Source organism: Stomoxys calcitrans, chromosome 3 (assembly GCF_963082655.1).
Source record: "Stomoxys calcitrans chromosome 3, idStoCalc2.1, whole genome shotgun sequence".
NCBI lineage: Eukaryota > Metazoa > Arthropoda > Insecta > Diptera > Muscidae > Stomoxys > Stomoxys calcitrans.
Window position 1 is genome coordinate 190,869,409 of NC_081554.1, and position 60,948 is coordinate 190,930,356.

The window sequence follows — 60,948 nt, forward strand, 5'->3', positions numbered from 1 at the left end:
GTACTCTGTCTCAAAGGTAAGGGTAGTTTACGTACTACTTCCCAAGGGAAAGGGTAGTTTTAATACTCTTGCCCAAAGGAGTTTTTAGTTTTTGTATTCGTTTACAAATTTAGTACCCTTTCCAAAAAAAAAAAAATAGTTTTAGTACTCTTTTTCAAAGGAAAGGGTAGTTTTAGTACTCTTTTCCGAATGAAAGGTTAGTTTTAGTACTCTTTAATAAACGAAAATGTAATTTTAGTACTCTTTTCCAAAGGAAAGTGTCATTTTAGTACTATTTCCCAAAGGAAAGGTTAGTTTTATTCTACTTTTCCAAAGGAAAGGGTTGTTTTCGTACTCTCTTTCAAAGGAAAGTGTAATTTTAGTACCCTTTACGAAAAGAAAGTGTAATTTTAGTACACTTTCCCAAAGGAAAGGGCAGTTTTAGTACTATTTCCCAAAAAAAGGGTAGTTTTAACAATATATCCCAAAGGAAAGTGTAGTTTTATTACTCTTTTCCAAAGGAAGGCGTAGTCCTAGTACTCTTTCCTAAAGGATATGTTATTTTTAATACTCTTTCCCAAAGGGAAGTGTAGTTTTGGTACTATTTCCCAAAAAAGGGTAATTTTAGCAATATTTCCCAAAGGAAAGGGGAGTTTTTGTACTCTTCACCAAAGGAAAGGGTTGTTTTTCTACTCTTTGCTAAAAAATAGGGTGGTCTTAGTACTCCTTCCCAAAGGAATGTTTAGTTTTAGTTCTTTCTCCCAAAGGAAAGGGTAGTTTTAGGACTTGTTCCCAAAGGAAAGGGTAGTTTTAATACACTTTCCTAAAGGAAAGGGAAGTTTAAGTACTCTTTTCCAAAGGAAAAAATAGTTTTTGTACTCTTTCCTAAAGGAACGTATAGCTTTAGTAGGGAAAGGAAAGGGTAGTTGTAGTACTTTTATCCAAAGGTAATGGTAGTTTTAGTACTCTTTACGTAAGAAGAGTGTGGTTTTAGTACACTTTCCCAAAGGAAAGGGTAGTTTTAGTACTCTTTCTCAAAGGAGAGAGTAGTTGTAATACTCCTTCCCAAAGGAAAATTAATTTTAGTGCTCTCTTCCAAAGGAAATTGTACTTCTAGTACTCTTTGCCAAAGGAAACGTTAATTTTAGTACTCTTTCCCAAAGCAAGGTTAGTTTTAGTACTCTTTAGCGAAGGAAAGTGTGGTTTTAGTACACGTTTCCAAAGGAAAGTTTAGTTTTAGTACTCGTTCCCAAAGAAAATGGTAGTTTTAGTAATCTTTCCCAATGGATAGAGTAATTTTAGTACTCTTTCACACAGAAAAGTTTAGTTTTAGTATTTTTTTATCGTTTTGTTATACCCACCACCGACGGATGGGGGTATATTCATTTTGTCATTCCGTTTGCAACACATCGAAATATCCATTTCGACCCTATTAAGTATATATATTCTTGATCAGCGTAAAAATCTAAGACGATCTAGACATGGACGTCCGTCTGTCCGTTTGTCTGTTGAAATCACGCTACAGTTTTCAAAAAAAGAGATATTGAGCTGAAATTTTGCTCAGATTCCTTTTTTGTCCATAAGCAGGTTAAGTTCGAAGATGGGCTATATCGTACTATATCTTGATATAACCCCCATATAGACCGATCCGCCGATTTAGGGTCTTCAGCCAATAAAAGCCACATTTATTATCCGATTTTGCTGAATTTGGGACAGTGAGTTGTGTTAGGCCCTTCGACATCCTCCGTCAATTTGGCTCCGATCGGTTCAGATTTAGATATAGCTGCCATATAGACCGATCCTTCGATTTAGGGTCTTAGGCCCATAAAAGCTACATTTATAATCCGATTTTGCTGAAATTTGGGACAGTGAGTTGTCTTAGGCCCTTCGACGTCCTTCGTCAATTTGGCTCAGATCGGTTCAGATTTGAGTATAGCTGCCATATAGACCGATCCTCTAATTTAGGGTCTTAGGCCCATAAAAGGCGCATTTATTATCCGATTTTGCTGAAATTTGGAAAAGTGGGTTGTCTTAGGCCCTTCGACATCCTCCGTCCATATGACTCAGATCGGTTCAGATTTGGATATAGCTGCCATATAGACCAATCCTCCGATTTAGGGTCATAGGCCCATAAAAGCCACATTTATTATCCGTAATTACTTTTTGGGCAACCCAATATATATAGGTATGAGTTTTGCACCAGATTTTGACGAAAGGTGGTTTACATATATATCCAAGGTGGTGGGTATCGAAAGTTCGGCCCGGCCGAACTTAACGCCTTTTTACTTGTTTTTATTTTATATTTCCTAATTTTTTTTTGTGTTTTTTTTTATTTTACGTTATTTTATTTATTTTTTATTTAATTTTTCTTTACTGCCAGCACCTGAGAACTATTTCAAACTTATTTTCTTAAACCTTTTAAAATTTTGAAGAATTAGCTGAACTGTGAACCTAGTTCTTCTGCCCAATGGATTTATTGCCACACGGAAATTGCATTCAATTCATTCATTCTCTTTATTTATTTAATTAAATAGAATTTCCGCCCAGTTGGAAATTTACTTCTAATTCGCTTCCCCCGTTTCTTTTTCAAATTCATTTGGAATTGGCTTTTGGCTTTTTCCAACTTCAAATTGGGTTCATTATATCTTCCTTTTTTTGTTTTTGTTGTTTGATTTTGTTTTTAATATCCTTTGGAACATGGCTGCTGGCTGGTAACTCTTGGCTGCAAATGAAAAGAAATTACACAGCTTCGTTACGTGATGTTGAACGAAATTATTCCCATACTCGGAAATATGGTTGTGCTATTGCAACTGTTTATGGTGAAGTTAGCGCAAAAATCCGGCTGCTATTATGACCAGCATGCATTTGCTGAGAGTTAAAGGGTCAATCAAAGAGGTGGGTGAGAAAATTGAGTTCAATTCCAAAAATATTCACAACTTTGGTATTTACTAAAAAATTAATCAAATTGTAATTTTTCTTTGATTCACTGCTTTAAATGGGAATTTGCCGTCATTTTGGATTTTAGAAACTTTTCATCCCAATACGAGTTTTCTAAAACGTATTTGACATAGCCCACAGCCAAAACCCATAATGCAGATTTTAGAAAAAAGATTTTGTTTTCAGCTACTTCGGTATTTTAACAAAAAAAAAAAATTCAACTTGTACAAATGTTATTGTCTATTTTCCAATGAATTTTGGCTCTCGTCCACTGTGCACCACCTTCGGGCGCCATTTCTGTTTTTCTCGTCTGCAATAGCGTTTTCACGAAACAATAAAAAAATCCTAACAGAACCAGAGTTATGGATGGTTTTCTAAAGAATTTCGATTCAGGACCACTGTAGCCAGACTTTGGGCGCCAATTCGCCATCGCACACTGCTCACAACCTTTCAGCACCCAGAAGTTTACATTCTTCACAAAAAAGTTAAAATTTCACAAAATTTTGTAATACTATCGCTGACAAGACAATGACTCCTCTCACCCTTCACTTTTCTATCTTCCCCTTTATAATTCACCCTTTGCCACGCAGTGCACAACCTCATTAAAACCAAAAAACTAAAGTACTTCCAGAGAAATGACGTGACTCTAATTTGTGCAACATGATGCCGGATGTTATGCTCTTTCCGTTGGAATTGCTTTTGTCGTTGTGTTGTTTGGTGCTCTGGCTCTTATAAAATTGAACCATGGCAGTTAATGGGGTCAATGCGTTATGGCCAACGACCAATGAATGTTGTTTATTGTCTGGCAGTCATTTATCCTTACTATACCATCTTATTTCATCACATTCACATCCTTATGGCTCACGAGCATGTCTCCTGGCAGCACTGCAGGTTCTATTTCCAGGAGACGCGGCCAATACATTTTTGAATAGAAGCAAATGCTAACATGATGCACACATATGGATGATGGATAGTCAGTATATTGGCAATATTTTTTGGTGATGAAAGCACACATATGAAGGCATTCCAATAGCAATGGGCCAAAAGGACAGTTATATTTGAGTTCTTAAATGGATTTGAGTAACATGAGCGGTAAAATGTGCAGAATGAATATGGGCACAATTCTAAACACAATTTTAGGCTCAAGGTTTAGAACCATTTCCCAAATGAAAGGGTAGTCTAAGTACACTTTGCACATGGAAAGGTTAATTTAAGTTCACTTTCAAGTTCAGTTCAAGTACCCTTTCCCTTAAGAAAGTGTAGCTTTAAAACCCTTTTCCTATGGAAAGAGTAGTTTAAAAACCCTTTTCCTAAGGCACCCTTTCCTTTGACTAAACTTTAGCCAAGGAAAAGGCTGGTTTCCCAAAGGAAATGGGACCGGTTCACAAAGAAAAATATGCTTTTAGTACCCCTCCCACAGAATAGGGTAGTTTTAGTACTCTTTCCCAATAAAAGTAGTTTTAGTACTCTTTCGGAAAAGAATTGGTAGGTTTAGTACAAGTTCCCAAAAAAAAAAAACTTTTAGTACAATATCGCTAAGGAAAGCGTCGATTAGGAAACATTTCTCTTTAAAGAGGAGAGTTTTAATACCCCTTGTCTGAGAAAAGGGTGGTTTCAGTACACTTCTTTTAACGAAAGGGTGGTTTTAATACACTTTACCAAAGGAAAGAGAAACATTTTCCTTAAGAAAGAATAGTTTTAGTACTGTATTTCTAAAGAATAGCAAAATTTTAGTACCCTTTTCCAAAAAAAGGAAATTTGTATACCCTTTTTCTGAAAAAAGGGTAATTTTAGTACCCTTTCCATAAAAAAGTAAATTTCTCTAAGGAGAGCGTAATATTAGTAGTCTTTCCTCGAGGAGAGATTAGTTTTAGTAGCCTTTCCCTAAGGAAAGCTAAAGAAGGGCATGTTTCCGTACCCTTTCCCTAAGGAAAGGGTAGCTTTAGTTCCCTTTTCGCTAAGAAAATAGTAGTTAGGACCCTTTACCTAAGAAAAGAGTAGTTCTAGTACCCTTTCCCTAAGGAAAGTGTAGTTAGAATAACCTTTCCCTTTTGGTACCCTTTCCGTAAGGAAAGTGTAATTTTAGTACCCTTTTCCTGGGAAAGTTTAATTTTAGTACCCTTTCCCTGTGAAAAGGGTAGTTAGAGTAACTTTTTCTTAAGGATAAGGTAGTTTTGGTAACCTTTCCCTAAGGAAAGCGTAGTTTCCCTACGGAAGGGGTAGTTTTAGTACCCCATCCCTTGGGAAAGGGTAGTTTCAGTATCCCTTCGCTTGAAAGAGAGTAGTCTTAGTACCCTTTCGCTGAGGAAAGTGTAGTTTAAGTATCTTTTCCCTGAGGAAAGGGTAGCTTTTGTGCACTTTCTCAAAGGAAAGGGTCGTTTTAGTACACTTACCCTAAGGAAAGGTTAGTTTTAATACACTTTCCCTAGAGAAAGGGTAGTTTAAGTACCAATTCCCAAAGAAAAGAACCCTTTCCCTAAGAATAGTGTAGATTCTTTACCTTTTCCCTGAGAAAAGGGTAGTTTTAGTACCCTTTCCGTAAGGAAAGTGTAATTTTGGTACTAATTTTCTGAGAAAAGTGTAGTTTTAGTACCCTTTCCCTAACATAAGAATGGGTACTAAAAGAAAGTTTAGTACCTTTTCCCTAACATAAGAATGGGTACTAAAAGGAAGTTTAGTACCTTTTCCCTGAAAAAAGTTGTTTTAGTGCACTTTCCCTAAGCAAAGGGTAGTTTTAGTACTCTTGCCCTAGGGAAGTGGTAGTTATATTGCCCTTTCCTAAGGGAAAGGGTAGTTTTAATACCCCTTCCCGAACAAAAGAGTAGTTTTGATACCCTTTCCTGAAGAAGAGTAGTTTAAATTCCCTTTTCCTAGTACAAATTCCCTTTTTAGTACCATTTCCGTAAGGAAAGTGTAGTATTAGTACCCTTTCCCAAAAGCAAGTGTAGTTTTAGTACCCTTTCCCTAAGAAAACTGTAGTTTTAGTACCCTGAGAAAAGTGTTGTCTTAGTGCCCTTTCCTTACGGTTGATTTAGTACCCTTTCTCGAAGGAAATGGTAGTTTCAGTACCCTTTTTGCTGACAAAAGAGTAGTTTTAGTACCCGTTCCCTGAGACAAGGGTAGTTTTAGCACACTTTCCCTAACAAAATGGTAATTTTATTACCGTTCCCTGAGGAAAGGGTAATTTTAGCACCCTAAGGAAAGGTTACTTTTAATACTCTTTCCCTAAGGAAAGTGTAAGTTTATTCACCTTTCACTGAGGAATGAATAGTTGTAGTGCCTTTTCGTTAAGGCAAGGGTAGTTTCAGTACCCTTTCCCTATAGAAAGTTTAATTTTAGTACCCTTTACCTAAAGAAAAGGTGGCTTTAGTACCCTTCCTTAAGGAAAGGGTAGTTTTAGTACCCTCTCCTTAAGGCAAAGTTAATTTTAGTAATTTTAGTTCCTTTTTCCTAGGGAAAGGGTAGTTTAAGTTCCTTTTCCCTAGTGAAAGGGTAGTTTTAGTTCCTTTTCCCTAGGGAAAATTTAGTTTTAGTTCCTTTTCCCTGGTGAAAGGGCAGTTTTAGTTCCTTTTTCCCTAAGGAAACGGTAGTTATAGTTCCGTTTCCCTAGGGAAAGGGTAGTTGTTATTCCGTTTCTCTAGGGAAACGTTACATTTAGTTCCTTTTTCCTAGGGATAGGTTAGCTTTAGTTCCTGTTTCTTAGGGAAAGGGTAGTTTTAGTTCCTTTCCCTAGTGAAAGGGTATTTTTAGTTCCTGTTTCCTAGGGAAAGGGTTGTTTTAGTTCCTTTTTCGGAAAGAATTGTTTTAGTGCATTGTTTTTTAGGAAAGGGTAGTTTAAGTACCCTGTTTCTTAGGAAAGGGTAGTTTTAGTACCCGGTTTTTTAGGAAAAAGAAGTTTTAGTTCCCTGTTTCTTAGGAAAAGGTAGTTTTATTACCCTGTTTCTTAGGAAATGGCAGTTTTAATTTCCAGTTTCATAGGAAAGGGTAGTATTGGTCCTGATGTCCTAAAGAAAGGGTGGTTTTTATACCCTCCACCATATGATGGGGGTATACTAATTTCGTAATTCTGTTTGTAACTACTCGAAATAAAGTATATATATTCTTGATCGTCGTGATATTTTAGGTCGATCTTGCCATGTCCGTCCGTCTGTACGTCGAAAGCACGCTAACTTTCGACGGGCCACATCGGTCCATGTTTTGATATAGCTGCCATATAAACCGATCTTGGGATCTTGGGTCTTGACTTCTTGAGGCTCTAGAGGGCGTAATTCTTGTCCGATTGGAATGAAATTTTGCACGAAGTATCTTGTTATGATATCCAACAACTGTGCCAAGTATGGCTCAAATCGGTCCATAACCTGATATAGCCGTCATATAAACCGATCTGGGATCTTGACTTCTTCAGCCTTTATACTCGAATTACTGAAATTTTACACAATGACTTCAAGTATGGTCTCCAACATTCAGTTAAAGAATAGTCCGAATAGAACCATAACATGTTTTAACCTTTTTTTGTACCCTTTCCCTAAGGAATGCGTATAGTTTTCGTACTCTTTCCCTGCGAAGAGGTTTGTTTGAGACCCTTTTCCTAAGAAAAGGGTAATTTTAGTACCCTTTCATTAAGAAAACGAAAGTTTTAGTACCCTTTCTCTAAGAAAAGAGGTATTTTAAGTACTCTTTTTTGTAATTTCTTAGAAAAACGCTTTCCCGCTGTAGGTGTTATAAAGACTGCTGTTGTTCTTATAAAGACCACTGTTGGTCTTATAAAGAACACTGGTGGTCTTATAGAGACCACTGTTGGTCTTATAAAGACCGCTGTTGGTTTTATAAAGACCACTGGGTGTCTCATAAAGGCCACTTGTGGTCTTATAAAGGCCACTGTTGGTCTTATAAAGACCACTGTTGGTCTTATAAAGACCACAGTTGGTCTTATAAAGACCACAGTTGGTCTTATGCAGACCACTGTTGGTCTTATACAGATCACTGTTGGTCTTATACAGACCACTGTTGGTCTTTTAAAGACCACTGTTGGTCTTATAAAGACCACTATTGGTCTTATAAAGACCATTGTTGGTCTTATAAAGACCACTTTTGGTTTTATAAAGACCACTGTTGGTCTTTCTTTTCTTAAGAAAGAAGTTATTTTAGTCCACTTTTCCAAAGAACAGTGTTTTAGCTTCCTTTTCCGATGGAAATGTGAGGTTGTTAATTATAAAAGTAGTTTTCTCGCCATTTTTCATAAAACAAAGTTTGAAGTTCGAAGCATTTTTAGGCCCCCCGCCTCTTTCACAACGTCCATATTGCAGTCACTGTATCGGCTAAAAGCCATTTGTAAAAAGCGTGTTGAATAATTTGTGTCCCAATTTTCTCTTGGTTGCTATTGCTGCTCATCATTCACTGACTTCATTGCCTTGCTTGTCATTGCTGATCCGATGACGTCTCTGCTCAAACGCTGAACTATGGCATTATATGACATTTTGGACATTTCGAATGTCACCGCATGTGAAAGTGGGGTTTTGAAAGGAATTTCATAATGTTTTGTGGTTTAAGTGGCACATTGAACAAACGATATTTTGCATTGGATCACATTTTGCGTCTTGTTAAACCGATATGAATGAGGACAAAATTTCAACGTAGTGAAGTAAAAGGAAGGAGATTTTTACAGATATGATATATCTACCTGAAGGCAAATGATTGGGGGAAATTTAGGTAAATTAAAGATCGGAAAAGATGGGTGGATAGTTGGAAGGCAACGAAAGATAGAAAATAGCGTAATGCTTAGGCGCTATAACTATGTTCAAGGCAAAGTTAACGACATGTAAACAGCATGTTGAATGATTTGTAAGGAAATTTGCAAAATTCAGGCATACCTTCTTATGCTCCAAACTTAAATTTTATTATTTTTGAAAGCTTTAGGGATATAAGATTGCAATTTTGGACATTTTGTGTAGCAAGGCGCTTCATGAGTTGCCTGACGAGCTTTTGTTTTAGTTTTGGAAAAATACCTTAAACTCGGTCCTCCAAATTTTCTGAGACCCTACCAGCAATTTAAACATATAATCACCGCTTTGCAATGGTAAGAATCCAAACAAACCCTCATCCAAAACCAAATTAGAGACAATTATATCATGCTGAAAGATGGTTAACTAATTAGAGCTCAACCATAATGCTTAAGCCATTTTCTTACGCTATATGGGCAGGTGTGATTTATATTGGAGTCCCGCAGCAAATAATCGGCCAGCAGCTGCAGCAAAGGTTGCTTTTGGCGATTCTTGAAAAACTTGCACAGATCTGCGGTTATGTTAACCATAAAAGGTATATAGCCATTGGATTTCTTTAAAAGGGCCAAATTGATCTATGTAATGGGGAAGGAAATTACAGTTAGCTAAAAATGTATTTTTTTTTTAACTCACAGACACATCTGTTACTGGCATTTTGTGTAGCTTCATTGTTACATTTAGCCCCACTATACCCCTTCGTATCATTTTGAGATTACACTCCGCCATAGTGCAAAATTCCTTGTCCAATGATTTGCATTGAAGATTTGTAAATCGAGGTCCACCCATTGCAGCGATTGCCATTGAGGAGAGCAGCAAAAATATTCCGACGTAATGCATTTGATAATGGAGAATGGAATAACTAAAATCAATCTAAATTTTACTTTTAATTTTGTTGGGCTAAATATATCTGTTTTTTGTTCCACATGAATGACAATAAAGTGGCGTTTATGCTAATGGAAAAAACCGTATATAGGGGATTTAACCTCAGTCAGTTAGACCCCTACTTCTTTGAAAAAACGGATAATTTGTATACACACCATCGAAAGATGGGGGTATATTCATATTCGTCGTAAAAATCTGAGACGATCTAGCCATGTCTGTACGTCAGTCTGTAGAAATCACGCTACAGTCTTTAAAAATAGAGATATCGAGCAGAAACTTTGCACAGATTGGCTTTGCACATATGGGCTATTTCGGACTATATCTTGATATAGCCCCCATATAGACCGATCCGCCGATTTAAGGTCATAGGACCATAAAAGCCAAATTTATTATCCGATTTTGCAAAATTTGAGACAGTGAGTTGTGTTAGGACACTCGACATCCCTCTTCAATTTGGCTCAGATCGGTCCAGATGTGGATATAGCTGCCATATAGACCGATCTCTAGATTTAAGGTTTTGGGCCCATAAAGGCGTATTTATTGTCCGATGTCGCCGAAATTTGGTATAGTGTGTTGTATTAGGTCCTTCGATATCTTTCCACAATTTGGCCTAGAACGCTTCAGATTTCGATATAGCTGCCATATAGGCCGATCTCTCGATTTAAAGTCTTAGCCCCATAAAAGGCGCATTTATAATCCGATTTCGCTGAAATTTGAGGCAGTTACTTATGTTAGGGTTTTCGATATCCGTATCGAATAGGGTTTAGATCGGTCTATATTTGGATGTAGCTACCAAAAAGACCAAGGAGGCCACCGTAGCGCCGATGTTATCATATCCGTTTTGGTAAAAGTTATCATCAAATCTCTTGTAGCGAAATAAGAGGCAATTTCGTTTAGGTAGACATTTAACCTATCGGGGTGTACTCTAAAGTTCTAGAACTGGCCATATTGAGAAGGTTACCCGACCTCTGTAGTGTGTATCAAGCGGATATCCTTGTAATTTAGGAAGTGGTGGAAGGGCTAAGATATAATGTCATAACGACGATTGGCATAAATATCTTCTCAGACAGCCTGGATAACGTATTTCTGAACACAAAAGCCGCCCTCGACTGTCGCAGATTTTTTGACGGGATGGCTGAACAGTTCAAAATGCAACTGTTCTGTGTGCCGGCCCACAGAGATATCCTAGGGAATTATAAAGCGGAGGAGCTTGCGAGACTAGGAACTACCTTACACATTCCAGGGAAAAGGGGAATCTGTGGGTAAGAATGTAAGCTAAGTTTTCAGGACCAGGCCCGAAGGACAACGAATGACAGGAGGTCACAAAAAAGGGGGCAGTGAGTATTCCAGAACTATGGGGCCTAATCTAGACATGAAGAGGTCTACCGCTTTGCAGTTACTGGCTAGAACAGATGTCTCAGTCAGTGTGTCCGTCATGGCAGGTATCTGCCTTATCGGAAAACATGCTAACAGACTGAAGGTTGCCAACAACGACTTTTGCGGAAGTTGTGTGGACATCGAAGAAGAAGAGACAATGCAACACCTTCTGTGTGTGTGTCCCGCACTAGCAGTCAGGAGGAGTTCCACTTTAGGTTCTCATTTCTTTGAGAACCTGTCTAATTTAGCAAATGTGAACATTCGCAAGTTGTTGGATTTTTAAAAGCAATCTGAATGGTGTAATGGTAGGAACTAGAAGCCATCTGCCTTCTTTTGATAGTAGACTGCCACTTAAACCTAACCTATCGCAGATGTCACCTATGGGTGCTGGGCCTCATACCATGATCATACTATCGTCTGCATAGGGAATGGAATAAAGCATAGGTAGAGGTTAAACAGTCTCGGAGATATAACCCCGCCTTGATGTTGTTGCTGTAACCACATGTCCTATAGGTGAGTAAGCTCGTTCCGGTCCATAGAAGACTATTTTACAGCCTTGGAATCTCATACCCTGTTTATAGTGGTCGTAGCCGATGCCATAAAAACGACTGGTATGTATCTCCCCTCCCTTGCATGAAAAATTAAAGACCATTGTTACCCCTTTTGGGGTTTTCTGATTTTGATTTCGAGCAATTGCTCCAAAAATCTTCCCTGCTTAAAGTGGGCGACATCATTTACGATTGCATGGAACAACAACCTGAAGAAATCAGCAAACTTGTAGCTGAATATGAACGCAAGAAGTTATCCCACCAACAGCAACAGGATCAAAGTGAGGTACTATCCCATGTAAAACTTCTCTCCGAAGAGGTGTCGCACTGCGGCACGTCGTTCGGACTCGGCTATAAAAAGGAGGCCCCTTATCATTGATCTTTAACTTGAATCGGACTGCACACTTTGATATGTGACAAATTTCCTTAGTGGAATGTTCTTGGGCAAAATTTGCATTTTTTTACCAAAAAGACCTATGTTTTGTTGTACAAAATTGAACAATGACTTGTACTTATTAGACCGTGCCGAAGTTGGTCCAAATCGAACCACTTTTCGATAAAGTTGCTATGGGGCCATAAATTATGCATTTTCCATCGGATTATGTCGAGAGGTGATATACCCCAAGTGGTGGGTATCTGAAGTTCGGTCCGGCTGAACTTAACGCTTTTTTACTTGTTTTTGTTAAATTTTGCAAAAAATTCAACTTTGACGATAGTATCGAGAGAAAAATTTCAATCGATATTCAGGCAAAAAATAAAATGGCGATAGTATTGATATCTTACCAGCTCTACAAAAGACCGATATTGATAACTCCTATAAAATCTGGTAATCACTGAGTTCTTCAGAATAGTACCACAATTTTTTAACATATTGCAAATGACGCATTCATTTCTTTCTTCACATGGTGTTGTCTAAAAATAGTCACTACATTATGAGCACTATATCGCATAATGGATACTGGTCGAATTAATATTTTAAGTTCTTTAATGCAAATAGCTGTCATGACATGCTTGAATTACAATTCAATAAACATTTAAAACGCTTTCAGAGATGTTATCGAAAAAACGCTTAAGAGAAAAATTTCAATATACTATAACAACAAATGAAAAGTGTGCAAAGTAGTGTGAAACTCAGCTCAAAAATGTGGCAAACTGCGCCGCAGCTCTTTCTTTCAATAAACTTCCTAATATTCATGGTGGTCATAGCTAAATCTGTGCGATTTACAAATTTCAAATGCAACTCTTTGGATCTGGAATTTTCTACGTTCAGTGAGTGTTCTTTGAAAATGATACGGCGCAATGTGGTGGGCCTCAATATGACCTGCCACTTGCATAAGGCACCGGTCAACAATGTTTCGGTAAAAGTTCACTTCACATAGATCTTCAATAAATTTTTATGAAACTTTCTGCTACTGTTAGGTCAACTTTTCAATTTATAAGAAATCCAATGGCTATGTACCATTTATGGTGAATGTTTCTACGGATTTTTGTAAATTCACCAAAAATCGTGATAGGCAACCCTTGTTTAAAATTTTGGCAGAATTTTTATTGCGCAACACCAACATCAATCACAGTTGTCCCTTCGATGTGAGTTTATGGAAAATTATTTTATTATTGGTTAACTTCTTTTATGTCTTACAGCATGATTTGATTGCCAGAAACCTGGTATTGGATCCGAAACTTTTTAATTATCTGCCCTTGCAAACGGGCGATTATATGTTCAAAATAATGGTGGCTGCCTACAATGACTGGAAGGCCGATGTCAATTTATTTTTTAAAGTTTAGACATACATATGCCTCTAGATGTAGTCTTTTGAACTTTGTATACTAATTTAATGTAAATATTCATTTAAAAAAAAATGATAAATATTTAAAAAAATTTCAATTGAGGAAAATTGGATTAAATTCCTGTGGCACTAGGAAATGCCACGTTATTTGGTAATTGCAATGCAGACAAAAATGCCATGACACCATAAAATACATGGCAAGTACAAGTTTGCGCATGAATATTCCATTAAGGAATAGCAGCAAACTTTTCACATATCAATGATTGCTGTCCGATTCAAGTTTAAACTCAATGATAAGGCGTCACTAAAATAGCGAGAACGATTGTTGTTGTAGCACCTTGTCCTCCTCTAAGGAACAGAGGCAAACTTCTCACATATCAATGGGTGCAGTCCGATTCAAATTTAAGCTCAATGATAAGGGGCCTCCTTTTTATCGCCGAGTCCAAACGGCGTGCGTCTAGTCGTTCTGAGTCTGTCTAGCTATGTTTGTCCGTCCATCTGTCCGTCGAAATCACGTTAGAGGTCGAACGCGTAAAGCTAGTCGCTTGAAATTTTGCACAGATACTTAATATCAATGTGGGTCATTGGGGATTACAAATGGACCATATCGATTCTGACTTAGATGTATCTGCCCTATAAACCGATTTCACGATTTGAATTCTTGAGCACCTGGAAGCCGCTTTTTTCGTCAGAATAAGCTGAAATTTTGCATGTAGTGTTCCGTTATGTGCCAAGTACGGTCCGAATCGGTCTATAACCAGATATTGCTCTCCTGTAAACCGATCTCCCGATTTTACTTCTAGAGCCCTTACAAGCTGTAATTTTTGTCTGACTTGTCTGAAATTTTGCATGTAGTTCTCCGTCATGACTTCCAACAACTGTGTCAAGTACGGTCTAAATCGCTTTATAACCTGATATACCTCCAATATAAAACGATCTCCCGAATTTTTTTCTGTCAGTCAACACGCAGGGGATGTCCCCTATGCAGTGTATGGCATTAGCGAGAGGAAATTAGGAATTGGTAAGGGGAAAAGGATGTAGTGCTTATTGACATTTGTCTTAAATCCTTGGAAGTCAAAGTGGTTGGGAAAAAGATTAGCCGTAAGTCGATTCCACATACGAACGGTTCGTGCGAATTAAGAATTCTCTCTATAATGCATTGTGCGGTCCGCTGGCCAATCAATTACAAACGGGTGTGAGTTCCTGGAGTGTCTAGTATCCCTGACATACATCCTTACATCAGGAATAAGAAGACGAATATCAGACGAACACACACCATGGAAGTACCAAAAGAACAGCGCCAAACAACCCACATTGCAACGATGATGAAGGGAGGCAATAGAGTTGAATACCCCACTGTCCCCAATCAACGCCATCGCTCTCCTCTATTCACTGTCCAGTAGCTCCAGGGATGATTTTGAAGCTCCAGCCCATACATGTGAGTTGTACTCCCTTTTCGGCCTTATGAAAGTGGTGTGGATGTTAAGAAGATCAGACGTAGTGAAGTAATTCTTACACCGTTTAAGGTAGCCTAAACACTTGAATGTTTCTTTCGACACTTCAGCGTCATGTTTAGCCCAACGGACATCACTTTGTATTTTCATGCCCAGAACATCAAGAACTTCTGATTGCTCAACATCTACACCGTTGATAGACAAAGATGATCGTAATGGGTCAGCGAATCGTTTGTGTGACAACAAGCAGCAATGAGTCTTCCGTGCATTAAATTCTACTCGATTCATTCGACCCCACTCAGAAACGGCCAGCAAATCCTGGCAGAGTATATCGTCCATAACCCAACTCTTGTCCTCAATCTCTCGAAAACTCGACCTATGGTCGAATGAGTACGAATGACAGAGGTTACACTCATCCGCAAATGAGTAGATCGGATTCGATGTCTGACCCAACAGATCGTTGATGAAAATAAGAAAAAGAGAAGGTGAAAGAACCTGCGTTCAATTTATGCTCATTGGATGAGAACCCATCTAAAACGACTCGAATAGAGCGATCTCTGAGAAAGCTTGAAATAAATCGAACGAAGCCATTACCGACACCAAATGCGACAAGCTTTGATAGTAGTGCACCTTGCCAGACCCTATCAAATGCCTTAGAGATATCCAGAGCCAAAATCTTACTCTCACCAGACTGGTGGATTGAGCTACTCTAACGTTCCGACAGAAGTGCCATGAGATCGCCTGTAGAGCGATTTCTGCGGAACCCATACTGTTGGTCGCTAAGAAGGTTATTAGACTCTAAATACCTCACAAGATGGTGATTAACCATGCTCTCCATGACCTTGGACATAGCGGAGCATATTGCAATTGGCCGATAGTTCTCAGGGTTGTTTGCCTCACCCTTCTTGGGCATTGGCTGAACGTTCGCAACCTTCCAACGCGCCGGGAAGACTCCCGCACGGTAGCCAAGGTTGAAATGGTTGCGTAATGGACGAGCGAGCGTCGAAGAACACTTGCGTAAGACAAGTGTTGATATGCCATTCGGGCCCGGGGATTTATTTACGTCTAGATTCTCAAGAACGCTTTTAAATCCATGAGTTCGAAAAAATATCTGGGGCATGAAGCCAGATACATTTTGGATTGAGGGGAGTGGTTGATTGCTATCCAGCAGTAAAGAGTTCCCTGCAAATATATCAGCCAACAGGTTAGCCTTAGCAATCGGGTCAGTGAACGTTTGATCATCCTTAATGGGAGTTGGATTAGATGAAGAACTAACCTTTGCTCTTTTCGCGCAGCAGTTCAGTATTGGCATTTTTATCCAAACGCCAGTTCCTGAATTCCACCTCTTTCGATCTGACAACATCTCTGCATATCTGGTTTAACCAACTTTTGTCGTCTGATTTAGCCGTTATAGTCTTAACTGGAATAAATGTCCTCATTCCATTTTAAATTATCTTCTCAATCATTTCAGCAGTAGCATTTATATCGTCATCTAGAAAACATAGCTTCCAATTAAGATGCTGAAATAATCCATTGAGCTCAGCCCAACGTGCTTTTTCGTATAAAAATATTGACCGCTTCGGAACTGGGGAGGAAGCAGTACAAAGAGCAAGCTGTGAAAAAAATTTGTCAACGCCGACTATATGAAAAATTCGCTATTACTTTTTGGGCTACCCAATATAATATGGGTATTTTACCCCTAAGACGACTTACCGATACATTGGTAACCGGGAGTTGTAGCAGGGCGACATGCACATTCAGCCCAATAACTCCGCGCTTGATAACCTTCAATTGACATTGCTCAAATGTAGCAAAACTTGTATCCAATGATTTGCATTTGAAATTTGTAAGACGTACTGCAGCCTCGTTTAATGCTAGAAGGGTGTAGAAGCAAAAGAAAATTTCGCCAGTAGAACCCATTATTGGTGTATGTATGGGCTATGACTTCTATTGTAGTTATGGAATTTTTATGAAACTTGATAATGTTTTGAAATAGAAACCATTAAAGCTATTATAATTATAAAAAAAAATTATAATTAATTTAATTTTCAACATTCCATTTGGCAAAATAAAAACAAATATTAAAGCCATTTCATACAAAACTAGCTGAACCGGGCCCGCTCCCCTGTGCCTTCTTTAACTTTATATGGGACAAAATTATCCATTGAACATTTATTTTCGACAATTAAAGAGCTTCTAGTGAAATACCATGCTACGAAAAGAGTATAAGCATATCGCTTGACTAACAGTATAACAAGATAAGTGCCTTTATCTGAAACCCAAATGATCTTTATTGGACTAAGAATTCGCTCGGAGGATTTAATGTCATTTAAGTTTGGATATCAGATGTACTCCATTCTTAAAAGATTTTATTTCAGCCCTATATTCTCATGACGTCTGATTTAGGGGTGTTTTCGGAGGTGAGGTGGTCCCCCACCGTAGCGCAGAGGTTAGCATGTCCGCCAATGACGCTAAACGCCTGGGTTCGAATCCTGGCGAGACCATCTGAAAAAATTTTCAGCGGATATGCCGTTCGGACTCGGCATTGAGCTTAAAGCTTGAATCGGACTGCACTCATTGATAAGTGAGAAGTTCGCTCCTGTTCCTTAGTGGAATGGTTATGAGCAAATATATCAAACACCGTGCTCATCTCTCAAATACCGTTTATTTAAACCCCATATTGTCATTGGTTTAAGGAAAATTTAAACGATGAGGCGTCCCCCCAAAATTTGTACTCTTTGGTGGTCGTTTTGATAATGGGCCGGTGCCCCAAATACATGGTCGCACATTTGGATATCAGATTCGTATTCGACTCCCAAATACCTTTATTTGAGCCCCATATAGCTATTGTCAGTAAATAATTGCTGTTTGCGGGGTGTTTTGGGAAAGGGTAGACCCCAGTACAATTTACTGCCAACTGCTAGTGTCCGACGTTGGCGGCAAAGAGGATACCGCAAAACCAATCCCTGAGATGGTATAGAATGTTTACTTCCTAGTCAGAATAAGGTCCAAGTAGCAGTGACCCGACTGAAGTACAACAAGGCAGCAGGAGCCGACGGGTTACCCGCTGAACTATTTAAGACTGGAGGCGACATGCTGATAAGGCGTATGCATCAGCTTATCTGCGCAATCTGGCTAGAAGAACACATACCCGATGAGTGGAACATCAGCATACTATGTCCCGTACACAAGAAAGGAGACAAGACGGAATGTGCCAAGTACAGAGGAATAAGTCTTCTTCCCATCGTATGCAAGATACTCCCGAGTGTACTGTGTGAAAGAATAAAACCTGAGGACAATGAGATAATTGGGCCATGCTAATGCGGCTTTAGACCAGGCAAATCCACCCTAGACCAGATATTCCCACTGCGCCAAATCCTGGAAAAGACCCGAGAAGGACAAATTAACACCTACCATCTCTTTGTTGACTACAAAGCCGCCTTCGATACTCCTTTACGTTCAAAGGTGTATTTCAAGCCATGTCTGAGTTTGGTATACCTGCAAAATTAATAAGACTCTGCAGGTTGACACTTGCTGATATGAGTTGCTCAGTAAGAATAGGAAAGAATCTCTCCGAACCATTTGATACCAAACGAGGAGACAGACTATCGTGTGATCTCTTTAATATCCTTTTGGAGAAGATTATACGAGATGCAGATGTGAATTGCTAAGGCACACTAATCACAAGAGAACACATGCTACTCGCTTATGCCGACGACATCGATATCATAGGTCGGTCACCGGAAGTACTAACTGCAGCCTTTGAAAGAATCGAAAGAGAGTCAGTGAAAATGGGTCTGGCAGTAAATGGAGATAAGTCGAAATGGATGGTTGCAACTCCCAAAAAGTCTTGCACAACAGAGCAGATAAGAAAATGGAGAATGTTGGGAACCACAACTTTGAGACAGACAGTAACTTTATCTACCTCAGCACCGCCGTAACCGAAACGAATGCTACTTTGGACTAAGTAAGCAGTTTAGAAACAAGGCCACCTTTCGACAGACCAAGATTACACTATACAAGACACTGATACTACCCGTGCTGTATATGGTTCTGAAGCATGGGTACTTGTGAAAGCAGATGAGGCAGTGCTTGGAGTATTTGAGAGAAAGATTCTTCGCAACATATATGGACCAGTTTGTGTTAATGGAGAATATAGGCGACGTATGAACCATGAGCAGTATGAAGACGATAGCGTGGTTACACGCTTCGAAATGCAACGGCTGCGTTGGCTAGGTCATGTTGTCAGAATGGATGAAAAAGCTCCAGCAAAGAAGCCTTTTGAAGGCAAACACGGTGGTACACGAAAACAGGGAGGACCAAAAGCCCGATGGAAAGATCAAGTGGTAGGAGACAACTCGAAACTTGGTGTCAGAGATTTTAGAATGAGCTCAGAAGATCGAGGCACTTGGAACGCTATTCTATGTTCGGCTGGTGGAGCAAATATTCTGTCAAAGCTAAGTAAGTAAGTAGACCCCAGATAATTGGTCCCGAAAGTGGGTACCAATTTCATACTCATCTCTCCAATACCTTTCATGTGAGCCCTACATTGATGTGGTTGGTAAATATGCCCGACTTAGGAGGGTTTTTTGGGAGTGGGGTGGTCCCCCGAAACACTTAGCCCGGAAAATATCAAATTCGTTTTTTAATCTCACATACCTTTCATTTAAACCCCTTCTTGCAAAAGACATCAAAATATCCGATTTGGGATAAGGGCCCTAAAAGCTATCAATATTAAGCTCCATTCTCTTTAAGACCCAGTTGGGAGCAGTTGGGATTGTAAATGGGCTATATCGGTCCATGTTTTGATATAGCTGCCCTATAAACCGATCTTGGGTCTTGACTTCTTCAGCCTCTAGATGGTACAATTCTTATCCGATTGGAATGAAATTTTGAACGACGTATTTTGCTATGATATCCAACAACTGTGGCAAGTATGGTTAAAATCGGTCTATAACCTGATATAGCTGTCATATAAACCGATCTGGGATCTTGACTTATTGAGCCTCTAGAGGGCGTTATTGTAATCAGATTTGGCAGAAATTTTGTACAACGGCTTCTCTCATGACCTTCAACAAACGTGCCTAATATGGTTAGAATCGATCAATAGCTTGATACAGCTCCCATATAAACTTATCTCCCGATTTTGCTTCTTCAGCTCCTACAAGGGGCAATTCTTATCCGAATGAACTGATATATTACACAATGACCTCTACAATGTTCAGCATTCGTTTATGGTCCGAATCGGATTATAACTTGATATAGCTCCAATAGCATAACAGTTCTTATCCAATATTCTTTGTTTGCCTAGAAGAGATACCGCGCATAGAACTCGACAAATGCGATCCATGGTGGAAGGTATATAAGATTCGGCTTGGACGAACTTGAAGGGGCTGAATATAACAAATGTGGATATATTTTGACTGAACTTTCCAAGAACGTTGGAAATCATTAAACACCACGAGCAATATTTTAGTCAAATTATGTAATAATTGTGCACTCTGGCGACATAGGAAGTCAAATCGAGAGCTTAGTTTTTATGGGAGCTGCCTCTAAATGCTCAAGAAACCAAGGGCAGAGACCTTTACCGATGCCAGCAAGTTTGTATAAGACGACAAGTATGCCTTTCAAGATACTGCCGGCCACAGTTACATCGACTTTGTATGAAAAATCGGTCGTTATTTCGAGATGTTACAAACGCACTCCTTAGATGTGTATATCGCCCATACAATGGTGATTGTTATAAAAATTAGTTCTATTGGGTTGCCCAAAAAGTAATTGCGGATTTTTCATATAGTCATTGACAAATTTTTTTCACAGCTTGTGACTCTGTAATTGCATTCTTTCTTCTGTCAGTTATCAGCTGTTACTTTTAGCTTGCTTTAGAAAAAAAGTGTAAAAAAGTATATTTGATTAAAGTTCATTCTAAGTTTTATAAAAAAATGCATTTACTTTCTTTTAAAAAATCCGCAATTACTTTTTGGGTAACCCAATAATTATTCCAATGCCATAACATCAAAAATCTCCATTTCCCATATGGCGAAAGACCAAACAATAAAACTATTAGAAGATTATGGGGGTTTTCATTCATTCTTTATTCTTCAAATTATTTAAAAGCTCATCAATAATTTCACTTTATATTCTCCGCCCCAACAATTATACTCAAATATTACGGACTATTATATTTAAATGCCATATCACAAATGGATTGTTCACTTAAAATCAAATCAATTGCTAAATCTGACTACACATGCACATCAAGGAGATTACAGACAGAAGTCATGAACACTAATTGAAATTTTCAAATTGGTTATGCTGAATTGCTTGTGGACAAAGTTTACAGAATAACCAGTACCGTTTACCTGTCATGGGAGAACATTCACGGTGAAATGAAATCGCATAAAGATTTTCCATTGAAACATGGAAAATATTTACAACTATAGATAATTTTATAAAAAATTGGTTTACCATGAAATACTTTGTCAAAATTTTTATTAATTTAAACTAAAAAAAAATATATTAAAAAACAAATAAAAAGGCGTTAAGTTCGGCCGGGCCGATCTTTCGATACCCACAAACTCGGGTATATATGTAAACCACATTTCATCAAAATCCGGTGAAAACTGCATACCTTATGTCCCATAGCAGTTATATCGACATATGATACGATTTGGACAAAATACTAATAAGTGCAAGTCATTGTTCAATTGTGTTTAATAAAATATTGGTCTTTTTAGCAGCTATATTTAAAAATAAACCTATCTGAACAAAATGGATATCGAAAAGCCTGACACAAGTCAAAGTGTCAAATTTTAATTAAACCGGATTATAAATGCGCCTTTTTTGGGGCCAAGGCGAGATATCGGTCTATATGGCAGCTATATGCAAATCTTGATCAAATTGCAGAAATATGTGGTGGGGCTTAACTTAATTCTCTGTCCCAAATTTCGGCAACTTCGGACAATAGATGCGCCTTTTATGGGCCCGAAACATTAAATCGAGAGATCGGTCTATATGTTAGCTATATCCAAATCTGGACCGATCTGAGTGAAATTGAAGAAGTATGTCGAAGGGCCTACCACAACTCACTGTCCCAAATTGCGGCGACATCGGACAATAAATGCGCTTTTTATGGTCCCAAAACCTAAAACCGAGAGATCGGTCCATATGGCAGCTATATCCAATTCTGGACCGATCTGCGCCATAATGTAGACGTATGTCAAGGGGCTTAACTTAACTCACTGTTCCAAATTTCGCCGACATCGGACAATAAATGCGCCTTTTATGAACCTAAGACCCTAAATCGGAGGATCGGTCTATATGGCAGCTATATCCAAATATGGACCGATCTGACGAAGGATTTTGAAGGGCCTAACACAACCCACAGTCCCAAATTTCACCAAAATCGGATAATAAATGTGGCTTTTATGGGCCTAAGACCCTAAATCGGCGGATCGGTCTATATGGCAGCTATATCCAAATCTGGACCGATCTGAGCCAAATGGACGAAGGATATCAAAGGGCCTAACACAACTCACTGTTCCAAATTTCAGCAAAATCGGATAATAAATGTGGCTTTTATGGGCCTAAGACCATAAATCGTCGGATCGGTCTATATGGCAGTTATATCCAAATCTGGACCGATCTGAGCCAAATTGACGAAGGATGTCGAAGGGCCTAACACAACTCACTGTTCCAAATTTCAGCAAAATCGGATAATAAATGCGTCTTTTATGGACCTAAGACCCTAAATCGGAGGATCGGTTCATATGGCTGCTATATCCAAATATGGACCGATCTGACGAAGGATTTTGAATGGCCTAACATAACTCACTGTCCCAAATTTCACCAAAATCGGATAATAAATGTGGCTTTTATGGGCCTAAGACCCTAAATCGGAGGATCGGTCTATATGGCAGCTATATCCAAATCTGAACCGATCTGAGCCAAATTGACGAAGGATATCAAAGGGCCTAACATAACTCACTGTCCCAAATTTCAGCAAAATCGGATAATAAATGTGGCTTTTATGCTAAGACCCTAAATCGGCGGATCGGTCTATATGGGGGATATATCAAGATATAGTCCGATATAGCCCATCTTCGAACTTAACCTGCTTATGGACAAAAAATTAGTCTGTGCAAAGTTTCAGCTCAATATCTCTATTTTTGAAGACTGTAGCGTGATTTCAACAGACAGACGGACAGACGGAGGGACATGTCTAGATCGTCTTAGATTTTCACGCTGATTAAGAATATATATACTTTATAGGGTCGGCAATGGATATTTCGATGTGTTGCAAACGGAATGACAAAATGAATATACCCCCATCCATCGGTGGTGGGTAAAAAACAAGTAAAAAAATGCTAAGTTCGGTCGGGCCGAATCTTGGGAATCCATCACCATGGATTCTGCTAAAATATGGGAGCTATATCTGGTTATAGACCGATTTGGACAGAACTTGGCACAGTTGTGAAAAGTCAAAACAGAACACCATGTACAAAATTTCAACCAAATCGGACAAAAATTGCGGCTTACTGGGGCTCAAGAAGTCTAATCGGGAGATCGGTTTATATGGGTGCTACATCAGGTTATAAACCGTTTTGGGCCGTTCTTAACACAGTTGTCGGAAGTCATAACAGAATACTCCGTGCAAAATTTTAGCCAAATCGGACAAAAACTGAGGCGGGGTCAAGAAGTTAAATCGGGAGATCGGTTTATATGGGAGGTACATCAGGTTATAAACCGTTTTGGACCATTCTTAACACAGTTGTTGGAAGTCTTAACAGAACACTCCGTGCAAAATTTCAGCCAAATCGGACAGCAACTGAGGCTTCCGGGGGCTGAAGAAGTCAGATCGGGAGATCGGTTTATATGGGAGCTATATCAGGTTATAGACCGATTTAGACCTTACTTAACACAGCTGTTGAAAGTCATAAGAGAACACTACATGCAAAATTTCAGCCATAACTGGCAAAAATTTCGACTCGCAGGGACTCAAAAAATCAAATCGGGAGATCGGTTTATATGGGAGCTATATCTAAATCTAAGCCGATATGGCCCATTTGCAATCCCCAATGAGCTACATCGACACTAAGTCTCTGTGCGAAATTTTAAGCGGCAGTCTTTACTCGTTCGACTTCTATCGTGATTTCGACAGACGGACGGACGGACATGGCTAGTTCGTCTCAGAATGTCGAGACGATCAAGAATATATATTCCTTATGGAGTCTTAGACATATATTTCGAGGTGTTACAAACGGAATGACTGGATTAGTATAACCCCATCCTATGGTGGTGGGTAAAAAAATTTAAAGAAATCTAAATATAATTAATGAATGCATGTAGATTTCTATAAAATTTATTTATAAAAAAATTTTAATTGTATTTCTAAACAAAATTTCTTTAACAGAAATTATAGTTTTCAACATTTTGGAGCTTTCAATTGCAGTCCGTGTATTGTATTCCCATTAGTTCTTTGCATTTCTATGATGCAAGCGCAAGCATGTGGTAGCTATGGCAAGACATGAAATGGGGAGGCGGAATGACAAAAGGGCACTTTGAATAGATCTAATGTAGATTGTCATAGACATGCAGGAAGAAAGGACATCAGTCGACGTCAACCACAATGACTGTTGTTACAGGAAATTTAATATGGACAACAACTGTAATATATGTTTGGCTAAAAGCCAATTGGATAATATTAATAAATATTATGAGATAGCATTGTAATGTTAGGTACTCTGGAGGAGCAAAGGCTTATGGCTAAAAGGCAGAGTAGGGAGTGCAATAATTGTCATAAAACCAATGCAAAGTGTCACATGAAGTCATTTGTGCATTGTGAAACGAAGGCATGTGAGTACTGTGACGATGTCTAAGGAAGGAAGGAAGTGGAAATTAAGTAGAAAAGTATATCAATAAGGAAATAAAATTGTATTAGACTACTGTGAGAAGTTGCTTCTTTTATTTTATCGAAATTGCGATGTTCGAGGAGAAGTATCACAACTTTCATATCTGTGATGTTATGGCAGAGTCTTTTCAAGGCGCTTCTCTGCAGAGAAGTGTTACATGACTGAAAGACTTAGAAGAAACCAGTGAGGAAAGGCAAAAGTCGGGCATTGCTGACTTTATAATACCCTACACCAACACTATAGGTACAAAGTGGGGGCTATATTTAATTCTGAACTAATTTCGATGGACCTCGGCGGATGTTTTCAGATGGGTTATTAAACAATGCGTATCAAATTTCGAGCAAATATGTATATTCAAACTGTAATAAATACGGTTGACAAATGACAACAATACTGCAAATTAGTCAAAATCTGACGAATATATATATGGAAGCTACATCTTAATCTGAACAAACTTCTTAGATATTGTGGTAGGCATCGAGGAAAGAGTTGTGCACAATTTTGGGAATATTAGTCAATAATGCGCTTGTAGTGGTTCTAGAAGTGAAAATCGGGCGAAATACATATATGGCAGCTATATATAAATCTGAACCGATTTCTATGAAATTCACCAGTAATATTAAAAGACATTAGAAAATCCTTTCTGCCAAATTTTGAGAGAATTGGTTAACAAATGACCACTTTATAGCATTATTACTGCAAATCGGACGAACATATATATAGGAGGTATATCTAAATCTGAACCGATTTCGAGCAAACTTTACAGATATTGTTAAAGTCGTCGAGGGAAGCGTTGTACAAAGTTTTGGGAAGATTGGTCAAGAAATGGACTTAAAATGGCTCTAGTAGTGAAAATCTGGGGATATATATATATAATGAGAGCTATATCTTAATCTGAACCGATTTCTATGAAAGTCACTAATAATGTCGAAAGTCATAACAAAATCCTTCCTTCCAAATTTCGAGAAAATCGGTTAACAAATGACCATTTTATTGCATTATTACTGCAAATCGGTCAAACATATATATATGCGAGCTATATCTAAAACTGATCCGATTTCGAGCAAACTTTACAGATATAGTAAAAGTCGTCGAGGAAAGCGTTGTACAAAGTTTTGGGAAGATTGGTCAAGAAATGCGCTTGCAGTCTAGGAGTGAAAATCGAGTGATACATACATATGAGAGCTATATCTTAGTCTGAACCGATTTCTATGAAAATCACCAATAATGTCGAGAGTCAAGAAAAAATTCTTACAGTCAAATTTTGAGAAAATCGGCTATATATCGATAAGACCATATTGAACACGTATGTTGAAGACCGTAGTACGAACTTTCAGCCATATAGGATAAGAATCGCGCCCTCTAGAGGCTTTAGAATTGCGGTTCAAATAGTCAAGATCCAAGATCGGTTTATATATTATTTTAGCCAAATCGGATAAGAATAATGCCCTCTATTGGCTTAAGAAGCCAAGATCGAAGATTGGTATATATGGCAGCTATATCTAGTTATGGACCGATTTCATCCATACTTAGCACAGTTGTTGAAAGTCATAACAAAACATTTCATGCAAAATTTCAGGCAAATCGGATAAGAACTGCGCCCTCTAGTGGTTCTAGAAGTCATGATCCAGTTGTTGGAAGTCATAACAAACAACTTCATGCTAAATTTCAGCTAAATCTGATAAGATTTGTGTCCTCTAGTGGTTCAAGAAGTCAAGATCCAAGATCGGTTTACATCACAGCTATATCAGGCTATAGACCGATTTAAACCATATTTGGCACAGTTGTTGGGAGCCATAACAAACAACATCATGCAAAATTTTAGCCAAATCGGATGAAAATTTTGCCCTCTAGTGGCATAAGAAGTCAAGACCCAGTTGTTGGAAGTCATAACAAAAAACTTCATGCAAAATTTCAGCCAAATAGGATGCGAATTGTGCCCTCTATTTGCTCAAGAAGTCAAGACCCAAGATTGGTTTATATTTCAGTAATATCAGGCTATATACCGATTTAAACTATATTTGGCACAGTTATTGAAAAACATTTGATGCAAAATTTCGCACAAATCGGATGAGAATTGCGCCCTCTAGAGGCTTAAGAAGTCAAGACCCAAGATCGGTTTTTGTGGCAGCTATATCAAAACATGGACCGATTTGGCTCACTTACAATCCCAACCGGCCTACACTTATAAGAAGTATTTGTGCAAAATTTCAAGCGGCTAGCTTTACTGCTTAGAAAGTTAATGTGCTTTTGACAGACGGACGGACATGGCTAGATCGACTTAAAACGTCATGATGATCAAGAATATGTATACTTGGTGGAGTCTTAGGTCCATATTTCGAGATGTTACAAACGGAATGACGAAATTAGTATACCCCCATCCTATGGTGGAGGGTATAACAAGGGTCTCATTGTACCACTACTGATGTGAGTAACACATCAGTAGTGGTATAATGACAATTTCAACTCTTTTGATGAGTTTATTTAGATTCTGCTCCACTGTGAATCTTTTAAACTTGACTATTTGAAATGCTCGTGCCAACGAATTTAGTACACCTCTCTTCCTAGTTTGTTTTGTAGGAGTCACCTTAACCTTCTTATCTCAAAAACATTTCATTAAAACTTGCAGACATTTGACTTTCTTAATTTTTGTGAAAAAAAAAAAAAAACAAAACCAAAATAGAACACCGAAAAGTCAACCCATCTCTAATTTATCTTTTAAGTTCATTCATTATTATCTCTTGTTGGGAGATCTCTTTACCCAGACGATGCATGGGTCTGAAATGAAATCTTTGTTTATATTTGCCATTGTTGTTAACAATTTGCTACAGATGCCACTTAGTTTTTTTTTGTTCAGCATAATTTAAATCATGTGTTAATTGATATAAAATATAAAATATTTAACATCTCTCATCTCGGCCATATCTTAACAGCTCAGCCTTCGCTTATCTTGGCTACGACGTTCGGCAGTCACTTAGATAAGCTCATTTGCAATTTAAACCTTTTAGTTTGTGCTAAACGCGCCGGGCTATAAAATCGCAATTACGCATTTCAGTGCAAAAAACAAAAAAAAAAAAAAAATCCATTGAACTGAAAAGTGGAATTGATTGGAAATTTCCTTTTAATCATTTCGAAATAAATAAAAAAATATGTCTGGATTCCATTAAAGCTCCATATAAGGTGTTTTCTATGTTTAAATGTTCTGGAACATCTCTCCAAAATGTACGCAAAAAATTATCATGGAAAATTAGCTACTATCGCTCATCTGAAAGCCGGCTTACAGAACCATCTCCACTGTGTTATATCTAGGATCCTAAAGTCTCATAGTGATGATACTAAATGAAACCAAGTTTTTTATATTACAAACTAGCTGAGCCTACCCGTTAGCCCACTGAAAAAACTTTCAAACTACTAGTCCCATATCATATTCATATTCGTATTTAGTGAATGTCGAGTCTATGGTGAATTTATCAAATCGGAAGCCATATTGATAAGACCTAATTAGCCCATTGACTTTGATTTGATTTGAATCTCTCACAGTAGGCTTGAAAATATATTGTATGTGTTGGTAAGGTGACTTATTCTTCAGTAATTGGCACCTACTGTTTTGTTTCCTTTTTTGTGTACATGACATAGTATGCCGAAGTTCAATCATCGCGTACCTTCGTATGTTCTTCTAGCCAGAGTAGACAGACGTGCTGTTATATAAGCCATACATACCATTATTTTGTCTCCGTTCTTAAGAAGTTCAGTTGACAATCCATCGGCTCCTGCTGCCTTGTTCTTCATCAGCAAGCTCAATGTTGACTAATCTGTATACATTATATGCCATCATCTGGGATTTGTTCCGTGATATCCGCTACCACTATCGGCTTCTAACAGCTGGGAAAATTATTGTTATCATATTCTAAGCATATTTTCTATGAATGTAGCCTGTTTTTCTTCTTTGTCTCAGATGTAAGAAGCTTTCCAGTTCCAAAGTCATAGGTTTGATGTTTTCGGACTTCAATCTGACTGATGTACATAGCGAAAAAGAAGACAGAAAGTGAGATAGGTAAAACGTTCATTCCGTAATAAGAAGTGAGAAGCGAAAAGACGTGAGTGTTAGAGTCATGGTAAAGGTGGCGACAGAAAATGAGAGAGAAACGAAATGACGTGAGTGTTAGCGAATCACTTCTCTTCGTTTCTTCCTTTCTTATTACATCCAGGAATGTCAACATGAATGTGAGGAATCGGGCATACATAGCAAAGCGTCAACAAAGCAAAAGACGTGATTCGCTAACTCAAGTCATTTCGTTTCTCTCTTCTTTTTACGAAATGTACGTTTAGCTTCTCTCATTTTCGGTCGATACCTTTAACTTGCTTGTCGCTTTGCTATGTATGCCCGATTCGTGACATTCCTCTTATATTCCTTATTGGAATATGGGATTCCTTTCTGAAATCTGTGATTCCTTATGGAAATACTTATGGAAATCTGGGGTTCCTAACGGGAATCTTGGATCTTTTCTGAAATCTGGGATTCCTTATAGGAATCTGGGATTCCTTATGGGAATCTGGTATTCCTTATTGGTATCTGGGATTACTGAGAGGCATCTTAGGTTACTTATAAGAAGTTGACATTCCTTGTAGGAATCGGTAGATTCCTGTGGGAATCTGAAATTCCTTATAGAAATCTTAAATTCCTTACAGAAATCTGAGATTCCTCATAGGAATCTGCAATTATTCGTGTTAATTTGAAATTCCTTAAAGGAATATGAGATCCTTTTGGGAATATAGGATTCCTTCTGTGTATTCGGGTTTTATTATAGTGATCCACCGTTTCTAATAGGAATCTGTGATTATGGGAATAAGAGATTCCATGTGTTATTTTGGAAATCTTTCCTTGTATCCGGGATTTATTATAGTAATCTGGGAATCTTTATATGAATCTGGGATTTATTATAGGAAGCTGGGTTTCCTTGTAGGAATTTGGGGTTCCTTATAGAATTACTTGAAGTAATCTAGAATTTATTAAAGAAATCTAGCATTTCTTATGGGAATCTGAGAACGGTAAAAAGAATCTGGGATTCCTTATAGGATTCCTAAAAGGAAACTAGAATTTATTAAAGAAATCTGGCATGTCTTAGGGAGATTCCTTGTAGGAATCTGATATTTCTTGTAGGAATCTGATATTCCTTGTAGGAATCTGATATTCCTTGTAGGAATCTGATATTCCTTGAAGGAATCTGGGATTCATTATAGGAATCTGAAATTCCTTGTGGGAATCTGAGATTCATTAAAGGAGTCTAAAATTCCTTGTAGGAATCTGAGATTCCTTCTAGGAATTTTGGATTTTTTTTATAGAAATATGGGATTCTTTATAAGGTTCTAAGATTCCTTAAGGGAATTAAGAATTTAATATAGAAATTTAGCGTTCCCTATCGAAATCTATGATATATTATGGGAATATGCGATTCCTTATAAAAATCTGGTGTTTCTTATAGGAATATGATATACCCTACAGGAATCTGGTATTCATGATAGAAATCTGGATTCATTATAGGAATCAATAATTCTTTATAGGAATCTGGGATTCCTAATCAAAAGGAATCTAAAATTTATTATAAAAATCTTCCTTGTGCAAATCTGGGCTTCCTTTAAGGAATCTGGGATACCATATGTTAATCTGGGATTCTTTATAGTCATCTCGGAATCCTTATAGGAATCCGGCATTCGAATCTGGGATTCTTTATAGGATTTTTGAAAGAAATCTTAACGAAATCTAGAATTTACCATAGAAATCTTGCGTTCCCTATGGAAATCTACAAATTTTAATTTGCTCACGAACATTCTGTTAATGAACAAGGGAAACCTTCTCACAAATCAGTGAGTGCTGTTCGATTAAAGTTTGACAACGGGCCTCTATTTTATAGCCGTGTCCTAATGGGGTGTCGCACTCCGCCACCTATTTGTCACGAGCATTGGGAGGTGATAACCACAGTTGAATTTTTTTATGTTCTCGCCGGACATGCAAATTTCTGCGCTACTGTGGTCTGAATTTATGAGAATCTAGTATTCTTAAAATGAATCAGGGATCCCTTAAAGGAATCTGGGATTCCTCATAGGAATCTGGGATTCCTCAGAGGAATCTGGAATTCCGCAAAGGTATCTGGAATTCTACAAAAGAGTCTGGGATTCCTTGAAAAAATCAGGTAATTCCTATGAGAATTTAAGATTTCTTATGGGAGTCTGGGATTCCTTATAGGAATCTTGGAATCCTTATAGAAATCTGCGTTCGTAATGAGAATTTGGGTTTCCTTATGTAAATCTGGGTTTCCTTTTAAGAATCTGGGATTTTTATAGGGATCCTGAATCGAAACATGAACGATTCAGGAGACAAAAAATAATTTTCCATGTCGAAAATCATAGGGTATTTTAACATAGGAATATTAATGTATAAAATCTGTAAAAAAATTTTTTTTTCATCAATACTTTTCGAATAGTGATAGTCTGCTTGTATATCGTTTTTATTTTTAAGTTAAGGCTAGTGCTCACTTTGACTTTTCACCCAGACAACTGTCAAATGCACTGTAAAAAAATGGTGACGAAGATTATTCGATTACATTCGAAAAAAGTGGTACTCAGCTCTATGAGCAAAATAGACATATCTCTGCCTCAATATAAATTTCGCTTCTAATAATTGCAAATGTCATTAAGTGCCTCCGGACTGGGTCAAAAACCACTTTGTTTCAATGTAGTTGCTATTGTTTTGTCGTCCAATAGAATGCGGAATATTTCGTAATCAATTAATAGACAATTTTCATGCGAATAAAGTCAGCAGCAGGCTTTAGTCGTGAGTATATCGTGAGTGGTAAGCTTCACGTGAATCGTGATGGTCTCGTGAATCGTAGCTGTATCTTTTTGACCGCTATAGTGATTTTCAGGAAGATCATATTCTTGGTCGATATATATACTTTATGGGATCGCAGACAAATATTTCAATGTGTTACGAACGGAATGACAAGATAGGTATATCCCCTGTCACATAGTGGTGGACCCCTATGCGATGGTTGCTGTGGTTGGTATCAAAACGTATTTTAATTCAATAAATATAATTTCTACAGTCGACTCCGCAGTCGAGGGTCGAAAAAGGAAACTTACCTTTAGAAACGTACCTTCTGATTCTAACCATCCTTCACACAGGTTTTGGAAGTTATTACAGAACTTAAAGGATAGACGGAGTTAGTAAGTCCACCTCCACAGCTGTATACCCTCTTTTCTTAACACAAATGAGAATTCTTTTCCCCCCTTTGATTTGAAATGTGTCACTCATTAACACCGTTAAGTGCCATTAGCACTTATTAAAACAAACTCTGAATTTAACCTCTATCAGTGAACTCCTGGTGTTTTGGGGTTAAAGTGTAAAACATCATTCACCTGCATCTTTACCAGCCATTTGCTTTCCTAAGAATATAGGAACCAACCCAAAAGCTGTTGCTGCTGTTCATGTGCATTAGGGAACTCTGTGTTTGACAGTGTTTGCCCAAAGAAAACAGTCATTATTTTCCAGCATTCATGCGACATTTTACAGTCAAAGTCGAAGCAAGCTACGCAGAGTGGCATTTGCTTGGACAGACACAGAGACTCCCTAGCAAAGCAGATTGATGCTGTAAAATGAAGCAGCTAGCGAGCGAGGCAACCTAACAAGCTTCCAACCATTCATTGTAAATATTATTCAATTGTAAACATCGGCGGTATTATCTTGACAGCCAACCAAACACAATGTTTCCACTGCACGAAGACAGCCGGAAGAGTGTCAGGTATTCAAAAGGAGGGGGTAGATGCTCTCTATACGAGATGTTAGTACGTATGAAATGCCGTATAATCACAGAAGCCATCGCCGTCAAGTGATTAAGGCTACTGCAGAGACAATAAAAACTGGAGTTTCAACTAGTTTGTCAGATAACAGAGTGCACAGTGGGATGAGACAAATTTAAACGTTGCTATGGACAAAAAAAAGTTTTTTTATAAAAATTTTTTGTTCATAAGCAGGTTAAGTTTGAAGTGGGCTATATCGGACTATATCTTGATATAGCCCCCATATGGACCGATCTGCCGATTTAGGTTTTTAGGCCCATAATAGCCACATTTATTATCCGATTTTGGTACAATTTGGGACAGTGAGTTGTGTTAGGCCCTTAGACAATTCTCTCCAATTTGGTTCAGATCGGTCCAGATTTGGATATAGCTGTCATATAGGCCGATTCGCTGAGTTAGGGTCTTAGGCCCATAAAAGCCACATTTATTGTCCGATTTTGGTACAATTTGGGACAGTGAGTTGTGTTGGTCCCTTCGACATCCTTCTTCAATTTGGCCCAGATCGGTCCAGATTTGGATATAGCTGTCATATAGACGGATCTCCCGATTTAAGGCTTTGGACCTATAAAAGACGCATTTATTGTCCGATGACGTCGTAATTTGGGACAGTGAGTTAAGTTAAACCTCTCAACCTACTTCAGCAATATGGCCCATATCGCTCCAGATTTGAATATAGCTTTCACATAGACCGATCTCACGATTAAAGGTTTTGGGCCCTTAAAAGGCTCATTTATTGACCGATTTGGCTGCAATTTTTTACATAGTGTTCGGTTATGACTACCAACACTTGTGTCAACTACGGTCCGAATTGGTCAATAACCTGATATAGCTCCCCTATAAACCGATCTCCCGATTTGATTTCTTAAGCACCTGGAAGACGTAATTTTTGTCCGATTTGGCTGAAATTTTGTTGCCCTGTTAGCCGATATGGTAGCTCGTTTAACCAGTGCCGATTTTCGTGGGTTCGATACCCATCAGAGCCCTGTTCTGTCACTACTATGGTATAACAATTGACTTAATAGTCTAAGTGGGTGTGTTTCGAAAATAAACTACCACTCTAAACTCACCTTCACTTTAGAGAAAATTAAACTTAATTTAAATGTATTGCAAATTTTCCTTTATTTAGAAAATTTTCCCATTGTCTAACCTTTTTTTTTTGAAAGCCAGTAACCAAAACAAACAAATGCAGTGTTCCATAATACCTTCTGACCAAAGGTTAAGCATAAAATGAAATGAAATTTCCATCACAATAACAACTCTCAAGCGAAGTGTTGCACTGTTGATAGAAAAAAAAGGAAGGAGCGAAAAAAAAATCGCTATAAACAATAGTACATCAAACGGTTGGGTAGTAAAAAGCAGAGACCGAAAAAAAGAGAAATGACTTTAAAATTTAATTTATGCCTTGCCCTGCCATGGATGCTCTTGCAATTCGCCATTCTCACCTCCGGCAACAGTTTCCAACGTTTCACCCATGGCGAAAATGTGCTGCTCCATAATTGCGACAAAAACAAATTATTGGAATTTCCTGACTTTAGCATCATTACGGAGTTGAGTGTGCACAATTGCTATGTGCCCTCTTTGGAAAATGCCTTTTTCATACGCTTCTCCGCCTTGACCCATTTGGAGATAATCGATAGTCAATTGACCGATTTGGAGGATTTCACCTTTCATGGCTTGAAACAATTGCGTTCGCTGTCATTGGCCCACAATAACATCAGCGAAGTTAAATCATGGTCCAATGAACAAATGACCGCATTAACAAGTTTGGATCTGAAGGGAAATGCCATCAAGGAGTTGACACTCAAGAGTTTCATTCGCTATCCCAATCTGCAGCGTCTGCATTTGGCCGGCAATCTTTTGGAGGATATAGACGATGGCATCTTTCGTTGGATGCCTCATTTGAAATATTTAAATTTGGGACGCAATCGCTTAATTGCCTTGGACAATCGCAATTTTCATGGCATGCATCGTTTGTCCTATTTGGCTTTGCATTTCAATGACATCAAGGACATTGAGGCTGGATCTTTTGATACGAACAGCCATTTGCGTACCTTGCGTTTGGAGGGCAATCAGTTGAGAGATTTGGAATTTCTGCGAGCCAAAAGTTTGACCCGATTGCAGCATTTGAATTTATCGTTCAATTTACTGGACTCCTTGGAGGGTTTGACTTTTTCCAAGGACTATGAGTTGGTGAATTTGGATTTGTCCCACAATCAGGTGGATGAGATAAATGAGGATGTCTTTCAGGGACTGGAAGCTTTGGAGGTGAGTGTGATTAAATTAAAAAAAAAATAAAAAATGTTATTTAAATACATAGTTTGACAACGTTTTATATGGGATTTATACCAGGTTATAAAGCGATTTGGACCGTACCAAGAACAGTTATTGGAAGTCATAACAGAACACTATGTGCAAAATTTGAGCCGAATCGGACATAAATTGCGGCTTGTAAGTGCTCAATAAGACAAATCGGGAGATCGGTTTATATGGGAGCTATATCATATTATAGACCGATTTCAAACGTATTTGGCACAGTTATTGGAAGTCATAACATAACACCACATGCAAAATTTCAGCCACATCGGACAAAAATTGCGGCTTCCAGGGGCTCAAGAAGTCAAATTTGGAGATCGATTTATATGGGAGCTATATCTAAATCTGAACCGATATGGCCCATTTACAATCCCCAATGACCTACATCAATGAGATGTATCTGTGCAAAATTTCAAGCGCTTAGCTTTACGCGTGCGACCACTATCGTGATTACGACAGACCGACGGAGGGACATGGCTAGATCGACTTAGCATGTCGAGACGATCAAGAATATATTGGGTTGCCCAAAAAGTAATTGCGGATTTTTTAAAAGAAAGTAAATGCATTTTTAATAAAACTTAGAATGAACTTCAATCAAATATACTTTTTCTACACTTTTTTTCTAAAGCAAGCTAAAAGTAACAGCTGATAACTGACAGAAGAAAGAATGCAATTACAGAGTCACAAGCTGTGAAAAAATTTGTCAACGCCGACTATATGAAAAATCCGCAATTACTTTTTGGGCAACCCAATATATACTTTATAGGGTCTTTAGTCAATATTTGGAGGTGTTACAAACGGAATGACTTGATTAGTATACCTCATCCTATTTTGGTGGGTATAAAAATAATTTTGAGTTAGGAATCGCGTGCTACTTACAAAACTCCTAAATTGTTTTCCATACCACTCTCCTAAGTTGGTTCATGTCTGGTATCGTGTCCCCACCTGAGTACCGGTGTCTGTTAGCCGCGAAAGACGGGCAATGACTTGAGAAATGCTCCAACGTCTCATCATCTTCCCTACATGCCCTACACATGCTATCACTTGCCGCACCGATTTTACATAAGTGAGCTCGTAGTCCTTAGTGTTCCGTTATGACACCAAAAGCTATATTGACCTCTTTCCTACTTCCTTTAAGTAATAGCCTTGTCCTGTCACGATCCGTATCACTCCATAGGATTTTCGCCGTCCTACCGACAGTTCCGCTGTTTCACAGTGTTACATGCGCATTCGTCGCCCACGCATTTAAATCGGACTGCGTCAACCCGAATGGCTTCGGACTAACCAAGTTTATCGACGGCAGTTCTCTGGTCTTCACAGCCAAATCGTCTGCTTTCTTATTCTCAGTTACACCGATATGGCCCGTCACCCAAACGATTCTGATTGTGCCATGCTCAGAGAAGGCTTTAATCTCCTTCATACACTGTAAGACTGTTGGTGACCTTACCTTCCTGGTTGTTATTGCCCTTATGGCCATTTAACTGTCCGTAAAGATGTTTACACTAGACGTCTTCACGTTTGCACCACACAACTTCACGCATTCCGGGATAGCCCGGGTTTCCGCCTACAGGACCGTATTATGGTCAGGCAGTCTAAAACTGATATCAGTCCCTGGGTTCTCAATGTAGACCCCCAGGCCCACTCTTTCCTCTAGCTTTGATCCATCCGTGTAACATGATCTTGCAGATGGTAATACTAGGGTTCCGTCAATCCTTGACTGTGCCGATGGCAGCAGTGCCTTGCAGTCGACCTCAAGTGTCGTCTTAGCTATCCGATCGGGAACCTCTTCCAAAGGGTGATTTTTTAAGAGTTTTAGGAAAGCGTTTCAAAAAAAAAAATCACACATATAAAACAGAAAAATGCATGAAATCTTTATTTGAATCGATAGTACGGCCCATATAATTTAATGTTTGAAGATTATTTCATGCAACTGTTGACCGTGACTGCACCTCAAAAGATCCATCCCCGGGCTTGTCCGTATAAACATGAGATTGAACATAGCCTAAATGTGTAAAATCGCACGATCTCGGCGGCCAATTAACCGGCCGCTAACGTGAAATAAAATGTTCACCGAACTCGTCTCTCAATAAGTTTATTGCTACGCGTTCTGTGTGGCATGTGGCACCGTCTTGTTGAATCGATATGTCATGCAAGTCATTTTGGGCAAAAAAGTTGGATATCATCTCACGGTAGCGCTCACCATTCACAGTTACGATTCGCATCATATCTAAAGAAGTACGGTCCAATTATGCCACCAGCCCATAAACCGCACTAAACTGTGACTTTTTATGGATGCATTGGTAGCTCTTGCAATGCTTCTGGCTGATATTCACTCCAAAATCGACAATTCTGCTTGTTTATATACCAATTGAGCCAAAAATGAGCTTTGGAGCTGAAATCAATTTTTTGATAAAGAAAAATAGATCTTCGGACAACTTCCCAAGAGGTCGTTCTGCATTGCGTTAGGTCGTTCGACTTCAATTCTTGCACCAGCTTTATTTTGAAAGTCGTCGCACCTAAATCCTTCCGCAAAATTTTCCACGTTGTTGAGTGACAACTCAATTGCTGCGAACGGCGACGAAACGATAATTGATGGTTATCATTAACACTGGCCGATGCAGCTGCGATATTTTCTTCAGTTCGCTATAGTGGGTCGATTAAACCGACCAATAAACGAAAAAAGCGCGCCATGAACAGAGCACGCATTTTGATAATAAAGTTCAATAATTTGCAAGCGTTGTTCGTTTGTAAGACGATTCATGGTTAAATTATAGACCAAACTGAGGATGTTTGAAATTGACACAAAACACGAAACGTGCGTGAGCTTTTTAAACCTGTGTTGCAAAAAAGATAATAGCTAAAAATTCACCCTTTAGTCCTTCCAGGTTTTATATCGTCGCCTTGATTTTACCACCATGCTCCTTTCCTCTACCCAGACTCCCATCGCCTTAAGTCTTATAGCCGCAGTGGCTGCCTCACACTTATGCTGTATGTCTATGGGTTGGGTACTTAGAATAGTCTCCAATGCCCTAGTGGGCGTGGTCCTGTTCGCTCCGCCTATGCCAAGACAATATGTTCTCTGAACTTGTGGTATGGTCCTAACGTTGCAATTTTTTTTCCATAGCAGTCCACCAAAGTACTGAGAGTAAGAATTGGTCTGATCACGGTTTAGTAGAGCCAGCGGACTATCCTCGGATTCAGGCCCCATTTCGAGCCTACGACTCGTCTACATAGTGCCCAACATCTGTGATCCTTCTCGGAACGCTCCTGAATGAGATACTTCCAATTCAGTTTCCTATCCAAGATCACTCCTAAGTATTTGACCTTGTTAGATACTGAAATCGTTTTATTGAGGAAACGTGGTGCGTCAAATTGGCCCACATTCGTCTTCCTTGTGAACAGGTATATTTCGGTCTTCTTTGGGTTAACATTGAAACCTCTGGGTCTAGCCCAGTCATATGCCATATGCAAGACCCTTTCGGCCCTTCTACATAGCTGGTTTGAAACATTTACTTCTTAGAAGTATTATATCATCGTCTGCTTAGCAGACGGGTTCAAATCCTTGCTCAGTCAGCAGCCGTAATAGGTTATTAATGGTGGTCAGCCATAGGAATGGCGGTAAAATGCCTCAATAAATACCACCCTTGCCTCCTGCCAGGCTTTCGGAGTATATGTAAGTCCTAACCACGCTGTGAAAATAGTGGTGAGATTGAGCGCCAGATAGGTCCGGGTGACTTAAATGGTTTGAAGCTTCTTAAGGCCTCCTTCACCAAAAATTCTGTAATGATTGGAACAACCTCATTATTCAAAGATTTCGGTGAGTCCCGTCGTATCCTGTGAAAAATCCCTTTTTATCAAAAGCCTCAACATGTCCTCCGTTGTCTCTTCTCTCATTACCATGTCGTCTACTAACGTTTCAGTCTGGATATGGGCTTTTGAGAGAAACGTTTTTATCTTGGCGGCGTCATTACGCCATCAAACTAGACGCAGAAAAGCTTCCAGGAGGCACGTTTTGCCACTCCAAGAGCTGTACCTCATTCCCAATATTGCGAATCTCCTAATTTTTTAAAATATTTTGTCAAAATTTAATTTTTATGGAAAAGATTCTAAAAATAATACAAAAATTTTTCAAAATTATATTTTTTAAGAAAATTATGCCGAAATTAAATATTTTCAAAATTTTCTTATTTTCCTTCCTTTCTTCCCTTAGCGCCTCAATATCAGCCACAATCAATTGCATGATATACCTGCCCGCACCTTGCGAGATCTCAGCAGCTTGGAACATCTGGAATTAAGTGGCAATAAACTTTCCTTGTTACCGCTGGAGCTGTTCAATGGCACGCTTCAACTGCAACATGTAAATTTATCGCACAATTTGTTGAACGACATTAATGTTACACTATTCAATTCTTTGGCATTTCTCAAAGAGCTAGACCTGTCGTATAATCAATTGGCCAATGATGAGTTCATCGAAATGCTTGCCGAAATTCCCCTACATGAGGACCTAAAATTGGATATAAGTGGCAATCATTTTCGTGTGGTCAATGTTACCGCTTTACTAAGATTTGGTCAAGTCTATTTGGCCGGCAATTGGTGGAGTTGTAAATGGTTGGTCAGTGAAATGTTGCGTATGCCCAAGACCATACATTTTGGTCGTACCTATGCTGTGCACACTGCATGGAGTCTAACCTTGTTGGAGACAAACGGTGTGGATTGCTATGATGAGGATAGAAAGAGAAGTATAATCATATTGGATACGGGAAATTTGTGGCAGCAGAGAATGGATGTGGAAATGAATGGGGTAAGAAGAGAGGGGGAAAAATGGAAAATATCTTTTTTTTTGTTGTACCTAATGGAGATAATGGTTTTGCATTTAGGCTTCCCCGAACTTGGATAATCAGGCTTCACCACCTCCCTTGGTGTGGCCTAAGATCAAGATGGATAAGTTTGACTCACGCTCAGTGGTTATATGGATGCTTGTGGCCATAGGAGTGGCTTTCTCAGCCTTGAGGGTGGCACGAAAACTGGTGGATCGGAAAGAGAAGTCCAAACTGAAAAAGAAATTGAAGGTGAGTAGATGAAGTTTTTTTAAGAAATGGTAAGGGAGTACTCGTAGAATCAGAAATAAAAAAATTTGGTAATAGCAAAATAAGGAATAAGGAAAAAGATCCTTAATATCAAGAAAAATATCCTTCACCCAAAGAAAATGACTCTTTTAAAAAATTTTAAAATTTATCATCTTTAAATTAATTTAACTTATATATGGCTCAAATGAATATAAAGGAGCCTGTAAATATGAGAGCAGAGTTCAGCAAGAAGCGAGTTTATAGTGTGTACCAGTGTGGAGAACGAGTCTCTCCAGGATGCGAATGGATCGCTTTAGGTAGTGAAAGATTGGTGTTAGAATGCGAACGGATCGCATTAGGATGCGAATGAATGGTGTTACAATGAGAAAGATTCGTGTTAGGATGATCATATCTAAAGGCCTTCAAAGCTTTCTGACTACGTATTATGTCACACATCTTACAGATCTGTCTGCTCAAGCCTCAAGAAATCGTCACACAAAAAGTTTATTTTTGCCAATGACAGAAAAATCTAAAGGCGAATGAGAAGAAACAGTCCTTAAACTATGCACTTTTGTGCTTAACTCATGCTAGACGGTCCGGGACGTCGGTTGGGCGTAAAGGGTTTAGGTTCACTCCAGAAACGGGTGATGGCTGCGGTTGGCTGTGGATCGGCGGCTCCGGGTCTATTAGATACTGGACACTAAGCAGGCTACAGATTACCGGGAAGTGGTTCAATCATGGCGCGATCGAGGCACTTTATTCACGGACGTGGGTTGACGGTCTGATCCAACGCGTGATCAATGGCCCAGTGGCTCCTGTATCAGCGTAATACTGGACGAAGTGCTGGCCACCCAGATTACAGGGATCCAGTTCAATTATGGCGTGGTGGTGCAACTAGGTCACAGGAAAGCGTGAGTAAGCGGTTGGTACGAATGCGTGGTCACCTAGTCACAAAGTCGTTATTTACTCACGACGTTATCGTGGCACTAGGTAATCGGGACATGGGAGTTTGCGGTTGGAATAGTCAATGGCTCAGTGGTTTCTGTCTCTGAGTAACAAAGGCAGAACGCTAGCTAGTCACCGAGACCTAATTCATTCGCCGCGTAATCTGGGCTCTAGGTCACTGGGACGTGGGAGTAGGCTATGGTAACGAACGCGTGGTCGTGGTCACTGACGCGGGTTAGGCGGTCTGACCGAACGCATGATTAATGCCCCAGTGACTCCTGTACGAGCGTAATACTGGACGCAGTGCTGGCCACCCAGATAACAGAGACCCGGTTCAATTACGGCGTGGTGGTGCCTCTAGGTCACGGGGAAGCGAGAGTAAGCGGTTGGCTCGAATGCGCGGTCACCTAGTCACAAAGTCGTTATTTACTCACGGCGTTATCGTGGCACTAGATTACAGGGACATGGGAGTAGGCGATTAGAATGATCAATGGCTCCGTGGTTCCTGTCTCTGAGTAACAAAGGCAGAACGCTAGCTAGTCACCGAGACCTAATTCACTAGCCATGTGATCAAGGCACTAGGTTACTGAGACGTAGGAGTAGGCGATAGTAACGAACGCGTGGTCGTGGTCATGGACGCGGGTTAGGCGGTCTGACTGTACCAGTGATCAATGGCCCTGTGACTCCTGTATCAGCGTAATACTGGACGAAGTGCTGGGTAAGCAGATTACAGGGACCCGGTTCAATTACGGCGTGGTGGTGCCTCTAGGTCACGGGGACTGAGGAGTAGGCGGTTGGCATGGAAGTTTGGTCTATGGGTAGTAGCTGATGTGTTTCAGAGACAATGGTAGAAAGCAGGCTAGGTTAGTGACCGAAACGTTATCTACTCTCGGCATGTTCGTGGCACCAGGTCAGCGGGACGCGGGAGTAGGCGGTAGCGTCGAATTCGTGGTGTCATTAGGTCAATGGGGCGCGTGATTAGGCGGTTGGCACGAATATGTGGTCAGTGGCTCAGCGGTTGCCGTCTTTAAGGTACAAGGGCAGAACACTGGCTAGACTAGTCACGTGATTCACACAAGACGTGATTGTAGACACCTAGTGATCGAGTAGTGAGGTAAGTGGAAGGGATGGGTAGCACGGACACTGGCGGCTCTGGTTAGTAGTAGGCTTAATGCTCACTGCACTATGTTGACTTCCACTTACAGGGCTGCTCTTACCGAATGGCTATCTCCTTTCCACATTGGTGCTGTCTTTTATGCCTGTGTGAATAACGTAACCAAGACGTTACTCACTCACTGCGTGATCGTAGTAGTTGGTGACTAGAACGAAGAATAAGGCGGTTGGCACGAAGGCGGGATCGCTGAGACGAGACTCAATAATCGGGTAATCGAGTCACTCGATCAACGAGATGTGGGAGAAGGTGGTTGTCACGAACGCGTGGTTAATTGTTCAGTGTCTCCTTTGTATGGCGGCCATGATCAGAAGGCTGCATAGCCTAGATACCGAGACGTGATTCACCCACGGCATGATCGCGACACTAGGTCACCGAGGCGTGCGAGTAGTCTGTTTATACGAACGCGTGGTCAGAATATTGGCTAGTCTAGTCACCGAGACGTGACTCACAGCATTAACGCGGCACTAGGTCATCAAGGCGTGTGAGTAGTTTGTTGACATGAACGCTTGGCGAATGGCTCTGTTGCTCCAGTGCCTGAAAGAAAAGGGTAAAACGCTGGCTTGCCTAGTCCCCGATGCTATAGTCACACACTGCGTGATAGTGGCACTAGGCCACCGGTACGTGGGAGTAGACGGTTGGTACGAAATCGTGGTCAATGACTCAGTGGTTTCTGTGTTTAAGGGACAAAGACAGAACACTGGGTAGGCTAGGGACAGAGACGCCATTTACTCATGGCAGGTTGCAACGCTAAGTCACCGGGGCAAGGGAATAAGCGGTCAGAATGAACTCATGGTCATTGGCTCCTGTGTCTGAGGGACAAGAGCTGAAAGCTGTCGAGTCCAGTCACCGAGACGTGATCCACTCACGGCGTGATTGCTGCACTTGGTCACCGGGACTCAGTACCCTTCTCGTGAACAATGTTTTAGTGGCTCTTTTGCATGAGGGACATATTCCGCCTGGTCAGTCTAGTCACATAGACGCGATTTACTCATGGCGTGATCGTGGTACTTGGTCACCGGGAAGTGCAAGAGTGTGGCTGGTATCTTAGGGACAATGGCAGACCATTGGGTAGGCTTGTCACCGAGACATGATTCATTCACGGCATTAAGTCACCGGGGCAAGGGAATAGGCGGTCAGAATGAACTCGTTGTCATTGGCTCCTGTGTCTGAGGGATTAATGTTGAACGCTGGAGAGTCCAGCGACTGAGACGTGATCCACTCACGGCGGTTTGGCTGAACTTGGTCACCGGCAAGCTGTAACTCATTCAAGGACAATGTTTTAGTGGTTTTTCTGCCTGAGGGACATGTTCAGCCTGGCCAGACTAGTCACACAAACGCGATTCACTCACTGCGTGATCGTAGTACTTGGTCACCAGGAAGTGTGCGGTTGGTATCTTAGGGACAATGCCAGAACACTGGGTAGTCTAGTCACCGAGGCCTGATTCATTCACGGCATGGTAGCGGCAATAAGTCACCGGGACAAGGGAGTAGGCCGTCGGAATAAACTCGTGGTCATTGGCGCTTGTGTCTGAGCTACAAGGGCTGAAAGCTGGTGAGTCCTGTCACCGCGACATGATCAACTCATGGCATAATCTTTGCATTTGGTCACCGGGACGCAGTAACTCACTCGTGGACAATGAATAAGTGGCTCCTCTGCCAGGGACATATTCAGTCTGGCCAGCCTAGTCACACAGACACGATTCACTCTCGGCGTGATCGTAATACTTGGCCACCGGGAAGTGGAAGAGGGCGATTGGGGAGAACGCGTGGTGAATGGCTCCGTGGTTCCTGTGTTGAAGTGACGGGGGCAAAACGCTGTTTAGGCTAGTCGTCGAGACGTGGTTCACTCAAGGCGTGATTGAAGACACTTCGAGATCGAGGGGTGAGGTAAGGGTTGGGTACGGGCATTAGTGGCTTTAGTTAGTATAAAGTAGGCTTAACACTCAATGCACTACCCACAGCAATTTTTGGCGAGTACGTTACGAATTTGGTCACAATCTCTGCACAAGTTTCCGATTCAGATTCCGAATGCATAGGCAAAACCGTAACGAAAGTTGTATGTTGTGTGGTTTACACCCATTCTGAAAGTTTTGTGAGGGGAAATTCGGAATAAGCATATCTAACATATATGTTGGCTTTCAATTACACTGTTACCGATGGGGCTGCTTTTTACACTTGACTGTCCTTTTTTCACATTGATGCTGTCTTTTATGTCTGTACTTGTTTACCATGTTTCTGAGGTTAACAATGGTATGGTTGTTGCCGATGTTGGAGCCGCATTTATAGGGCCCAATTATCTCGTTGACTTTAGGTTTTAATCTATCACACAGTACGCTCGAGAGTATCTTGTATGCGGTGGGGAGGAGTCTTATTTCTCTGCAGTTGGCTCATTCCGTCTTGCCTCCTTTCTTGTGCACGGGACATAGTATGCTGACGTTTCAATCGGGTATTTGTTCTTGTAGCCAGATTGCGTAGACAATCTGATGCATACGCCTTAACAGAATGTCGCCACCGGTCTTAAATAGTTCAGCGGGTAACCTGTCGGATCCTGCTGCCTTGTTGTTCTACAACCGGGTCACTGCTACTTGGACCTCATTCTGACTAGAAGGTAAACATTCTATACCATCATCAGGGATTGGTTTTGCAATATCATTTTCGCCGCCGTTATCATAACCGAATGTGAGATGGAGGGACACCTAGGTTATTTTCTTTCCCAAATCAATTTCATGGCATGTAAAAGAAGACTTTTCTTCATTTTACATCGGATTTAGCATACATTTCTGTCATAATATTATTTTGCAATGTATATCATATTTATTATTGATGATTCTTTTTCAGGAAAAACTTGAAGCAAAATCCGTGGCCAATGAGGCGGAAGCCAACCAAGAGGCGGAAACAGATAGTCTTGCTGAAGGAGATGAAAGAAGATTACCAAGAGCAAATTCCTAAAAAAACGGTTCAAGTTACTCAGTAATACAACAATAAGATTTTAATGTTTAATACTTTATGATATACACGAAATATTTAGTTGACTTTAACGAAATTAAGATACTTTTTGAATAAGGAAAATTTTCATTAAAATAAAAAAAAACAAGTAAAAAGGCGTAAAGATTGGCCGGGCCGAACTTTGGATACCCACCACCTCGGGTATATACGTAAACCATCTTTCGTCAAAATTCGGTTAAAAATTCATACCTTATGCTCCATAGCAGCTATATCGAAATATGTTCCGATTTGGACCAAATACCGATAAGTACAGGTTATTGTTCAACTGTGTGTAACAAACTATAGGGTTGCCCAAAAAGTAATTGCGGATTTTTTAAAAGAAAGTAAATGCATTTTTAATAAAACTAAGAATGAACTTTAATCAAATATATAGTTGCCATTTTGTTCGATAACCTTTTGCCATCTTCCTGGCAAATTTAGAATTTCACGCTCATAGAACTTTTGGCTTTTATCTGCAAAAAACTGAACCAAGTGCGATTTTATAGCCTCATCATTGCCGAAAGTTTTACCATTTAAGGAGTTCTGCAAAGAGCGAAATAAATGGTAGTCTGATGGTGCAAGGTCAGGGCTATATGGCTATTTAAAAATAAATCGATCTGATATACGACACGGACGTCGAAAGGCTAATATAAGTCACTGTGGCAAATTTCAAGATCCCAACACAACTCACTGTAACAAATTTCGGCGACATTGGACAATAAATGTGCCTTTTATGGGCGCAAGACCTTAAATCTACATGGCAACTACATCCAAATCTGAACCGATCTGGTCCAAATCAAAGAAGGATGTAGAAGGGCCTAACACAACTCACTGCCCCGAATTTCAACAAAATCAGACAATAAAGTTGCTTTTTATGGGCGCAAGCAGCTATAGCCAAATTTGGACCGATCTGTGCCATATTGCAGAAGAATGTTGAGGGGCTTAGCTTAACTCACTGTCCCAAGTTTCAGCAAAATTGGACAATAAATGTGCCTTTTATGGGCCCAAAACCTTAAATCCAGAGATCGGTCTACATGGCAGCTATATCCAAATCTGAACCGATCTGGGCCAAATTGAAGAAGGATGTCGAAAGTTCTATCACAGCTCACTGTAACAAATTTCGCCGACATCGGACAATAAATGCACCCTTTATGGGCCCAAAACCCTAAATCAAGAGATCGGTCTATATGGCAGCTATATCCAAATCTGATCCGATCTGAGCCAATTTGAAGATGGATGTCGAATGTTCTATCACAACTCACTGTAACAAATTTCGGCGACATCGGACAATAAATGCGCCTTTTATGGGCGCAAGACCTTAAAGTGTGAGATCGGTCTTTATGGCAACTATATCCCAAACTGGACCAATCTGGGCCAAATTGAAGAAGGATGTCGAAGGGCCTAACCTAACTCACTGTCCCGAATTTCAACAAAATCTGACAATAAATGTCCTTTTTATGGACCCAAAACCTTAAATCGAGAGATCGGTCTATATGGCAGCTATATCCAAATCTGATCCGATCTGAACCAATTTGAAGATGGATGTCGAATGTTCTATCACAACTCACTGTAACAAATTTCGCCGACATCGGACAATAAATGCACCCTTTATGGGCCCAAAACCTTAAATCGAGAGATCGGTCTTTATGGCAGCTATATCCAAATCTGATCCGATCTGAACCAATTTGAAGATGGATGTCGAATGTTCTATCACAACTCACTGTAACAAATTTCGGCGACATCGGACAATAAATGCGCCCTTTAAGGGCCCAAAACCTTAAATCGAGAGATCGGTCTATATGGCAACTATATCCCAAACTGGACCGATCTGGGCCAAATTGAAGAAAGATATCTAGTGGCCCAACACAACTCACCGTCACAAATTTCAGCAATATCGGATAATAAATGTGGCTTTTATGGGCCCAAGACCCTAAGTCGGTGGATCAGTCTATATGGGGGCTAAATCAAGATGTAGTCCGATATAGCCCATCTTCGAACTTAACCTGCTTATGGCAAAAAAAAAAAAAAAAATCTGTGCAAAATTTTAGCACAATATCTCTTATTTTTAAAGACTGTAGTATGATTTCAATAGAGAGACGGACATGGCTAGATCGTCTTAGATTTTTACGCTGATCAAGAATATATATACTCTATAGGGTCGGAAATTGATATTTCGATGTGTTACAAACGGAATGACTAAATTAATATACCCCCTACGGTGTTGCGTATAAAAAAATTTTAATGTGTTCGAGTATATAAATCAGCGAACTTATGGAATATTCGTAATAATAACATTAGACACAGGCTGAACGGCTGAGACTGAAAGTAGTCCGTGGATGTTTTGGTCTTGAGGTTTTGTGTCTAGACTACTTTGTGGGGTATACCGGCCTAAGCAACAAGTCCTAATAAGGATACACAACGTTGTATAAATCCTCTCATTTGTTACAAAAAACCGATCTGAAAGCTCTCTTGATCCCTTCCAAACGTAGTGGCTAGTTCTCCTCTATTTTATTGTATTATAAGCTTCTTCCGCTTTTAACTTAATCAAAATTTATTTTATATCTCAAATACCGTCTTAGAATCAATCTTAAAATAATCATTCAGCGTCCTAATTTTAATCCCTAATTCAAAAGTTTTATGACACCATAATAAAAAGCTATAAAAAAATGTTGCCAATTATAAAAACATAACAATTTGAAAATTTAAAAACATTTCAATTTGTTATCTCTCAGGCTGATAAGAACATAAAAGAGCTGCAGTAGAATCATCATTGATATTCCAATATATTTTGGCAAATCATCAAGTCATGGTAACCAGCAACAACCATTAGTCATCATACAGACTGTGACGTAGTTGGAAGGGCATATGAAACTCCGCTTATCACTGTTTATACATTGAGTCAATGATTTGGGCATATTTTTGATGAACAATGTTGCGACGAATCTTCAAAGTGGGTCCTATGTGAATAGAATAAAAAATCAATATGTTGTTATCACAATCATTATGTTCTTCATGTCTTTGATTACCAAATTCTCCCGTTGGTATAGAGAAATCATGTGGCAGTACTCGAAAATATTGAACTTTCTGAGCATTTGATATGGCATTTAAGTTGGATCGTTCGATGCCTTCTTCCAAAGCCTTTTGCAGTTTCTCATCGAGTTGGATGTTCACACTATTGACATCAAAATCTTGAAGAGTATCCGGTAAGGAGATATGTAGCATTTGTGAAAGATGGGTGTAGTGAAGATCTAAGCCCTGTAGCCATTCTATGGTTTCTGGTAAAAGTTCATCCAAAGGGTAACCGGTATCGGGATCTATGTAGGTCTAAATGATATTTAGATTGGAATTTAAATATTTTGACAAATTTATGATATTTTTGTAATAATTTTTAATTTACCTTAAATGTTAGCAGAACTGTGATGTATTTCCTATGATCTCCTACCGCCACTGCATTGCTTATGCAAGGCAATTCATTTTTGATTAAGGCTTCTATGTGGTTTGGCGGTATATTCTCACCACCTGCTGTGATAATGAGTTCCTTTATGCGACCATTTATGTAAATATACCCTTGGTCATCTATATAGCCAACATCACCTGATAGAATCCATCCATCTTCTGTAATGGCTGACTCGGTCTTTTCCGGTTCTCTCAAATAGCCCATCATGTTGGTGCGACCTCTTAGCATGATCTAGAAAAAGCAAAGAAAACTTTTTAATACCTTAAAGTCATTTAGATTTTATAAACCTAACGGGATTCGTTCGATTTCCTAAACAATTGGCAATTGGTTAGAAAATTTCTGAAGGGAATACTTGAATCACTTGAGCAGACGTAACACTAAGACATGTGGCATAATACGCAGTCAGTAAGCTTTGAGACTCTTTGGACATCTTAGCTCTAACACGGGCATTGACATTGGAAATGCTCCAACTTCGCATCATATTCCCCACATGATCTACACATGCTAACACTTGCCGCACCGATTTTGCATAAGTGAGCTCGTAGGCCTATGTCCCGTTATGATACCGAAAGCTATACTGACCTAACTCCTATTTCCCTTCAGTAATAGCCTCGTCTCCTCATGATCCGGCTCTCACGAAGCTTTACTCAGACTGCGTCGACCCGGAAGGCTTCGGGTTAATCAAGCCTTGCGGGTCGACGCAGTCTGAGTTAAGGACGTGGGTAACAAACACAACACTGTGGAACAGCGAAAGAGTCCGTAGGACTACCAAAATCCTATGGGGAGATTCGGATCATAAGTATATAAGGCCATTACTGAAGGGAAGTAAGAGGGAGGTCAATATAGCTTTCGGTATTATAACGGGAGATATTGGACTACGAGCTCACTTTTACAAAATCGGTGCGGGAAGTGATAGCATGTGGGGAAGATGATGAGACGTTCGAGTATTTCCTATGTCATTGCCTTTCGCGGCTAATAAAACCGGTCTAAGCTAGCATTTCGCTTGTACGCAGTCAGAGTTAAGGGCGGGGCGACAAACACAACACTGTGGAACAGCGAAAGAGTCAGTAAGACGATGCAAATTTTATGAGGAGATTCGGATCAAGGCTATTACTGAGAGGAAGTAAGAGAGAGAACAGTATAGCTTTCGGTATCATAATGGGATATATTTATAGTACTACGAGGTCACTTAAGGAAAATCGGTGCGGCATGTGATATCATGTGGGGGAGATGATGCGACATTCGAGCATTTCCTATGTCATTGAACCAACTTAGAGGCATGGTAAGAAAAACAAGTAAAAGCGTGCTAAGTTCGGCCGGGCCGAATCTTACATACCCTCCACCATGGATCGCATTTGCCGAGTTCTTCTCCCGGCAACTCTTCTTAGGCAAAAAAGGATATAAGAAAAGATTTGATCTGCTATTAGAGCGATATCAAGATATGGTCCGGTTTGGACCATAATTAAATTATATGTTGGAGACCTGTGTAAAATGTCAGCCAATTCGAATAAGAATTGCGCCCTTTGGGGGCTCAAGAAGTAAAATTGAGAGATCGATTTATATGGGAGCTGAATCGGGCTATAGACCGATTCAGATCATAATAAACACGTATGTTGATGGTCATGAGAGGATCCGTAGTACATAATTTCAGGCAAATCGGATAATAATTGCGACCTCTAGAGGCTCAAGAAGTCAAGATCCCAGATCGGTTTATATGTCAGCTATATCAGGTTATAGACCGATTTGAACCATACTTGGCATAGTTGTTGGCTATCATAACAAAACACGTAGTGCAAAATTTCATTCCAATCGGATAAGAATTGCGCACTCTAGAGGCTCAAGAAGTCAAGACCCAAGATCGGTTTATATGGCAGCTATATCCGGTTATGGATCGATTTGAACCATACTTGGCAAAGTTGTTGGATATCATAACAAAACACGTCGTGCAAAATTTCATTCCAATCGGATAAGAATTGCGCACTCTAGAGGCTCTAGAAATCAAGACCCAAGATCGGTTTATATGGCAGCTATATCAAAACATGGGCCGATATGACTGACTGATCTTAAGAGAAAAGATAGGTGAAAAATAATAAATGCGCTCTTCTCTTGTCGCAAATCGATAAAAAGGAGTCGAAGGCCGACGAAGGTGCACTATTTTTGTTTAAGACGGTGTTTCGGCCGATTCACACCTAGGGATGACTCTTAAGTAATGGAGTCTCCGAAGAATGATCGGGAAGTTGCTAGGCCTTATGGCGATGCTGTTATCGGTGGGGACCAAGCTCTCGGAGACCTAGCTCCCGGGGGTGATTCTTGATCTGAGACAAAGCTGGAGAAGGAATGTCGACTTGAGAGATGGAGTCTCCGTAGGATAATGGAGAAGGTACTGGGCCTTATGGCGATGCTGAAATCGGTGGGGATGGAGAGAACTGCCACTCTCTCCGGACACCAAGCTCCCGGACGTGATTCTTGACCAGAGACTTAGCTGGAGAAGGATTTCTACTTGAGAGATGGAGTCTCCGCAGGATGAACGTGGAGATTCTGGGCCATATGGAGATGCCCATGTCGTTGGGGGAAGGGGTAGAGCTTCGACTTTGTCCGGAGACCAAGCTCCCGGGCATGAATCTTGACCAAAGATTAAGCTGGAGAAGGAAGGTCGACTAATGGGTCTACAAAGCCTTACGCCTGTCGCAAATCGAAATAAAGAAGTTGGGGGCCTAGGCCGGCGAAGGTAAACTGATTGTTTAAGGCGATGGTTCGGCCGATTCACACCTAGGGATGTCTCTAGAAAGATGGGTCTCTGCAGAGATTGAGTCAACGCAGGATGATCGAGAAAGTGCTAAGCCTTATGGCAATACCGATAGAGACCAAGCTCCTGGGCGTAATTCTTGACCAAAGACTAAGCTGGAGAAGGAAAGTCGACTTGAGAGATGGAGTCTCCTCAGGATGATTGAGGGGGTGTTGGGATTATGGCGATGTTATTATCGGTGGGGATTGGGTAAAACTGCCGCTCTCTCCAGAGACCAAGCTTCCAGGCGTGATTCTTGACCAGAGACTAAGCTGAAGAAGGAATGTCGACTTGAGAGCTGAAGTCTCTGCAGGATGATGGAGTTGGTGCCGCCCTAATGGTGATGCTGATATCGGTGGGGGATGGGTCAGAACTGCTGCTCTCTCAGGAGTCCAAGTGCTCGGGAGTGATTCTTGACCAAAAACTAAGCTGGAGAAAGAACGTCGACTAATAGGTCAAAAAAGCTTTACTCGTGTCGCATTTCGATATAAAGGAGTTGGGGGAACTGGAACTGTGCACAGGATGTCTGGTGTGACTTCGAACTCAGAACAACTGTGCCCCTGTAAGGGAGGAGGAGTGCCTTGAGAGAGGCACTGAATAACATGCATGATCTTTGCACCTGTAGGTTGAATTTGTGGCAACAACGAATGCTGTTAGACGGATGAAGTCGAAAATCTGACGCTGCTCAAACTTTGTGGATTGTTCTGCTTGCCAAAGTATGGCGTTACTGCATGGCGTCATGCTAAATGAGGCTCCACGAATAATTTATCTGATCCAACCCTTCCTTGTTGATGGGTTGGCCTTGATTTCTCAAAAGTGGATTTCAAAACTGTGGGTATCCATCCTTTTTCGGGACTTAATGTATGCACGAATGGCTCTGAATTGGAAGTGATACCGGTGCAGGAGTCTTCATAAAGTTCCTTGGCATTAGGGAATCATATAGGCTTTTGGATGGCTGTAGCGTCTTTCTGGCAGAGGTCTTCGCTGTCCTGAAGGCACTGGAGACGATTTCAATGCGTGGGCGGCCCAATGGGATTGTCATGACATACGTGAGTCGTCAGTCGGCACAGAAAGCTCCGGTGACGGGCCAAGTGAAGACAAGATTGAGGGTATTCCGTTTTTTATGGGACCTCCAGCACGCACGGGGGGTCTAAATTGGATGGGGCATCAGGCGGGAGTTTTAATTGAAATCAGGGAATCATATAGGTTTCTGGACGGGTGTAATGTTTTTCAGGCAAAGGTCTTCGTTGTTCTGAAAGTACGTTCGGAAGCCCTATCGAGCTGTAACGATGTACGTGGATTGTTGAGTGCTTAAGGCTCTTGGGTCGGGTCCTGAGAGGTCGGTATTGTTTCGAAAATGCAATGTACTTCTAAGAACCATGCAGAAGACTGTCAGGTTCTTTTGACATCAAGGGGTGACGGGGCACGACGAAGCCAACGAATTACTCAGAAATTGATCGCTGTTAAGCGCAGATTGTGTTTTGGAATTTAAGTGAAATATTCTCTAAAGGCAAAATTTTAGAGAATATTTCCCTTTTATGGAATCAGTGAAGCCACTCCTGTGCGAGATTCTTCCTTGAGTGGACGCTTTCTGTGATGACCGCACCAATATGGGCTGGGCATGGGCAGGAGGTTGCAGGGAGCCAAAATTCCTGTAGCCGACTGCTTTGCGAAAGAGGACGTCAATTATCCTGGGGAAGCATGATCTCGGTCTGATGATAGATATATTGAATGGTCAGTGCTACGTCAAATATTTGGCGTTTCGCTTTAAATCGAGAGAGGATGGAGGGTGCAGGGTGTGTGACGACAAGGAGGAATAAGAAATGGTCGAACACCTTTTGTCAGTTGGAGTTACAATACCATTCCAAGTTTAGTGTCTGGCATATCCACAGAACTTCGAGTTCAGTTTCAAGTCTCAGTAGCTTGACTCTAAGGAGTACTAGTGGGTAGGTAAACTACTACTATAGGGTTGGCATTACTAGCACTGGCATGAATTATGATCGACATAACTTAACAAAAATTATTGGATTTTTTTCAGAAAATTTGATTGAAATTTAGTCTTTAAATTGATTGATTTGTTTAACTTCCTATTTGAAGAAAATCTTATTAAAATATTTCTCAGGAGCACTGATACTAGACTTACCTCGCCTTCTCCTTTCGCATTGGGATCTTGAATTTTTACTTCCTGTCCTCCTATGGGCTTTCCAATTGTCTCCAAATTTGGGCCACTGTAATTGAAAATCACACCTCCACTAGTCTCAGACATGCCAAAGACATCGCTTAAGGGTAAGTCCAGACTAAGGAAGAAGCATTTCAATTCCGGCGAAACGGGAGCGCCACCTATATAGCAATTCTCGAGAAGATTAAAGCCTATGTTATATTTAATGCGATTTGTAATACAAGAAGCTAGCCAATATTTAACATAGGAAGTAGGTTTGCTAAAAGTAGAAAATTGTTTAGTTTTTGAAAAATATATGAATTTTCTTCATTTTTCTTTTACTACCCTGCCATGCGATCCAAATGGTATTGCAGCATCATTTCTCTTGCCTTCGAAATGCAACATTTCATGAAACCTTTTGTCTCAGCATCCACTTGGGTAAGCTTTTCCTGTATTTTCTCAAATATTCTGGGAACTCCAAAGAAAAACGAGGGCCTTGCTGCCACCAAAGTACGGCCTATGCTACCTTTTAGAGCATTGCGATCTGCAAAGTAGACAGTAACTCCATTCTCCATAGCCATAAATATATCGAATAGCTGTGCGGCAATATGACTTAGGGGCAGATATGAAACAGCTGTCTTAGGGCCAGGACGAATGCTGGGCAGAGACTGTGTTACTGATTGAGCACAATAGAGGACACCATCATGAGAGATCATAACTCCTTTGGGCATGCCAACGGTACCGGACTAAAAAGAGAGTTAAAAAAAATGAAATTTTAAACAAATATACAAAAAATTTATTTTTTTCTTCAAAGAAAAATTTCTTTAAAATGTATTTAAAGGAGTAAAAGCGTGCTAAGTTCGGCCGAGCAGAATCTTAGGAACCCACCACCACGGATTCTGCAAAAAATTTATACATACTAAATATAGTTGAAGCGCATAATTTTATTCTACATACCAAACCTCTGTCAAAAATTAAAGCTTATAGGAACCGAATAAGGATGATCCGGAGACCGGTTTATATGGGAGCTATATTACGATATAGACCGATTTGGAGCGTATTTGGCACAGTTTTTGTATGTCGTGATAGAACACCGCATGCAAAATTTCACCCAAATCGGAATAAAATAGCGGGTTGTAAGGGCTTAAGAAGTCAAATCGGGAGATCGGCTTATATGGAAGCTATTTCCGTACTTAGCACATATATTGAAAGCCATAACAAAACACTACATGCTCAATTTCAGCCTAATCGGACAGAAATTGCGGCTTGTAAGGACTCAGGAAGTCAAATCGGGAGGTCGGTTTATATGGGAGCTATGTCAGGTTATAGACCGATACGGACTCTACTTGGCACACATGTTGAACGTCATTACAGAACACAGCATGCAAAATTTCAGCCAAATCGGACGAAATTTGTGGCTTCCAGGTGCTCAAGAAGTCAAATCGGGAGATCGGTTTATATAGAAGCTATAACTAAATCTGAACCGATGTGTCCCATTTGCAATCTCCAACGACCTACACCAATATTAAATAATTTCAAGCGGCTAGCTTTACGCGTTTGACCGCTATCGTGATTTTGACAGACGGACGGACGGACATGGCTAGATCGTCTCCGAACGTAGAGGCGATCAAGAATATATTGGGTTGCCCAAAAAGTAATTGCGGATTTTTCATATAGTCGGCGTTGACAAATTTTTTCACAGCTGTGACTCTGTAATTGCATTCTTTCTTCTGTCAGTTATCAGCTGTTACTTTTAGTTTGCTTTAGAAAAAAAGTGTAAAAAAAGTATATTTGATTAAAGTTCATTCTAAGTTTTATCAAAAATGCATTTACTTTCTTTTAAAAAATCCGCAATTACTTTTTGGGCAACCAAATATAAACTTTAAGGGGTCTTAGACGAATATTTCAAGGTGTTACAAATGGAATGACTAGATAAGTGTACCCCTTTCCTATGGTGGTGGGTATAAAAAGTGAAAAAATTTTCGCCCATGATAAAATTCCAGTGAAATTCTCTTTAAAAACAAAATTTTTTAAAAGGACAAATTTTCTCAAAGGATAAAAATTCAATACAATTCTTTTTCTTCCAGAAAATTTTCACAAAAATTTTAGTGAAATTCTCTTTCGAGAAAATTCATTAAAATTTCGTCTTAGAGAAAATTTCACTAAAATTTTGTCTTCAAGGTAAATTTCAATAAAATTTTGTCCTTGGCAAAAATGTAACTGAAATTTTAGGGGAAAACAAAATAAAATTTCATTGAAGTTTTCGTTAAACACAAAATTTTAGTTAAATTTTCCCTAAATACAAAAGTTAGTAAAATTTTTGCTTCAGGCAAAATTTCAGTTAATTTCCCCTTTCCAGACAGAATTTAAGTAAAATTTTCCCTTAAGAAAAAATGTTAGTGAAATTTTCCCTTAAGACAAAACTTTATTGAAATTTCCCTTAATACAAAATTACAGTGAAATTTTACCTTAAGAAAAAATTTCAATGAAATTTTCCATTTAGATAAAATTTAAGCGAAAATTCCTCCAAAGACAAAATTTGAGTGCAATTTTCTCTAAAGACAGAATCTCAGTGAAATGTTCCCCAAAGAAAAATTTTCAGTGAAAGTTTCTCTAAAGAAAAAGTTTCAGCGAAAAAAATTAATTGAAAAAGTTTCAGCAAAAAAATTAAGTGAAATTTTCTTTAAGGCAAAATTTCAGAGAAATTTTGACTGAGAGAAAATTTCAGTGATTTTTTCTCTGAAGACATAATTTCAGTGATATTTTCTCTGAAGACAAAATTTCAGTAAAATTTTCTCTAAAGACAAAATTTCATTAAAATTTTCTTTAAAGACAAAATTTCAGCGAAATTTTGCAGTGAAAATTTCTCTGAAGTCAAAATTTTAGAGAAATTTTATCTAAAGACAAAATTTCAGTGAAATTTTCTCTAAAGACATAATTTCAGTGAAATTTTCTCTAAAGACAAAATTTCAGTGAAATCTTCTCTAAAAACAAAATTTCAGTGAAATTTTCTCTAAAGACAAAATTTCAGTGAAATTTTCTTTAAAGACAAAATTTCAGTGAAATTTTCTCTAAAGACAAAATTTCAGTGAAATTTTCTCTAAAGACAAAATTTCAGTGAAATTTTCCATAAAGTCAAAATTTCAGTGAAATTTTCCATAAAGACTAAATTTTAGTGAAATTTTCTATTACGACAAAAATTCAGTGAAATGTTCTATGAAGACAAAATTCCAGTGGCATAATCTCTGAAGACAAAATTTTAGTGAAATTTCCTCTAAAAACAAAATTTCAGCGAAATTTTTCAGTGAAATTTTCTCCTAGGACAAAATTTTGGTGAAATTTTTTCTAAAGACAAAATTTTGGTTAAATTTTCTCTAAGACAAAATTTTAGTGAAACTTTCTCTAAAGACAAAATTTCAGTGAAATTTTCTCTAAAGACAAAGTTTTAGTGCAATTTTCTCTCACGACAACATGTCAGTGAAATTTTTCCTAAAGACAACATATCAGTGAAATTCTCTCTAAAGACAAAATTTCACTCGAATTTTCCTTAAACACACAAATTCCGTGAAATTTTCTCTAAACTCAACATTTCAATGAAATTTTCTTTGTGAAGACAGAAGTTCACTGAAATTTTCTTTAAAGAAAAGGTTTTACTTAAATGTTGTCATTAGACAAAATTTTTGATGAAATTTTGTCAAAAGAGAAAGAAAAAAATGTTAGCGGAATTTTCTTTCTCTTTATCTTATAAAGAAAAGCAACACTTACCGTAAATATTAACAAAGCACATTCATTTGGTGCTACTTCTCGTTCCCTCGTAGCCAACTCCTCCCTCAACGATGAACTAACGGGCATTTCCATGAGTTCAGACCAACGATAGTAGCCCTCAGCCTTATCCTGTTCTTCAAAATCAAAAGGTCCATTTAATTGTATTACAGCTTTCAAAGGGGGCAAACGGGATCTTATTTCACGAATTTTATTCAATTGATGAGTATCATCCACCAATACAGCACTAGCATTGGATGTCTCCAATATGTGGAAAATTGTCTCGGCAGAATTGCTGGCATAAATGCCCACTGAGACAGCATTGATGCATATGGCACCCAAATGCACATAAAACCATTCAGGACAATTGGGGGCCAAGATGCCCACTGAAGTGCGTGCCCCAACGCCAAGGCTAAGTAAAGCCAAAGCGGCTTTCTCCACATTTGTCTGATAATCGCCATAGGTAACAGTGCACCATGAATCCGTAGCTTCTTTTAGCCCAGCTACATTGCTATGCTCAGATGTTTTATATTTCAAGGCTGGCAAATGTTGAAATTTCTCACAACACTCTTTGAAAAATTCAGGAATAGTTTTTGGTTTGATTTCTGCAAGACTTTCTTCTGATGACAAAATTTTTACGGCTTGATTTAAGGAACAGGATACTTTATTTTCGGTTGGCTTAAGAGGTGCCATTTTTGTTGAAATTTTTTAATACTTGAAGCTATTTTTCGTCTCTGATCTTTTTGTCTCACCACTTCAATCACTACTGAATTACTGTCTTTATGACCCGCATTATGCCGGAGCCTAAATAAAGTGCAAGTTATGTTGGAAAATCACTCTTAAAGCGCTTATCTTAAACAACAATGATACGCTGCAAAAGATGGGCGTGGAATTTATGAAATTGTGAACTGCAACCTAAGATAGCCTTTGACATACAGATGATTACAGAGAGAGATTTACATTTAAAACCCCGATCAGTGATGTTGTCTCTGAATCAAAGTCAATGTTTACTTATTTTGCCTTTGCATTAACACATTGGCAAACGAATTGTTTTTGTAATAATCGGAGTAATGTTTTACGAAGATAATTTTGTCTGCATGCATCATGTATACAATAATTGGTCAATGGGTATTTTCCACACTGTGGCTCAAAGCGAAAATGTGGCTTAATATATTTTTTTTTTCTTAAGACAAACTTTTAGTGAAATTTTCTCTAAAGACAACATATCAACAAGATTTTCGCTAGAGAAAATTTTAATAAAATGTCAGCTAAAGACAAAACTTCAGTGAAATTTTCTCTAAAGACAAAACTTCAGTGAAATTTTCTCTAAAGTCAAAATTTCAGCGATATTTCCTCTAAAGACAAACCTTCAGTGAAATTTTCTCTAAGACAAAATTTCAGTAAAATTTTCTCGAAAGACAAAATTTTAGTGAAATCTTCTCTAAAGACAAAATTTTAGTGAAATGTTCTCTAAACACAAAATTTCAGTAAAATTTTTTCTAAAGATAAAATTTCGGTGAAGTTTTCTCCAAAGACAAAATTTCTGTGAAATTTTCTCCAAAGACAAAATGTCGGTGAAATGTTCTCTAAAGACAAAATTTCAATGAAATTTTCTCTTAAGACAAAATTTCAATGAAATTTTCCCTTAAGACAAAATTTCAGTGAAATTTTCTCTAAAGACCAAATTTCAGTAAATTTCAGTGAAATTTGCTCTAAAGACATAATTTCGATGAAATTTTCTCTAAAGACAAAATTTCAGTGAAATTTTCTCTTAAGACCAAATTTCAGTGAAATTTTCTCGAAAGACAACATTTCATTGAAATCTTCTTGAAAGACAAAATTTCAGTGCACTTTTCTCTAAAGACAAAATTTTAGTGAAATTTTCTTTCAAGGCAAAATTTCAGTGAAATTTTCTCTAAAGACAAAATTTCAGTGAAATTTTCTCAAAAGACAAAATTTCAGTGAAATTTTCTCTGAAGAAAAAAATTCAATGAAATTTTCTCTAAAAATAAAATTTTAGTGAAATTTTCCCTAAAGACAAAATTTTAGTGAAATTTTCCCTAAGGACAAAATTTCAATGAAATTTTTTTCTAAAGACAAGACATTAGATTCTACCCGGCCGAACTTAGCACGCTTTTACTTGTGGGTCTACACGGAACATTCATACAAACGGTTTAGTATTAGATATAACTCCCATATATATATATTTCAACCGATATGGCCTATTATGGCTGCAGTAGCCACAATTTTGCTGTAGACTTAAGGTATACTTGGAGGCATTTACATTTCTGCTTTGAGCCACTGTGAGGCAGGTACCCATTGACCATTTGCTTCATACATGATTTATTCTGATAACATTACTTACTTACTTTGATTATTTCAAAAGCAAATCAATTGATTTTCCCATGAGTGAATGCAAAAACAATCTCAATAAATGACTTTAATTCAGGAAAAAACTTACTGATCTGCATCGTAAAGCAAACAAACTTTGTAATTATCTGCATGCCAAAGTCTATTAACTGTTGCAGATCATAAATCTATAAAATCCTCGATCATCTTTTATGTCCTATCTATGATTTAAAAATATTCTTTGGATAAAATTTCGCTGATATGTTGTATATTGGGAAAAATTTCATTGCAATTGTGGGTTTAAAGAAAATTTCCCAGAAAAATTTACAGGTGGGGAAAATTTTACAGAAATTTTGTTTTTAGAGAAAATTTCACTGAAATTTTGTCTTTAGAGAAAATGTCATTAAAATTTTGACTTAAGGGAAAATTTTATTGTCTGAAATTTATTCTTTAGAGAAATTTTTACTGAAATTTTGTTTTTAGAGAAAATTTCACTGAAATTTTGTCTCTAGAGAAAATTTCACTGAAATGTTGTCTTAAGGGAAAATTTCACTGAGATTTTGTCTTTAGAGAAAATTTCATTGAAATTTTGCCTTTAGAGAAAATTTTGCTGAAATTTTGTCTTTAGAGAAAATTTTGCTGAAATTTTGTTTTTAGAGAAAATTTCACTGAAATTTTGTCTTTAGAGAAAATTTCACTGAAATTTGTCTTTAGAGAATATTTCACTGAAATGTTGCCTTGAGAGAAAATTTCACTGAAATTTTGTCTTTAGAGAAAATTTCACTGAAATTTTGTCTTTAGAGAAAATTTCACTGAAATTTTGTCTTTAGAGAAAATTTCACTGAAATTTTGTCTTTAGAGAAAATTTCACTGAAATTTTGTCTTTAGAGAAAATTTCACTGAAATTTGTCTTTAGAGAAAATTTCACTAAAATTTTGTCTTTAGAGAAAATTTCACTGAAATTTTGTCTTTAGAGAAAATTTCACTGAAATTGTGTTCTTAGAGAAAATTTCACTGAAATTTTGTCTTTAGAGAAAATTTCACTGAAATTTTGTCTTTAGAGAAAATTTCACTGAAATTTTGTCTTTAGACACAAGTAAAAGCGTGCTAAGTTCGGCCGGGTAGAATCTAATGTCTTGTCTTTAGAAAAAAATTTCATTGAAATTTTGTCCTTAGGGAAAATTTCACTAAAATTTTGTCTTTAGGGAAAATTTCACTGAAATTTTATCTTTAGAGAAAATTTCACTGAAATTTTGTCTTTAGAGAAAATTTCACTGAAATTTTGTCTTTAGAGAAAATTTCACTGAGATTTTGTCTTTAGAGAAAATTTCGCTGAAATTTTGTCTTTCGAGAAGATTTCAATGAAATGTTGTCTTTCAAGAAAATTTCACTGAAATTTGGTCTTAAGAGAAAATTTCACTGAAATTTTGTCTTTAGAGAAA

At 38.9% G+C, this 60,948-nt stretch overlaps 3 protein-coding genes across 3 annotated transcripts; 1 reads left to right on the forward strand and 2 right to left on the reverse strand.

Annotated features, from left to right (window-relative positions):
- The first annotated feature begins 27,715 nt into the window (after window positions 1–27,715).
- Window positions 27,716–44,959, forward strand: LOC106080447 (insulin-like growth factor-binding protein complex acid labile subunit). The gene is made up of 5 exons (XM_013241841.2): window positions 27,716–27,835; window positions 33,676–34,777; window positions 39,036–39,626; window positions 39,703–39,894; window positions 44,849–44,959. The coding sequence occupies exons 2-5, from the start codon at window positions 33,890–33,892 to the stop codon at window positions 44,957–44,959; spliced, it is 1,782 nt and encodes a 593-aa protein (XP_013097295.2). The 5' UTR covers window positions 27,716–27,835; window positions 33,676–33,889.
- A 2,916-nt stretch (window positions 44,960–47,875) lies between these two features.
- LOC131996247 (long-chain-fatty-acid--CoA ligase heimdall-like) lies at window positions 47,876–48,933 on the reverse strand. The gene is made up of 3 exons (XM_059365750.1): window positions 48,805–48,933; window positions 48,393–48,683; window positions 47,876–48,319 (listed from the first exon to the last, which is right to left on the reverse strand). The coding sequence occupies exons 1-3, from the start codon at window positions 48,931–48,933 to the stop codon at window positions 47,876–47,878; spliced, it is 864 nt and encodes a 287-aa protein (XP_059221733.1).
- Window positions 48,934–53,291: 4,358 nt separating this feature from the next.
- Window positions 53,292–57,850, reverse strand: LOC106080444 (long-chain-fatty-acid--CoA ligase heimdall). The gene is made up of 4 exons (XM_059365751.1): window positions 57,161–57,850; window positions 53,741–54,141; window positions 53,381–53,675; window positions 53,292–53,324 (listed from the first exon to the last, which is right to left on the reverse strand). The coding sequence occupies exons 1-4, from the start codon at window positions 57,848–57,850 to the stop codon at window positions 53,292–53,294; spliced, it is 1,419 nt and encodes a 472-aa protein (XP_059221734.1).
- Between the last annotated feature and the right edge of the window lie 3,098 nt (window positions 57,851–60,948).

Bases quoted from the DNA above. Each gene is read 5' to 3' on its own strand.
- LOC131996247 (XM_059365750.1), bottom strand. From the start codon at position 48,933: ATGATGCGAAGTTGGAGCATTTCCAATGTCAATGCCCGTGTTAGAGCT. The intron at 48,684-48,804 runs GTATTCCCTTCA...TGCTTTTTCTAG, and splicing joins CGTCTGCTCAAGTGATTCAA to ATCATGCTAAGAGGTCGCAC. The intron at 48,320-48,392 runs GTAAATTAAAAA...AATATCATTTAG, and splicing joins CAGTTCTGCTAACATTTAAG to ACCTACATAGATCCCGATAC.
- LOC106080447 (XM_013241841.2), top strand. From the start codon at position 33,890: ATGACTTTAAAATTTAATTTATGCCTTGCCCTGCCATGGATGCTCTTG. The intron at 39,627-39,702 runs GTAAGAAGAGAG...TTTTGCATTTAG, and splicing joins TGGATGTGGAAATGAATGGG to GCTTCCCCGAACTTGGATAA. The intron at 39,895-44,848 runs GTGAGTAGATGA...ATTCTTTTTCAG, and splicing joins AACTGAAAAAGAAATTGAAG to GAAAAACTTGAAGCAAAATC.
- LOC106080444 (XM_059365751.1), bottom strand. From the start codon at position 57,850: ATGGCACCTCTTAAGCCAACCGAAAATAAAGTATCCTGTTCCTTAAAT. The intron at 54,142-57,160 runs GTAAGTGTTGCT...CTCTCTTTTTAG, and splicing joins GTGCTTTGTTAATATTTACG to TCCGGTACCGTTGGCATGCC. The intron at 53,676-53,740 runs GTAGTAAAAGAA...TTCTACTTTTAG, and splicing joins CATTTGGATCGCATGGCAGG to CAAACCTACTTCCTATGTTA.